The following is a 60,731-nucleotide window of genomic DNA, read 5'->3' as shown; positions in this document are numbered from 1 at the left end:
CAGACAATACTGAAGGGGAAGCCTAAATGCCTGACAACTATAGGAGAAGGTTCTGAATCTCAGGGTCAACAGAGAAACGCAACTTAAAGCAACCTGATGCCACCTTACACCCAAATAGGCAAAAGGTTAGAAAGTCAGATGATGGAAAAGTCGCTGATAACATGGGGAGACAGTATCCTTCACACACTACTGGTGTAGTCATTCTAGCGAATTTTAGTGAAAATGAAAACATATATACCCTATGATCTACTCTTGGGTATAGAGCCCAAAGAAATTTTCGCACAGCCCCACAAGGGTCATGCACAAAGATTTTCATCACAGTGTGGTTTATGCTAAGAGGAAATCAGAAGCAACCTGAGCGTCCATCAGTGGATGCTCAGCTTGGAATATTTTGCAGTGGTTGGATGTAATAAGTTAGGTTTTTACACAGGAAGGAAACAACAGAATGAGTTTGTTACATAATACCATTTATGTAATGTAAACACACACACAAGACATTATACATTTTATGTCCGGGGACATATATCAACACATAGAGATGGGTACCCATGGTGGGGAGGAGAAGGATTTCGGGGATGTGTGGATGAAGTCTGGGGAATATAAAACGAAGTAAGACATCAGTTCAGTTCAGTCAGTTGTGTCCGACTCTTTGCGATCCCATGGACTGCAGCACGCCAGGCTTCCCTGTCCATCACCAACTCCTGGAGCTTGCTCAAACTCATGTCCATAGAGTCGGTGATCAGAAGGGCCTTTTGTGGGTCAGTTATGATGGGACAGTCATTTGCCATGAACTGAGAATGAATCAGGGAACTTGCTGAATCCAAGCCCTAGTAATAATAATGATATTACTTTAACAATGGCGATAATAGTACCTACCTCATGGTAAGTACCTTGTGTCTGGCCATGTAAAGTTCTACAGATAAATTTTAGCTCTTCTAGGCAATTCTCTTGCCTCTTCTGAGGGCTTCTTTCAGCCTCTGAGCCTTTCCTGAGGCTGTGCAAGTTCTGTCTTTATGCTGACTTTTCTCCCCCTCCAATTCTGTCTTTGGATTTCTTTGACTACCTGAGATGCGATGGCTGGTCTGCAGAATCTTTTCATTTGAACTTTGAGCATGAATGGAGTCGGGCTGTAATAGAGCTGTGAGGGGCAAGTCCTATTTTCTCCTCCCAAACTGTGAGTTCCCTGAGGGTCTTCCTACATCTCACCCTCACCTCAGTTCGTGTCCCGTTGCACACAGCTAAAGACAGGTTAACTGAGTCAGAAAGTGTTCGATGTGGAAGGGAACAGCATTTATTGATCACTTATCATGTGTTAGACCTAGCACTAAGGTCTTGACCTTCAGTAATCCCTATGACCCCCTTGTGAGGTGGGTGGGGTTAGAAGAAAAAATGGAAGAGGCAGAGAGGCTAGGACACCTATCAGACAGGGAGCCCAGCCTGTCCTGCTCCAATTGCAAGATCTGAACAAGTAACTTGTTCATAGCCTTAGGGTGGGGGCTGGGACCCAGATCACGCACCTCTGGGTCGACTCTTGGTAGAAAGAAACCTCTATTCCACACTAAAGATCTAAGTCCATCTGCAAAGGGGAGACCCTGCCTCTTAGAGCTTCAGAAAGACCCTTTGCACGATTTAGTATGGCCAGCGTGAGGCAATATCTAAGGGGAATCAGGAGACTCCCTCCAGTTTCTTCTCTGGAACCTCAGTTTCTCAAACTGTAAAATAGGAAAAGAGGTCTTCAGGCTCGGGGAATTCTTTTCTCAACCGGCCAGCAGGTGGAGCACACTCTCCATCACTCGCTTGGCCTCCAGAAAGTTGCGGAGTCTCGAGTGTCCTTCCAGAGGCCGAACCTTCGGGCTATCGGGACAGAGAAGTTCGCCGCCCTCCCCGACCGGCAGAGGGAGCTACTGAGCCCCGCTTAGGGTCCCGCCCCTGCAGGACATTCTCCGTCCTGCAGGGACCCGGGGCAGGGGACCGGTAGGGACAGACCCCCGCCCCCGGAGCGCGGAGCCCCGGGTTGGGGTCTGGGGAGGAGATCCTGGGGATGGATCACACAAACGCACAGACAAGGGCGCATGAGACTCAGAGGCGGGAGCGCGGAGCCACCCGCTCGCCCGCCCTCTGCAGGGACGGCGGCACAGGCTACAGGTAGTTGTCCTCGGCCGCGTCGCCCCCGCCCGGGGAGTCCCGGGCCTCTTCATCCGTGCTTTCGTCATCGTCGGGGGCCAGCGCCTCGATGTCGTGCGTTATGTCTGTCAGCAGCCGGTGGAAGGCCTGCGCCTCCGGCCGCTGGGCGCCGTCATAGCTGCGCACCGCTGACGCCGACGTGGAGCTCATGCTGCGCTTGATGCGGCCGAAGCTGTCGGTGAGGATGCCGCCCTCGCGGATGCCCACGCCCTCCAGGAAGCCTTCGAAGTAGCCAATGTCCTGGTCCGGAATGAAGGGCCTCATCCCTGCGGGTCGAGGGCCAGGGTGATTCCTCGGGGTCAGCCCTTCCCCTCCCACCTTCGCTGGAGGGCGGAGTTCAGATCCCCGGCCCTGCCACTCGCTGGCTGTGTGGCTTGCACAACTCCTTGACTCTCTGAGCTGGAGAATAATGGTACAGTGCCCCGTACACATTTAAATGCTCACTGCATGTTAGCTTATTCTTGTTATCATTATTATTTCGATGGTTATATTCCTATTTATTCGTTATGTGCTGTGCTTAGTCGCTCGGTTGTGTCCCACTCTTTGTGACCCCATGGACTCAATAAGTAGCCTCAATAAGTATTCTGAGCCTCACTGTCCTCACCTGTAAAGCGGAGGTAATTGCACCTGTTCTCCCGGGCTGTAAGGATTAAATAAGGTTCTTAGCACACACTGGGCAGCCCATTTGACTTCTGTTTTACTTCTGTCACTACTTACTGGCTTTATGACTTATGTACTTTGTTTCTTTAAGCCTCAATTTTCTCATCTGCAAAATGGAGGCAAGTCATAGTTTCAACTTTCAGTACCGAGGGCCTTCAACCAGATGATCCTTTGGCACATGTTAACAGCCAAGTATATGTTAGCTTATTAAGAATCATCATTCCTGGGACTTCCCTGGTAGTCCAGTGGTTAAGGCTTGGCCTTCCAATCAAAGGAGTGCAGATTCAATTCCTGGTCTAGGAGCTAATATCCCATATGCCTCAGGGCCAACAAAACCAAAACATAAAAGAGAAGCAATATTATAACAAGTTGAATAAAAACTTAAAGAAAAAAAGGATTATCATTCCTCTTACTGTTATCATTAGCCCTCTTCACTAGCTCCATGACCTTGGACGAGTTCCTTAGCCTCTCTGAATTTTGGATGCCTCGTGGGGTAAAATGGGAAGTGTCATGCCCTCTTGCAGCTTTGCTGTGAAGGTGAAATGGTTACACCTGTGCTCTCTTTCCCGGCTCTGTGACTGCAGACAAGTCCCTTCCCCTCTCCGCACTTTGGTTTCCTTGTTTGTCTTGTGGATCTCATGATGTGGCTTTCAGTTCAGTTCAGTTCAGTCGCTCAGTCGTGTCCGACTCTTTGCGACCCCATGAATCACAGCACGCCAGGCATCCCTGTCCATCACCAACTCCTGGAGCTCACCCAGACTCACGTCCATCGAGTCAGTGATGCCATCCAGCCATCTCATCCTCTGTTGTCCCCTTCTCCTCCTGCCCCCAATCCCTCCCAGCATCAGAGTCTTTTCCAATGAGTCAACTCTTCACATGAGGTGGCCAAAGTACTGGAGTTTCAGCTTTAGCATCATTCCTTCCAAAGAAATCCCAGGGCCGATCTCCTTCAGAATGGACTGGTTGGATCTCCTTGCAGTCCAAGGGACTCTCAAGAGTCTTCTCCAACACCACAGTTCAAAAGCAACAATTCTTCAGCGTTCAGCCTTCTTCACAGTCCAACTCTCACATCCATACATGACCACAGGAAAAACCATAGCCTTGGCTAGACGGACCTTTGTTGGCAAAGTAATGTCTCTGCTTTTCAATATGCTATCTAGGTTGGTCATAACTTTCCTTCCAAGGAGTAAGCGTCTTTTAATTTCACGGCTGCAGTCACCATCTGCAGTGATTTTGGAGCCCAGAAAAATAAAGTCTGACACTATTTCCACTGTTTCCCCATCTATTTTCCATGAAGTGATGGGACCAGATGCCATGATCTTCGTTTTCTGAATGTTGAGCTTTAAGCCAACTTTTTCACTCTCCACTTTCACTTTCATCAAGAGGCTTTTTAGTTCCTCTTCCCTTTCTGCCATAAGGGTGGTGTCATCTGCATATCTGAGGTTATTGATATTTCTCCCAGCAATCTTGATTCCAGCTTGTGCTTCTTCCAGCCCAGCATTTCTCATGATGTACTCTGCATAGAAGTTAAATAAGCAGGGTGACAATATACAGCCTTGACGTACTCCTTTTCCTATTTGGAACCAGTCTGTTGTTCCATGTCCAGTTCTAACTGTTGCTTCCTGACCTGCATACAGATTTCTCAAGCGGCAGATCAGGTGGTCTGGTATTTCCATCTCTTTCAGAATTTTCCACAGTTTATTGTGATCCACACAGTCAAAGGCTTTGGCATAGTAAAAAAAGCAGAAATAGATTTTTTCTGGAACTCTCTTGCTTTTTCCATGATCCAGCGGATGTTGGCAACTTGATCTCTGGCTCCTCTGCCTTTTCTAAAACCAGCTTGAATATCAGGAAGGTCACGGTTCACATATTGCTGAAGCCTGGCTTGGAGAATTTTGAGCATTACTTTACTAGCGTGTGAGATGAGTGCAATTGTGCGGTAGTTTGAGCATTCTTTGGCATTGCCTCTCTTTGGGATTGGAATGAAAACTGACCTTTTCCAGTCCTGTGGCCACTGCTGAGTTTTCCAAATTTGCTGGCATATTGAGTGCAGCACTTTCATAGCATCATCTTTCAGGATTTGAAATAGCTCAACTGGATTCCATCACCTCCACTAGCTTTGTTCGTAGTGATGCTAAGGCCCACTTGACTTCACATTCCAGGATGTCTGGCTCTAGGTCAGTGATCACACCATCGTGATTATCTGGGTTATGAAAATCTTTTTTGTACAGTTCTTCTGTGTATTCTTGCCATCTCTTCTTAATATCTTCTGCTTCTGTTAGGTCCATACCATTTCTGTCCTTTATCGAGCCTATCTTTGCATGAAATGTTCCCTTGGTATCTCTCATTTTCTTGAAGAGATCTCTAGTCTTTCCCATTCTGTTGTTTTCCTCTATTTCTTTTCATTGATCACTGAGGAAGGCTTTCTTATCTCTTCTTGCTATTCTTTGGAACTCTGCATTCAGATGCTTATATCTTTCCTTTTTTCCTTTGCTTTTCACTTCTCTTCTTTTCACAGCTATTTGTAAGGCCTCCCCAGACAGCCATTTTGCTTTTTTGCATTTCTTTTCCATGGGGATGGTCTTGATCCCTGTCTCCTGTACAATGTCATGAACCTCTGTCCATAGTTCATTAGGTACTCTGTCTATCAGATCTAGGCCCTTAAATCTATTTCTCACTTCCACTGTATAATCATAAGGGATTTGATTTAGGTCTTACCTGAATGATCTAGTGGTTTTCCCTACTTTCTTCAATTTAAGTCTGAATTTGGCAATAAGGAGTTCATGATCTGAGCCACAGTCAGCTCCTGGTCTTGTTTTTGCTGACTGTATAGAGCTTCTCCATCTTTGGCTGCAAAGAATATAATCAATCTGATTTCGGTGTTGACCATCTGGTGATGTCCATGTGTAGAGTCTTCTCTTGTGTTGCTGGAAGAGGGTGTTATGACCAGTGCATTTTCTTGGCAAAACTCTATTAGTCTTTGCCCTGCTTCATTCCGTATTCCAAGGCCAAATTTGCCTGTTATTCCAGGTGTTCTTTGCTTCCTACTTTTACATTCCAGTCCCCTATAATGAGAAGGACATCTTTTTTGGGTGTTAGTTCTAAAAGGTCTTGTAGGTCTTCATAGAACCGTTCAACTTCAGCTTCTTCAGCGTTACTGGTTGGGGCATAGACTTGGATTACTGTGATATTGAATGATTTGCCTTGGAAACAAACAGAGATCATTCTGTCGTTTTTGAGACTGCATCCAAGTACTGCATTTCAGACTCTTGTTGACCATGATGGCTACTCCATTTCTTCTGAGGGATTCCTGCCCGCAGTAGTAGATATAATGGTCATCTGAGTTAAATTCACCCATTCCAGTCCATTTTAGTTCGCTGATTCCTAGAATGTCGACATTCACTCTTGCCATCTCTTGTTTGACCACTTCCAATTTGCCTTGATTCATTGACCTGACATTCCAGGTTCCTATGCAATATTGCTCTTTACAGCATCGGACCTTGCTTCTATCACCAGTCACATCCACAGCTGGGTATTCTTTTTGCTTTGGCTCCATCTCTTCATTCTTTCTGGAGTTATTTCTCCACTGATCTCCAGTAGCATATTGGGCACCTACTGACCTGGGGAGTTCCTCTTTCAGTATCCTATCATTTTGCCTTTTCATACTGTTCATGGGGTTCTCAAGGCAAGAATACTGAAGTGGTTTGCCATTCCCTTCTCCAGTGGACCACATTCTGTCAGATCTCTCCACCATGACCTGCCCATCTTGGGTTGCCCCACGGGCATGGCTTAGTTTCATTGAGTCAGACAAGGCTGTGGTCCTAGTGTGATTAGATTGACTAGTTTTCTGCGTGTATAGTTTCCGTATGTCTGCCCTCTGATGCCCTCTCACAACACCTACCGTCTTACTTGGGTTTCTCTTACCTTGGGCATGGGGTATCTCTTTACGGCTGCTCCAGCAAAGCGCAGCCGCTGCTCCTTACCTTGGACGAGGGTAGGTACCTCTCCTCACTGCCGCCCTTCCTGACCTCCAACGTGGGATACCTCCTCTAGGCCCTCCTGCGCCCACGCAGCCACGGCTCCTTGGACGTGGGGTTGGTCAAAGGGTAAAGAGTGAACACTCCCAGCCTGGGCAGGGGGCTCACCGAGCAGGAGGAACTTGCGCCGGTCTCCGTAGAGCTTCAGCAGGCCTGCGCAGTAGTCCTGGATGGGCAGACCTAGCCGGTACTCCCGAAGCAGCAGCGCAAACTGCTGGATCTCTGGGGGCCCCAGCTTAGTCCGCAACTGTGGGTGCACCATTTGAAATTACTCCCCTGCCTAAAATACCCAGAGCTGGATGTATCCAGCCCAGCCCTCCTCTGAAAAGCTGGCCTCCTGGGGGACATCCAGACCCCTTGGGCTGCATCTAAGAGTGGGATGTGGACTCAAGCTGCCTAATTTAAAATCCTGGCCCCTTTACTGACCAGCTCTGTGATCATGAGCAGATGATAACCTCCTTAACCCTTGCTTTCCTCATCGCAAAGTGAGAATAATGATGGCACTTCCCTCTTGGGTTGTTGAAAGATGAAAGGAGATGGTAGATTATAGGTGCTCAGAACAGTGCCCGGTATAAAGCCAGCACTCACTGCTAGCTGTTCATTAAGGTCTTTCATGGCTGACTCCGTTTATTCTCCGAATGTCATGCCCTGCCCTGACCTCTGAGGTCTTACACTTCAGTTATGCCCCGGATTGTTCATGATTCCTGAAATACCTGGCCACCCTGCCTGCCCCAGCTCACCGTGACCATGTAATCCTGTAACTGCTCGAGGCCCAGGCCGCTGTGGTCGCTGCTGCTGCAGTGGGAGCCATGGAAAGAGGGTGTGGACGTGCCGCTGTAACAGGCTTCAAATGTGTCCTGGGAGCTGTTGCTGCAGGAACAGAGGGAAGGGGCCTCACTCCCTCTCTCCAGCTCCTCACCATGCGGTAGGCTGAAGGTGGGAGGGAACAGCCACCCATGCCCTGGGACTGAGCCCTCCTCCTGGACCCCATTTTGGCCCTCGAGGTCTCCTATGATCTGGCCCTGCACCACCTCTTAAGCCTTGCCTCACCCTTGCTGCTTAGGCTCAGGCCACCTGTCTTCTTGCTTTTCCTCTAATACTCCAAGTACCTCCTCACCTCTGGGCCTTTGGCCATGCTATTACCTCGGCCTGGAATGCCTCTCTTTCCCTGTTGTGTGCTCAGCTAACTCTTCCTCATCATTGCATTTTAAAAGTCACCTCCTCGGGAGAGTTCTCCCTGATCCCTCCTGACCAAGTTAGACCCTCTGTCCAATATGATCACAAAGTCTATAAATCTACCCATGACATGGAGGCCTTTCCAATGCCCCCGCCAAATGTCCTTTCTAGCCACTCTGTCCCTCACATCCTCTGTCGCAGTCTCACTGGCCTCCTGGCTGCTCCTCAGCCTCGCCAAGCATATCCTGCCTCAGCCTCCTTGCACTTGCTGTTCTCTCTACCTGGAGTGCTCTTCCCCTTTTTATCCATCAGGTCTCAGTTCAAGTGTCATCACCTTGGAGAGGCCCTCCTGACTCCCCAGATGAGGCAGGGTTTTTGCAGCCACTCTCTGAGCTTCCCGGTCATGTTTCTTACTGTTGATGCTTATTGCTACTAAATAATGATTTCCCTGTCCCTTTGCCACACTTCAAGCACGCATGAGCAGAGACCTTGGTTTTCTCTGTTTGCTGAGTACCTCCTCTGTGCCGAGCACAGGTCTCATTCTTGCCGTGCTCCCCCTGTCTCCCTAGCACACAGCACAGCACACAGGGATGCTGAGGCAGGATCTGCACGGTGAGTCTGAGGAGCAGCCAGAAGGCCACTGTGGCTGCGACAGAGGGTGTGAGGGACAGAGTGGTTAGAGAGGACATTTGGTGGGGGCATCAGAAAAGCCTCTGTGTCATGGGTAGGTACAGAGTAGGTACTCAATAAATATTGCTTAAATAAAAGTCAGCCTTGGGCTCTGCCTCCTGGTCTCTACGTTGTTCCAGAACCATCGTCAATGATTAGCTCTATAGAAGCACTGTACGTTTAGTGTGGATTCTAAGCCTACTTGGGTTCAAACCCCAGGCCAACAACTTACTAGCTTCTTGACCTTGTGTCAAGTTACTTAACTTCTCTATTTTCCAATTTCTCTAGCTATAAAATGGGATGGTAAAAAATTGGTGTCGTGAGAAATAGAGTTTTTAAATGAAGTGCATTATAAAATAGCCCTTGGCACATAGCACATTCAAAAGTTACTCATTGTCATGACTATTGTCTCTCTAGCACACAGCAGATTGTTTAAGGACTGGCCTAAGGGCACACAGTATTAGGCAAATACATTGCTGCTAAAAAGTTGGTGGGGGGGAAGTAAGGCATATATCACCGGCAGAGACTTGCCCTTGTCCAAAGGCCTTAGCAACAGAATTACGGTGACCAACGTGTCTCACTTTTCCTGGGACTTTCCTAGCTTTAGTACTGAAAATTTCATGTCCTGGGGAACATCTAAATCCTGAGCAAACTGGGGTGGTTGATCATCCAAAATAGAACCCTAGACAATGTTCTGCACTGAGACTTTTTTAAAAACCCTGTGTTTTCCAGTCCTGCTTATAGCTAGTTGTGGCTATGAGACCACGTTCTGGCCAACAAGATGTAAGCAGAAGCCATCGGGTGGAAATTTTAGCAAAGAATTAAAGACCTGCTGTGATGGTTGGAGCTATTACCACTATTTTGGCCCATGAGGTGATTTGGAGGATGAAAGCAAGTGTTAGGGAGGCTGGAAAGATACGTCTGGGTCCTTGATGACCACAAGGCCATGAACTCCTGGTCTACTTTATGTAAGAGGGAGGGGGAGGGGGAGGAAACTCTTGTTTAAACGGCTCTTTTTTAGAGTTTTCTATTCCATGAAGCCAAAATGATTTTTTGGCATTATTTGTGATTTTGGCCTCTGCAGGCCATTGAGTGTCTGGATGACTGGGGAAGAGTGGCAGGGTCCTGTGGACCTAGTTCTGGCTTCTGGCTGCCTTGTCTCTCTCTCTGGGGTTTGGATTCTATCAGCTCACTAGAGCCTCAGGCTCAGAGACCAGTGTCTCAGCACAAATCAAAGTGGAGTCACTTTCCCCCATCTTCTCTTGCCCACAGGGTCTCAAGAGTGCCCAGAGGAGCAGTCCTGTTTGTGCAGGGACAGAGGGACCAGAGTGGGATCCCTGGCCAGGGCAGTACCCACAAGGAGCTGCAGCAGCTGAAGTCCGCGTCGTAGGCATAGGTCCCGTCAGTGCGGCAGCTCTCACCTGGGGGCAGCAGAGAGAGGGCAGTGAGTGGTGGCAAAGCAGGGACCAATATCCCCGGGTCCCCGAGGCCCCAAGCTCAGCCCCACCCTGGAGTAAAGATGGCGGCTGGAGCAAGGATGGCCTTGTAAGCAATCGTACAGGAGTTAGCTTACGCACTGAGTGAAACCGGCAGCCACTGGAAGATTGTGACCAGGATTCCTGCCCCCACCACCAACACAGAGACAACCTTGGGCAACCCACCTCTTCCTCCTGGCCCTCACCTTCCCCAAGGTTGGGACAACACCACCTTCCTGCCTACTCATGGGGACCTTGGGGAGAGCAAGCCAGGGAACAGTTGCTGTAGGGTTTGTAAGCCATATATGTTTGAGAGAGAGAGACAGAAAAAAAAAGACCTTTGGAGGGAAGGAGGTCAAAATCATGAGGAGAAAGGAGCACCGGGTACAGAGAATTTGCTCTGTACCTGACCCTGGTACAGGTACTGGCCTCCCCCTTGGCTCACTTAGTGGCACTTCCTCAGGATACTCCCCTGACTTTCCAGGTCAGGCTGGTTTCTCATTATATATTTTCCTACAAGAGTGTGTGGTTGCATTTTATTTGTGTAACTATTTCTTTTAAAGTAGGTTATTTTTCTTAAAAAAACAAAAACAGGATTTCCCTGGTAGTCCAGTGGTTGAAAATCCACCTGCTGATACAAGGGACATTCGTTCGATCCCTGGTCCAGCAAGATTCCACATGCTGCGGGGCCACTAAGACCATGCACCTTGAAGCCTGCGCTCTGCAACAAGAGATGTCATCACAATGAGAAGCGTGCGCACCACAACTACAGAGTAGCCCCCGCTTGCTGCAACTAGAGGAGGCCCACAAGCAGCAGTAAAGGCCAGTATGGCCCAAAGAAATATTTTTATTTATTTGAGTACATCGGGTCTTCCTTGTGGCACACGGGATCTTTAGTTAAAGCATGCGAAATTTTGGTTGCAACATGTGGGATCTAGTTCTCTGGCCAAGGATTGAACCGGAACCCCTGGCTTGGGAGCATAAAGTCCTAGCCATTGAATCACCAGGGAAGTCCCTGTGTAACAATTTAATTACTGTCAGCTGATTTCAGCAATGCAAGCCTCCGAGGGAGGACCATGTCTGATTTTAGTCACCAGTGCATCCTGGGGATTAGCAGGATCCAACACTCAGGTGTTCAAGAAATATTTGTTGAATTATCTTATTTATTTCTCCATCATCCCTGGGAGAGTCAATGAACTTTCCCAGATTCTCAACAACCACAGTTCCCACAGATGGGAGTGCCTCCAGGAGGAAAGAGCCCACTCCCTGTTGCTGGAGCTATGCAAACAGGGACCACCCTGAGGGAGCTGTGGCTGAGGAAGTTCACTTTGGGGCCTTGAAGGAAGCATGTTGCAGATGGAAGCTTTAGAATCAGGTGCACTTGGGTTTGAATCCTGACTCTGTCATTTGCCAGCTGTGTGACCTTGAGACATATATTGACCACTCTGAGCCTTAATAGCCTCGTCCATTAAAACTGGATTCATAAGGCTTCAGTTCTTTCATCCATTCAGAAAATACACCTTGAGCGTCTGGCCCTGATCCTCCACTAGGAACAGGGGACACAGTGGTAAACAGGACAGATGAGGTTGTTATGAGGATTATAAACATGTGGCACGTTGGGTCTGTGCTTGGCACATAGCTGGTGCTCAGCAAATCTCTTTTGATTTCATCTGCATTCCAGCCCTTGACAGCATTCAAGGACCAGTCTTGAAATCTTGGTTTTGACCTAGAGTCCTAGTAGGGCTAGATGGCTCAGTAAACAGACAATGCCCCTGGGATGCCAAAATACAAAAGGGAGAGAGAGTTCACCTCTAAAGGGCTTATTATAAAGCTAGGCTTGAGGTCATTATGAAATTGGACATTTTATTTTAGCTATATATTGGGGGTACACTGTAATTGCTGTAGAAGTCAGGACCCCTAAAGGCTTTTGTTGGCCCCAGTCTTGGGACATATCACCCCCTACCCTGCCCCTGACCTCCACCTCCTCTGGCCTTTCAGGATGATTCACAGGAAGGTTGGCCAGGAATTGGAATACTCACTGCGGCTACAGAGCCACGGCCGTTCAGGCGTGGATGTGTAGTGGTAACCGGCCCGGTCCACGCACTCAATGCTTTGGTCCCCGTAGATGATCTGGAAGACCTGACAGATGAGGGCACAGGACTCCTCAGCAGCATCCTTGTCCAGAGAGAAGGACAGAGCTCAGTCCCTCTTCTGTGATCAGGATGCCCCTGCTTCCTGAAAATGCAGTGTGAGCGGGCACACAAGGGCACACACTGAACTATGGGCGACTTTAGAGCCACTCTAAGGTCATTTTCCATCAAAATTATCTAGCCATGCTCTGGGTGGCTTCTATAGAAATAGCCATTTACTGGTCTTTCTAGAATCGTGTGAAAACTGTAACTCTCATGCTCTGAAAAGTACACACAGGTACCCCCAGTTTATGGGAGAATGATGGGCCTTCCTGAAGCTTATGCTAAATTAAACATTAGCATGCTTATGCTAAATTAAATTAAGTTTACACGTAGGAAGCTGAAACCCAGAGACTAAAGTGATTAGCCAGGGCTAGAACCCTGGTCTCCTAATACCTAGTAAGAGGAGGAAGAATTACATGTATGAAAATGTTAGGCTCAACATAGTTATTGTGCCATATTTAGATGTGAGCTTCCTGGCACCCAGGGCAAAAATGGAAGCAGGATGAATATATAAACTTCAGTCCCTGATAGAAGGAAGGTATTTAGGTTCTTGGGTAACACTTTTTTGAGATGGCGAATTTGAAGAGGAATTTGCCTTTTTGGTTTACCTCTTTAGTAAGAGATATAGAAAGACAACTAATAAAGAGTCCATCTTTATGAAGTCATTTCTCATTTTGTGCTTCTAAAAAAGTCAGCCCAGGGTGTAAATTAAAATGTAAACTCAGGACAGGCATTTTGGGATGAGGGAGTAAATTTATCATTAAACCAGGATTGATCCTTATAATAACCCTATCAAGTGGACAAAGAAGAGGGGATCCTTATTTCATGACAGTGGATAAGTGACTCACACAGCAGGCTCATGGCTTTGGTTAATATTGGCACCCAGGTTTTTTGACTAACTCCTGTACCCTTCTTGGGACCATGATGCCTCAGATTGGAGGCCAGAGGCTCAGATACTCCCGGGAAAAAAAGCCTTATTTATTTACTCATTCTACAAATTATTACTTATTTCCACTGTGTGGCAGACACTGTGCTGGGTTCTGGAGTCTCAGAGGTGAATTAGGTAAGGCCTAAAGCCCTCCCAGCCTAATGGAATAAACAGGGCACACTGGTACCTACGCCTGGAATGGACTTTCTTGGCTCTTTGCCCTGCTGCTTCCTTCTCTCTTCCACATTTCAGTTTAAAAGGCACAAACTCACTTTCCCTCTGAAAAATGGATCTCCTTCTTCCTTATCATTTCAAGTTGCCTGTTTTTTTCTTGGTGCCTATCACAACATATCCTATTATGAACTAATCCATCTACTCAATATATTTATTGAGCAGCTAGGAAATGGCAACTCACTCCAGTATTCTTGCCTGGAGAATCCCGTGGACAGAGGAGCCTGGTGGGCTATAGTCCATGGGGTTGCAAAGAGTTGGACATGACTGAAGTGACTTAGCATGAACGCATACATATGCCAGGCACTTTTCTAGGTGCCAAGGATAAATGAGAAAGTGTTTCGAGTCAGCTCCATAGCCTGAGTTTACTGGTTACTATCCACCTTTCTTTCTAAAGAGGCACCGTGTCTATTTTGTTCACCACATGGGATTTATACATAGGGGGAGTTCAAGACCCTGGGTCAGAGAAAAAGCTTACAAGTCTCAGGGTTTGAAGGTGTCCGCTAGACAGTGAGCTCCCTAAGGGAGGACACTAATTATGTCTTGTTCATTTCTGTATCCATGGCACCTAGACCAATGCCTAGCAGAAGCTGGTACTCAATGAACATGGTCAAATAAATAAAAGCAAGGGTGAATGTGGAGGATAGAGGGTGGAGCAAGAATGGCGGGAAATCTTATGCTTTGGGTGATGACCGTTGTTACCAAGAACACAGGCTCTGAACTTTTGGGTCCCAGTGTTGAAATCACCGCCTGCTTCCTGTGTGACCTTGCACAAGTTGCTTAGCCTCTGGGTCTGTTTCCTTCTCTGTAGAATAGGAATGATGGTAATATTTGCCTCTAGGGGTTAACGTGAGAACAAAATGATTAATACTGGTTTCCTGTCTGGCACAGGTCGGGCACTCAATTCGTGCTGGAAATTACTGTCCTCATGATTCTTACTGTGGTAGTGCGGAGACTGACGACTTTGGGGAAAGAGGAGGGCTGGAGGAGAGATTAGATCAAGTCTGGGCCATTTTGAGCTTTCATCCCTCCGGGACAAGTAAGGGGAAGGTGTCCCTGAGGTGTCCCGGAGCTGGAGGGTAGAAGCCTTTTGCCGTTATGGGCACACAGTACCTGAAATCCTGGAGAGTAGGGCCAAAAGAGGGAGATGAAAAGGGGCGGGGGGACGGGGGAGTGAGGGCGGAGGGTTGCGGGGGTGGGGGCGGAGGGATAGGGGGCGGGGACAGAGGGATGGGGAGCGGGAGGGGGCGGTGCGGAGGGATGGAGGCGGGGGTGAAGACGTGCCCTGGAGGCAGGGTGCAGGGACTCAGGGTGCCCTCGGGCTCACCCTGTTGGCCACAGCCAGAATGACCAAGTTGCAGTAGGCGTCGGGGCTGGGGTCCTGCGGGTCGAGCGGGTTGGGGCCCGGGTGACGCCGCTCCCAGCTGCCACCGCCGCCACCCGCCTGCCTCCGTTCCCAGCTGCCGCCTGGCTTTCCTGTGCCGCCGCCGCCGCCGGCGTGCCGCCGCTCCCAGCTGCCGCTGAACGTCTGCCGCCGCTCCCAGCTGCCCGACGCCCGCGCCCCGGCGCGCTGGCGCTCCAGGCTGCCGCCGCCGCCGCCCCCGGCCCGGGCCTCGGCGCCTGCGCCGCCGCCCCACGCCATCCGCCAGTCCAGGCTGCAGATGGTGTGGCGCCGCTCGGTGGTGCCCACCCGCCGCTTCTCGGGCGACACGCCCGGCGGGCCCGGGTCGCGCCCCGCCCCGCCGGGGCTGGCGTCTACGCCGGCTGGCACCGGATCCACGCCCAGACCTAGGAGAGGTCGTGTGGCAGTCAAAGCAGGAGATCCAGGCTAAGCGCCCCCTCTCCCGAGGCCAGCTGGGGGTCCTGACCCGCCGCTGCGGGATGGGGATTTGGGAATGAGTCCCCCGGCCCCTGTGCTCAGGACGCACCCCTGGCTTCAAAGTCAGGAGGCCCGACCCCGCCCCATTCCGGGTCCCTGCTTTTGGACCCCGCCCCACCACTCAGGCTCCACCCCTGCATCTGGCCGTTCCCACCCATCCCACCCCATCCAGACGACCCTCGCCTCGGACCCTGCCGTCTGATCTGAGTAGTGGTCAGGCTATCGCCTCTCTCTTTACTGTTAATCTGACCCTGTTCTTGGTTTCGGGAACCTGTCCTTGGATCCAAGCTTCCCTTCAGCTCCGCCCCTGGCCTCAGGCCCCGCTCCTAGGATACCTCACACCTCCCACCAGGTATCTCAGCCACGAGCTCCGCCCCCCAGTGTACGGCTCCGCCCCTAAGTGAGACTCCGCCTCTTGCCCCAGGTACCCTCCTAGCCTCAGAATTTTGCTACGCATTAATCACGCATTCGGGCCTCAGGATTCTGGCTTCTCCATCATTTCCGAGATGGTGGGTCAGGCTTCCCTCCTTCAAGCCTCAACACTGGCTCCCTTTTCTTGCAAACAGCCGTGCCCTATCCCTAGTCTCGGGGTAGTTTGGTCAGGCCTTTCACCCCATCCTCCAGCCTCAGGCCCCGCCCCTGCCCCAGGCCACGCCCATTTCTAGGTGACGGGCGCGTACTCTACCCCTTCCCCTCCCCGCCCTGCCCCGCCAGGCCCCGCCCACCGTACCGGTCTTCAGCACCAGCAGGTGCAGAGCGTCGTCCTGAAGGTAGGAGGCGGCGGCAATCTCGTGCGTGGGGATACGCAAGATAAGCTCCTCGTTGTCGCGCCAGGTGAGCAGCAGGCAGCGGGCCGACAGGCTCAGGATGCTGTCTTGCTCCGCCGTGGTCTTCAGCGGCAGCTCCTTCAGCTGCTGCAGGGTGGGTCGGATCTCCTGAGTCCCGGTGGCCACGGGTGGGAAACGTAGGGTGGGAAACGTAGGGGACCAGACCCTGTCCTCCCCTCTCCCGGCGCCTCACCCTGGCCGTGTCCAGCAGCTGCAGGAGCTCGTCCCGACTGGAGGGGTTCAGTGAGGAAGTGACCCAGGTGAGGTGGCCCAGGAACTGTATAGAAATGGGACGGGGGTCGGGGGTGTGGGAGAAGGGCAGAGAGAGGTCACCTTGAAGCCGCGGAGGACCCTGACCTCACTGACACCGTAAAGTTAGACTGAGATAGAAATATCTGAATTAATAATAATGGCTTGGTTATAACTGTTATTAAAGCAATCCTAGGAGCCATAGTCCTGCGAGTTTTAGGCACTCATTCATCCTTACTTTGAGGATGAGAAAACTAAGGCACAGTCAAAATAAATAACCTGCCCAGTATTATCTATAATATAAAGGGTGGAGCTGGACTCCACACACCAGAACCCACACTCTCACTGCTCACTTATTTTTGCTAATATAAGCTTACTTTATGAGCATACAGTTATTTAACTATGGCAGAAGCAAAGGTCACTGTAATAGCTTGAAAGAACAGGCCACTTGCAATTTCCCACTTGGCCTGAGTGGCTCCTGTTCATCCCAAGTACCCATGTCAACAGGTCACTGGCCTTCTTTATGATCTTGTTGCAGAAATTAAGTGGGAAGGAAAGAATATTGTATCAAGTTAGTATATAATTTTGTCAGAAAAATAAGTAAATCATTCATTCTTACTTATAGCTTAATGTTATCACACTTAAATGTCATTAAGTGTCTTCTTTCATTATTTTTAGTCTTATTCTTACAGGTGAATTCTACCAATCATACCATTTCTCTTCTTTTTATTCTCTATAAAGTTTCAGTCCCCAGTTTTTTAAGTGACTTTGTTAGCTTTTCCCTTTATAGGGTTGCCAGATAAAATACAAGATGCCAATTAAATTTGGTTTTCATGTAAACAGCTACTTTTTTAGTTTGTTTTTAAAGTAATTTTAGTCTCATGTAACACTGGGTATATATTAATACTAAAAAATACTCATTGCCTACCTGAAATTCAAATTTTTAATAAAAACTTTATTGAAGTATAATTGATTTACAATGCTTCAGGTATACAGCCCAGTGATTCAGCTGTATACATATATAATATATATATATATATTCTTTTTCATATTCTTTTCCATCATAGATTATTACAAAATATCAACTATATTTCCCTGTGTTATACAATAGGTCCTTGTTGTGTATCTATTTTATATATAATAGTGTGTGTTAATCCCAAACTCCTAATTTATCCCTCCCCCTACCAACCGGGTGCCTGTTTTTGCTAAATCTGACACTCCTACCCCCATATCGATCTTTGTTGGGTAATGAGGATTCTCCACTGCTCCTTCATGGTGTGCATGAAATAGAAGTAGAGCCCTTGAGTTGGCCCAAGTCCCTGTGACTTGCAGAACTGGCTTCCTTTAATCTGGACACCATCCAAGTAGCAGTAATGTCACTGCAGTAAAATCTCACAAGACGGACTGGCTTTTCGGTGCACAGGGCACCTTCCCATCTGCTTTGCCCTTGGGGTATAGACTTTGAGCCCCGTGTTGAGATGGGAACACTGAGGCTGAGCAGATGGAGGTCACTTGCTGAGGGTTCCCAGCAGAGTGCACGTGCAGGGCTGGGTTGACTCCATGCCTCTTTCCCCTGAGCCTCCCCTGTGTAAGATAAGGCTGGTCATAGGTTGGTGTGTAGGAGAGGTAAAGTCTTTCCTGATGGGGTCCAGAACATGCCACCCTAAAATATGGCACCTCAGCACATTGACTATTTTAAGCTGAGGGAGTCAGAGGAGATGACAGCAGCAGAAAGGTCATTCAGAATTCCCCTGCATCATCCTTCTTCCCTGAAAGCAGGAGATAAATCTCCCTGGTGAAAGGTACCTTCTTTTCAGAGTACTAGCAGGAAGGGAGACCTCCTTATCACCAGAGACAGGGAACTGAGGGCCGAGAAGTCTGTATAAACAAATCTTGTTCCTCCTTTACCATGTACTACCCCTACTCCGAACCCCTCTGCCTTGTCAGTTCTTCACAGATTTATTGTTTCTTTGTCCAAAATGTATTAAAGTTTCCTCTAGTCAATTCTCAGGGTCTTCCATTCTCTCCCTGAACGTTCTCACGTACATGGGAAAATTTAATAAAATGCTTTTTTCCGGTGTGCTTTTCTCCGGTTAATCTTTGTTCAGTTTAAATTTCAGACCAGGGGGAACCTAAGAGGGTCGAGGGAAACTTTCCCCCTAATCTGTTGTCCCCAGATCCTTCCCACCCTTCCCCCCTCATCCCACGCATACCTTGACCTCTTTCTCCAGATAGTCACAGAGCAGAATCTGAGGGTCGATGAGGTAGTCGGGGGGATAGAGGGGCATCGAGTGCAGGGGGCGGCGGCTCACACTGCTCCGACAGGCTGCCCGGCGCGCAGCCTTGGGGAACACCAGTCTCCGGATGGGGGACACAAAGCCCTGGGAGAGGCAAGGGCATGGGGGTAAAAGCCACTGACTTGGTCTTCTCCAGCACCAGCACTTATATGCAGCCTTGTACTTATATTATCTAATTGCATTCTGACAAAAACACTGCAGGGAGGGACAAGTTACCTCTGTGATTTCCATTTTACAGATGGAGAAACTGAGCCTCAGAAAGGTTACCAGCTAGTGGCTGTAGAACCAATAGTTCACCCTGGGCAGTCTGGCTCCAAACCTTCATTCTAAATACCCAGGTGAGGGAGTTTGAGGGAGAATGGATACATGTCTATGTATGGCTGGGTCCCTTCCCTGTTTGCCTGAAACTATCACAACATTGTTAATTGGCTAACCCCAATACAAAGTAAAAAGTTAAAAAAAATAAACACCCAGGTGACAGTAGGAACTTACCTAGGCTGGGGCAAGTACAGAAAAATATTAACATCCAATCTGGCTGAATGGTAGGTGCATAGGTATTTATTAAGCTATTTCCTATGCTTTCCTCAATATTAGAAATGATTGATTTCTAACTAATGATACCATAGTATAATCCAGTGGGCACCTGCATTAAAAATGGCCTGGATCTAGATTGAAGGAGCAAATTCTAGGGCTTCAACTCAGCCCAACAGAATTTAAACTCTCAGGAAAGTGTGAGCACTGATCTAGACCAGTGGTTCTCAGTGTGTGGTTCCTGGGTCTCCACCACCAGCAGTAGCAGCATCACCTGGGAATTTAAGAGAAATATACATTCTTGTACTCCATCCCAGACCTATTGGACCAGAAACTGGGATGAGACCCCCATGATCTGTGTTTTAACAAGCACCAGGTGATTCTGATGCCCAGTTCAAGTTTTACAATCAGTATCATGGAGCCTGGATTAAGTACAAGGAAGCTCTGAGGAATGAGATCAAGCAATCTGGGAACAAACATTCCAAGAAGAGGGCACAGCATGTGCAAAATCCTGGGGGCTGCAAGGGCTGGATGAGCACAAGCCTGGAGAAGATGTGTTATAGCCATTTTGCTGTAGCCAAATGATGAGCTGAACAAGTCATAGAGGGCTTGAATGTTGGCTATGGAGGCAGAACTTTATCCCATGTATGGAGTATGTGTGTATGCCTAAGTGGACCGGGAAGGTAATTGTTTTGTCTGTGGCCCTGAACGGTCCAGCCTTGACCACTTCTCCAACTTCATCTCACTGCCCCTCACTCCTGTCCTCTGGGTCTAGGGCCATCTTTCAGTTCTTCCTACTTGCTATATTCCTTCCTCCCATGGAGGGGCTTTGCACACACTGTTTCCCTGCCTGAAACATTCTTTCCTACTCCCTTTCTTTCCACCTATCAGCTCAGGCTGACCAGTCTAAGGTTTAACATTCTCCCAGCACTGCATATGGAGCCTTTTGTACAATTTTACATTAATGGCTTTAAAAAAAATTAATAGCTGTCTTCCCCACTAGACTGTGAGCTCCAGGGAGGGGGCAGGGACCTTGTCTGACTTTATTCACAGTGCATCATCACCAGCACCAGGCATGGTGCCTGGTATATAATAGGTACTGAATAAACATCTGTAGAAGAAAGGAACCAAGAAGCAACAAGCACCTATGTCTTGGCTCCCTTCGGAGCCCTCATAATTCACATGGGAGCCTTTTCAAACAGTTGGATCTTGGTTTCCTGGGGGAAGAGGGCTCGGTGGGGATGGGGGTGGGAGTTGGAAGCCCAGAGGCTTCCTGGACTGCAAAGACAAACAAGTGAGATGCCCAGAGAACCAGACTAGAAAATTTCTGAGAGTCAGGAAGAAGTAAAGATCTAGGGGTTTGGGGAGTGACCCTCAGGCTGAGGCCTTTGAAACAGAACTGGTCCCTGTATAAAGATGGGGAGAGGCCAGGCTCAGCTAGAACCTGGCAGGAGGAGGAGGTAGGTGTCCCAAGCCCAGATAGGCAGCCTTGTAGCACAGACTTGCCCTGCCTGAGGTCCTTCTCCCTGATGAGGCAAGAATCAGGGGAATGGGTTTGCTTGGTGTCTGTTTTTCTGTCTGTCCTTCGGTCTGAGAAACTGCAGAGGGGAACCCCCAGGAACACCAGGGAAGCAGGTTGGGAGTGTCTCCCAGACTAATCTGGCTGGCTGGATTTTCCTGGAAGGTATCTGTCCTTCTGTTCTTTCCTGGGATGGCAGAGGCCACTAAGAGTAGGGAGACTGGTTAGAGAGTTTGAGCCCAAATGTCTGGCTGCCCAAGGGTGGAGAGAAAGGTCTTTCCAAACAAGAAGAAAGGTGCTCCTGAGCACTCACTGCCCATCACCCCACCCCCAGGCTTCTCATTTCTCCAACTCCGGGTACACTTCTCTACCCCGAACCCTTTCCAAACCCCCACCTACCTTTTTCCCTTTCTTGACTTCATATTCCATGGTGAAGCGTCCCCTCCGCTCCTGCCACCCTCCTAGCCACCCCTCCACCTTTTCCCCCCACACAGTTTCTTTGTTCTTTTTCCTTCCTGGTCGGAAACTCCACCAGCCCTGGAGTTCCTGCCCCTCCCATCTGATAGTGAGCGGCCGGGTGAGGGTGGATGAAGGATGCAGCCTTGGAAGCCTCCAGCTGAACAGTGGAAGCCCAGTCAGAGCAACAGACCAGGGAGAAAACCCCAAGATCTCTAGCCCGCAGGCTTGCTGCTGAGGGGGCTTGGGAACTGACTAAGGCTGGGAAGTGTCCTCTGAATTTAGAGGCAGAAAATCCCAGATCCACCCACTTCTGCCACTAACCTTGCTGTGTGACCTTGGCAAGGCAGGTGAGTTTCCCCTTTTCACAGCCTGTTTCCCCCTCCGTTTTATAAATTAGGGGTAAACATTGCCTTCCTCTCTAGGCTGCTGTGGTGAGAAAAAAATGAAAGAGTGGGTAGGCAAATGCTTCATAAACTATGGAATATTGTGTGAAAGCAAGTTATGATTTTAAGAATTAATCATTACCAATTTTAAGGGAGGCAGTATGCATGGGCTTCAGAGATAGGCCGCTTGAGTTTGAATCCTGGCTTTGCCACTTACTAGGGTTATGACCTTGGGTCTGTAACCTCTTGTGCCTCCATTTCCCCATTTGTAAAATAGGTACAATATCAGCCTGGCCCTCAGAGTGAACTTGTAAGAATTAAACTCACTTAGAAAAACTCCTGGAACACGTGAAGTACTCAATAAACATTAACTCTTCACCTATCTGTGTATCTGCGTGTTCTGGGCTGTTTTACTATCTCTTGAGAGAATACTACTAGGGAAGTGGGGCTCACTTTGTGGTTCTAGACTGAGCCCTTTATGTATTTCATCTCACTTATTCTTCACAATACTGGTGTGCCATTATTATATGTGTTGTGTTTGTATGTATATTAGTCGCTCAGTCATGTCCAAGTCCTTGTGACCCCATAGACTGTAGCCTGCCAGGTTTCTCTGTCCATATAATTTTCCAGGCAAGAATACTGGAGTGGGTCACCATTCCCTTCTCCAGGGGATCTTTTCAACCCAGGGATCGAACCCAGGTCTCCCACATTTCAGGTGGATTCTTTACCATCTGAGCCACCAAGGAAGCCCTATATGTGCTACCCAGATTTTTAAAACAGACTCAAGTGCAGAGGTGAACCCAAGGAGGGCACACAGTAAACGAGACGAGGGCCTGGAGTTTCTGCTTGGTCTGGCTCTGATCTGAAGCCTGGTTACTTACCTCTCGGGCCTATGCCCTCTGCGTGGCCCACCCAGAGCAATGGGAAAGGTTCTGAGTGATCCCTCCTCACCTTGCCCCGACCACTCGGTTCTGGAGAACTAAGTCCTGGAACTGATTTGCTATATGATGCAAGCAGGCTGCTTATTGCATCCTCTCTGGGTCTCAGCTTCCTCATCTTTCCACTGGAAACAATAAGCCCCCAAACTCTGTCCTGCAGTCAGAGGTATGACAGGAGAGATATCAGGCCGTGGATGAGAAGGCAGTTGGAAACTGTGAAGTGCAGGGGCCCATGCATAGGATTGTTTGGGAAGTTTTTTTTAAATACCCCAGTATGCCAGGCCAGTGCCCATGGGAGCAAAGCTCATAGCTCCCTACTGCCTCTGGGTGTGAGAGCTGCAGAAGACTCTCAGACACCAGCCTTCCCTCTGTCTCTTCCTCCCTCTTTCGGAGGTGGGGAAATGGTCCAGACTGCTCAGTGATAGCTCACACAGCCACCCTCCCTGCTCCCTGACATCCTGCCCGTCATGTCCCTACAGCAGGAAGTGAAAGCCTCTGCCTGCGGGCTAACAGGAAGAGGCCAGGATGTACTAGCCAATCCCTGACCGCCCTGGACATCACCCTCCCAGTTAACCCCTGAGCTGGTCCCAAATTCCCACCCTCAGATGGCAGCTGGGAATGAGATGTGGTCTCTTGCTCTGGCACCTCCATGATGGCTTTTGCAAGCCTTTTCTTCTCTCTGAGCCTCACATTCCCTCTGTGTAAAACAGGGACGTCTCTTATTCCTGGATTAACTCCAAACATCCATGAACTTCTATGGAGCTCGAACATGACCAGTGTTCTGAATGCCACTCAAAACAGCAAACCATCTCTGTGTTCTCTGCAGTCCCAGCCCAGGACCATGAACAGATCAGGTGCTTAGTACAAGTCAGTGGAAAGTGTGTTAGTTGCTCAGTTGTATCTAACTCTTTGTGACCCCATGGACTGTAGCCCACGAGGCTCTTCTGTCCATGGAATTCTCCAGGCAATAATACTGGAAAGGGTAGCCATTCCCTTCTCCAGGGGATCTTCCCAACCCAGGGATGGAACCCCTATCTCCTAGATGTTCTCCTACATTGGCAGGTAGATTCTTTACCATCTGAGCCACCAGGGAAGCCCAAAGACAGGTGGACCTAGGTTCAAATGTGTATGACCTTGAACAGATAGTTTCTCTCTTGGAGTCCCAGAATCTCACGCATCAAAAGCAGAATAATGATACTTGCCTCAGGAGGCTGCTGCAGGAATTAAATGGGATCAGAAGCATACAATGGTAACACTTAATAATAAAGCTGCTTGTGAATCAAAGAAGAGGCGAGTAAAACAAAGTCTGTGCCCTGAAGACTTGACAGTCTTGGCAAATGGAATTCACCTCTTTTGAGGCACCTCCAATTGATTGGCAGGGGCTGCCCTGGAGTGCTGATTATAAAAACCAAATCTCCCAGTGGAAAGGGGATTGCCAAGGGATGGTGAGTGGGTGGGTGGAGGATGTGGCAGCCAGTGCATATGCTGACCCTTGATCTAGTGAGAAAGAAAGACAGACAGGCAAAGAACTCTGACTCAAGGCAAGCAGCTTGTTTGGGGAAAGCAGAATCGAGAGCCATTCACCAAGCCTGTGGCAAACGGGGTTTGAAGGGAAGCAGGATTTGAAGGGCGTGTGTACAGGAAGGTCACTCCAGGCAGAAGGAATGGTGTGAACAAACAGTCAGTGCCTGAGATGTGATGCTCTGAGCTGCTAAGAATAGACTATCCGATCAAAGGTGGCTTATACATAAAGAACATTTATCATCTCCCAAGACAAAGCCCAATGGTAAGTGATTTCAGGGCTGGTTAATTGAGCAGCTCAAGAATGATTTCAAGTGGGAGGGGAGTTTAGGGGAGTTGAACTGTGGTGTTGGAGAAGACTCTTGAGAGTCCCTTGGACTGCAAGGAGATCCAACCAGTCCATTCTGAAGGAGATCAGCCCTGGGATTTCTTTGGAAGGAATGATGCTAAAGCTGAAACTCCAGTACTTTGGCCACCTCATGCGAAGAGTTGACTCATTGGAAAAGACTCTGATGCTGGGAGGGATTGGGGGCAGGAGGAGAAGGGGACGACAGAGGATGAGATGGCTGGATGGCATCACTGACTCGATGGACGTGAGTCTGGGTGAACTCTGGGAGTTGGTGATGGACAGGGAGGCCTGGCGTGCTGCGATTCATGGGGTCGCAAAGAGTCAGACACGACTGAACGACTGATCTGATCTGATCTGGGTATAAATATACTTATGGCTGAGTCCCTTCACTCTTCACCTGAAACTATCACAACATTGTTTGTTAATCAGCTATACCCCAATACAAAATTTAAAAAAACAATTTTTTTAAAAAGAAAAGATCAGGTTTAAGAGAGGAAAAAGTAAAATACCATTAACACCAAACCAGTGAGAGAGAAATTCTACCAGGAATGTACACAGCCTCGGAGCTCACTTTGAAAAGGCAGTACACATTATTTCTAAATGGGTTTTTTAAATCCCTTCTTCGGTTTAGTGTTTGTATTACTTTATATAATTAAAAGATTTCCTCATGCGAAAAAAGAAAAAAAGAATGGCATCAAGTTTCTTACATCTTCTGCTTTGTTGGTGTTACAGGCTGAATTCTGTCCCTCCCACATTTGTATGTTGAAGCTGTAACACCCGGTACCCCAAGGGTGGCTGTTTGGGGAGATAAGGCTTTTAAAGAGGTGATTAAGTTGAAATGAGGCCACAGTGTGGGTTCTAATCTAATCTGACTGGTGTCCTTATAAGAAGAGGAAATTTGAAGACACAGATACCAGGGGCGCATATACAGAGAGGAAAGGCCCCGTGAGGACGCGGTGAGAATGCTGCCATCTGCAAGCCAAGGGGAGAGCTTCAGAAGAAATCAGTCCTGCTGACAGCTTGATGTTGGACTTCTAGTCTCCAGAACTGTGAAAAAATAAGTTTCTGTTAAATTGCCCAGTCTATCGTGTCTTGTTACAGGAATCCTAGCAAACTAGCACAGCTGGAGAAAGGGTAGCAATACAGACATCATACTCTTCATCATTATTCTGGTTTTGATGCTATCAATGATTGAGGAGGCCTTCTTTCTGTTGAGAAGGAAACCTTTCCCAGAGATTCTTCAAAAGACTCCCCTTAGAAGTCCAGGGGTCAGATGTATTAGCCAGGATATATTTCTGCTGTCATGAAGACCCCCAAACAGTGGCTTAAAGATGATAGAAGTTGATCCCTTCCATCACATAAGCAGTCTAAGGCAGGTATGGCAATCCATGTGTCCAGGACCCAGGGGCTTCCTGTCTCGCTGCTCCACCATTCTAGGATTTTTCTCTCAACTTCAAGCTGCCAGTAGGAAGGGTAAACTGAGCTAGAGGAGAGCACAGCTCCTCCCTCTAGGGGGATGACCTGGAAGTAGCACAGTTCTACTGCTCATAACCCATTGGCTGGAACTTGTTTCCATGGCAACAACTAATTGCAAAGGAGGCTGGGAAATACAGTCCTCTGCTCTACAGTGGCCATGTGCTCAGCTAAAAAGCCCTTTATAGAGAAAAGGGTGTGTGGATACTGGGGACATACAGCAGACTCTGCCTCACTGAATTGGTCACATGCCCCTGCCCCCATCAATCCTCAATCAGGGGAATTATCTTGGACCAGTGGTTCTCAAACTTGGGTGTGCATCAGAATCACCTGGAAGGCTTATAAAAAAAATGCTGCTCCTCATCCCCACACTGGCTGATTCAGCAGGTCTGGGGTGGGCTCTGAGGATCAGCATTTCTAACAAATTTCCTGGTGATGCTGGTCTGGGGTCCACACTTTGAGATTTCTGTCTTAGGCCAATTCAATTGTGACTTACATCCTGAGGCCAGGGAGAGGCTCTACACCCTGAGCACTTGGGCTGTGGGCTACTAGGAAATGGGGCTGTACCTGAGACCATGGTGAGAAAAGCCGTTGGGTGGCACCCAAGAGAGGCTCATAGAAACAGGAAGGTGGAGGTTTGGAGAAGCTATAAGACTGTGAAGCTATGAGGGCCAGGTATAATAATGTTGGAGACAAGGATCAAGAGATATTTTGGGTCTAGTTATGAAAAGTCAGCATCAGGCAAGGGGTTTGATCTTACCTAAAGAAAGTCACCAGCTATCTGGCAGTACAAAAATTGAGTCATTAGCCAGTGCAGTCACTGACCTTTAATACACCCTGAAATGAGGTTAGGAATGAGGTACTCTATGCTCTGGGAAAAGTGGCAAAACAGACTTTAAGATAGTTAGATATTTTCAGGCGAAATTTTTATGAATTTGGATTCTTGCATCTTCTCATACTTAGAAAAGCACTAAGACCATTAACTAAGATATCTGTTCCTTAAGTCTAGCGGCAACATTCTACAGAGTTGTGTACTTGGTTCCACATATCCTCCCAATGCCAAACTAACCCCAACCCCACTTCTTCGGACAGTTTCTCAGAGCTAGCTAAGGGGCTGTCTCCTGGGCTATAGTCCTCAAAAAGATGCTGAATAAACTTGACTCACAGTTTTTGCCTTGTACATTTTTTCAAAGTTGGCAATCTTTATCCTGAAGGCCCTGGGGAGCCACAGGAGATTAAAAAGTCAGGAAATGTCATAATCAGATTGGAGGGAGAAGGCATTAAAGCAGTGTCCTCAAAGAGAGGTTCTCAGACCCCCTTGCACCAGATCTGCTGGAGAGCCTTTAAAATTCATATTCCCAGGCATGCTGTATCCACCCTCCAATCATGGAGATGGAACTCTGCATTTTATTTATTTTTTATAATAATTTTAATTGCAAACTTTGCCCCATATTCCTTTTTATTTATTTATTTTTGGCTGCACTGAGTTGTCATTGCTGTGCCTGGGCTTTCTCTGGAAGCGGTCTGTGGGCTTCTCGCTGAGGTGGCTTCTCTTGTGGAGCACCGGCTCTAGAGCTTGGATTCAGTAGTTGTGGTGCACCGGATTAGCTGCCCCGCAGCATGTGGGATCTTTTGGGACCAGGGATCAAACCTGTGTCCTGGAGCACCAAAGAAGTCCAGAAATCTGCATTTTAAATAATCCCCCTCTACCCCAAGCATTTTAAGGTTTGAGAACCACTGGATTAGAGGGTGGAAACACTGGAGGTAAGCAGATCATTTAAGGGCAATACCTTCTAGAATGTAAGCTCCATGAGGGGAGCGATCATGACTGTTTTATATCTTTCTTATTCACTGTGTCTAGAAGAGTGCCTGGAACATAGTAGGTACACAATAAACATTTATTTTAGTGGCATCAGGAACTTCGGTCTAGGTCCTGACTTTGTCCATGGACTCATCCTGTTGCCTCTAGCAAGTCTGTCCCCAGTCTCTTTTTCCCCTTATCTGTAAAATGGGGAGTTTGGTCCCACCCACCATTCTGGATGTATGGATGTGAGAGTTGGACTATAAAGAAAGCTGAGTGCCAAAGAATTGATGCTTTTGAACTGCAGTGTTGGAGAAGACTCTTGAGAGTCCCTTGGACTGCAAGGAGATCCAACCAGTCCATCCTAAAGGAAATCAGTCCTGAATATTCATTGGAAGGACTGATGCTGAAGCTGAAACCGCAATACTTTGGCCACCTGATGCAAAGAACCGACTCATTTGAAAAGACCCTGATGTTGGGAAAGATTGAAGGTAGGAGGAGAAGGGGATGACAGAGGATGAGATGGTTGGGTGTCATCACCAACTCAATGGACATGAGTTTGAGTAAACTCCGGGAGTTGGCGATGGACAGGGAGGCCTGGTGTCCTGCAGTCCATGGGGTCACAAAGAGTTAGACTCGACTGAGCAACTGAACTGAACTGAACCATTCTGGTTGAGTGATTGAGGCTTTGTCAAATCAACAGGGAGCTTTGTGGACTGCCACCAAGTGCCTCTGTCTCTTAATAGCCCCAAAAGCCACAGGGGATGTGGCAGAGGGTATCTTTCCTCCCCGCACCCTCCTTCCTCATCTCCTTTCTCTGGCCCAGAATAGCCAAAACAATAGGACACAAACAGCACGTACTGAAATGACTTTTAATATCTCATGTCGCAGCAAAATTAAAAATATACAAAAAGTTTGTGGTGTACAAAAGAGTCTCAGTACAGAAGTCCCAGCTTGGGGTCCCCTCCCCCTCCTGGGGGAAGGGCAGAAGGGTGAGTGGGGTCCAGGACTGAGGATGGCACAGATGTAGTAAATATCAGGAGGTGGGACTGGAATGGGAAGCACAAGTGGGTAAGGGTTGGGGGCCGATTAGGAGGGGCAGAAAGAACTTGGAGGGGAGAATCGCCCGGAATTGTGCTGAAGGAGGGAACTCAGCCCCTCAGGCATGGCTAGTGGTTCCTGGAGTTGGCAAAGAAATGGGAGGGGAGGCATCAGGGCTGGGGTGTTCGGATGGGACCTCAAAGAACCTGGGTTCTGGTCCTACCCTGCTATAAACTCACTGACCTTTCCTCTGGCCGTGTCTTCCGGGCCTTCTCCTTTGGTAAAACAGATGCTGGATGAACAAGCCACTAATTCCTAACTTGGGGTCCCAGAGGCAGAAATGAGGGCCCACAAATGCTCTTGAGTATTGTATATTAAACATGCCAACAGAAGGCAGCTATTCCTCCCACCTTTAAGCCCTAAAAGCTAACTCAAGGCTGTGGAAGCATTTATCTGCATTCAGAAGCTCAGCTTGAGTTCATTTAATGTGGGAAAATTATTCTTCAAGAAGTGAGGCTCGTTTGGGGGGGGTGGGGTGGATCTCTCGAACTGTAGGATCCTAAGGGGTGAAAATAATAAAGAGGGCTCTGGGAATCATTCGAGTCCCTTCCAGCTAGTTTATGACTGGTTTAAAAAAAAACAGTGGATTTGGGGGGCTGTTCAGATAGGGTCCCTCCAAGTTTGATTATTTAGCCCAGTGGAGACAGGTCTGTTTTGGATTCTGGGATTGGGGGAAAAGGGAGATGGAAGAACATCCTTTTTCTACCTGGTGCCATTCTCACTCACTTTGTCTCAAGCTACCCACCACTCTGGAATTATTGCAGGTGCTCCAGGGCCCCCATATCTTCAGCCTGGCCTGGGGGTGCCCTTACAATGATTGTGCATAGAATAAAGGCCAGGATTGCTGGGAAGAAGGCAGCCCGCTTCTTGCTGGGAGAAGGGAAGGGTAAAGGAGGCAGGGCACAGCAGGACTCTGCCCCTCTCCTCTGCGCTCCCTGTTGTGGGGGAGCGGGGTGGGGGGGGGGGGGGGGAAGGTTTCTACTTCCAGGAACCAGGCCATCCCTAGATCAGGACTTCCTTTCCCACTTCCACAACTTCCTGTCTTCCTCCCCACCTCTACCTGTAGCAACTAAGAACTGGGAATGTCCTAGCCCCTCCCCAACCAGAAGGGCACATCAGCCCAGCCCCAGGGTCTCAGAAGCCCCTCTGGCTGGGAAGTGGCATCACCAGCCCCATCTCCACTGCTGCCCATGTGGCTTGGCACTCATTGTAATCTTTCATTGACACATCACGAAGCACAGAAGTACAGAAACGGATAGCTCCTCCGCCTGCAGGCCTTACCTGGGAGGGGGCCATCCTCAGGGTGCCTGTCAAAGAGTGGCATGGCCCAGCCCAGGATGGGGGCAGTTGGCTCCTGGCCTTCAGTCCTCTCTGCCTATACCCGAACTCTCTCTCAACCCAGAGCACTTTCTTCCTAACTGGGGGCCCCAAACTGGAGAAGATCCTGGGTTTTACACTGCCCCTCTCAGGCTGTGGAGGGGCCTGTAGCCCTTATTGGTGGATAGTTCCCAAACCAGGGACCTCACAGATGCCCAGACTTCCCTGGCCTTTTCAGCTGAGAGGGCACAGGGCCTGCTCTCACGTGGCTAAGCCATGGGGGTTTAGAGTTGGACTAGAAAAGTCTCAAAGGAGTTTCCAGACTCTTCAGGGCTTCCCAGAACCATATCAACATTTTGAACCAGGTTTCAAACTGCTGGCCCATGGGTCATATAAAAGTGTTTCTATTGGCCAGGACTGGATTTTTCAAAATTCTGAATTTTAGTTGCTATAGGCAGGGCCTACACTCTTTGGTTTCCCAGAGTCCTAGGCATGCTTTACTGTCCATCGCCTCTACATCTCTTCTTTTCATTAATGGGAGGGATTTGAATTTGCATCCCATGCACTCCTGCCCCAGAAATCTTCTCCCCACTGCCTGAGGTTTCTATGAATTCTCAGTCCAGGTGATCTCCAAGGGAAGGGACTTGTGGGACTTTAGCCCTTAGGAGGGCACTGGGGCTGCCAGGCAAGACCTTCCCTGGACACTCCTAGTCCTGCTGGCCCTGATCCTGAGACCTGGACCAGGGCTTGCTCTCCCTGCCCTCTGCTTTCATTAACTCTCATGGGTGACATGTCTCTGCAGGACACAGGTATAGCAGGGAGCTAGCTGGAGGTAAAGGAGATTTGGGGGAGACAGGAGGATGAGACAGATGAAAGGAGAAGACCAAGAAAGACTTCCTTGTTGGGGAGCCCCCTGCAGTGGAGGGATGGAGGTCTCTGTGCTGTCCAACCCGGGTGATAGTCACAAGGCACATGGTACATCAGTGCGTGGGGGTGTGATGAGGGGGTGTGCTGCCTGGAGAGGTTTGGGGAGCACAGTCAGCAGCCTGGGGCATCAGTTCCAAACACCTGGGAGCTAGAAGTCTGCCCTGGGAAGGGGGACATGGTCTCCTAGGGGTTGAGATACTGAGGGCAAGGCAGGGCCCAGCATATTCGATACCTAGAGCATCCTGTTCTCTTCTATCCCTGACAAAATTAAGATAGACCCAACTTGGTTGGATAGCATCACCGACTCAATGGACATGAATTTTAGCAAACTCTGGGAGACAGTGAAGGACAGGGAAGCCTGGGGTGCTGTGGTCCATGGGGTCGCAAAGAGTCGGACATGATGTGGCAACTGAACAACAACTACCTCTCGTCCCCAGGAAAAAACTAACTCTACCATGGACTTCCTGTGTGGTCTTGGGCAAGTCCCTGGTGCTCTCCGGGCTTCCGTTTCCTTTCTAGTAGATGTGGAGGATAGGTGGCTTAGGGGACCCTAAAGTCCCCTCTGGGCTGTGGTTCTCACTGCAAGCACCCTCTAGAGCTTCTGGGAAGGACTGAGTCAGGCTAGGGTGGAGGACAGGGAATGGGGAGCGGGAGGCAAGGACCCAGGGTGTCCACTTCTGGCAAGGAAGAGAGACTGGCTGAGGTAGACTGTGTCACATAAAGGAAAATAAAACAGCTCGAATGGGATGCTTCGCCTTCTGCACCTACTCCTCCAACCCAATGAAACCAGCAGACCAGCAGGGACGAGATGAAGTAGGTGACAGGTCAGCAGAGAGGGACCCCAGGACTGGGAGGGATGGGGTGCTGAGCTCCTAGGTATGGAGGGAGGGGGGAGTCCAAAAGAGGCCTTTCCGAGGATGAGAAGCAAAAGGTGCCTGCAGCCCCCTCCTTTGGGCCCTTTGACTATGACGGCTTCTGATGCTCAGACAGAAGACAAAGACACTTGCAAGCAAATGCCTTTAAGGGAAGATTTTGTAGGACTGAGATGATGTGGGGGTAGGGATGGAGTAAGATCCAAAACTGAGAGCCTGCAGCCATGAGTTAGCACTGCCTGCTTGTCTCGACTCTGGTTCTCTGGGCAGCTCCTGGAGCTGTCAGCTCCCGGAGCCGTCAGCTCCCAGGGAGGGTCGTTTAAACTCTTCTTTCTAGAATGCTGGGGAATGGGGCAGCCAGATGGACCATTCCAGAACATCGGGGAGTAAGGTAACTTGCCAAGGCTCACCCTCATGTCTCCTCTCTGAGGGGACATGTTTCTTCCTCTGTAAGATGGATCGATAACACCTCTGTCGTCAGGATGTTGCCAGCAGGGAGGAGTCAAAGTGAAACAGTCCAGGGTGAAAACTCCTGGCGCAGACAACCCAGGAGAAGCAATCAATCAGATCTGGGTCCACACCCTCAATGTGGGTGGTTCAGAGGTTAAAAAGCGTCTGGGTTCGATCCCTGGGTCGGGAAGATCCCCTGGAGAAGGAAATGGCAACCCACTCCAGTATTCTTGCCTGGAGAATCCCATGGACGGAGGAGCCTGGTGGGCTACAGTCCACGGGGTCGCGAAGAGTCGGACACGACTGAGCAACTTCACTTTCACAAAGGGCCATGGAATTTGATCTCTGAAAACAGTTGGACAGAGGACAAGGAGGATGACGGAACCCACCAGAAAGAGTCTGAGTCAAACTTGGGCTTCCCCCAACTCCCATCACCTTGAGGCCTGGCCCCTGAGGCATCTTAGGGATCAAGGAAGTAGAAGGAAGAGAGAAGGGAAAGCACTCTTTGTATGTAGATGGGAAGGAGGTATACACCATCCTGGGCTGAAGGGGGGCTACGGGGGGGTGGAGCTGAGGTGATGTGTCACGGGGGTGCCGTGTGCTTGTGTGTGTGTGTATACGTGTGTGCAGTCCTGTCTTCTCTGCCTTTGGAGCTACCCTGCACACCCTGAGTGTGGCCCTCTTCCAGTACCTTCAGCAATTTCACCGTCACCCGTCACTATCTGATGGGCCAGCCAGGAATCTCGGACCTTGTGAGACTGGCTGCCACTCTGGGCCTCACTTCCCATCTTTAACCCACGGGAGGCTGAACAATGAAGGGCTAATTTGCCCCTCTAATTTGCATAGTCTAGGATTCTTACATCCACCTCATCCCAGCCTAGGTCTGCATGTGTCCTTAGTATTGCCTGTCGAGCCCTTGCAGTGAACGTGCCTTAGTAGGCATGAGGGAGGAGGTTTTGAGGGGAGGGGTTCCAAGCTTCACCTAGAGGCCCTGGGCCCTCACCCCACAAAACTGCCTTCATCTCGGCTCCCATACCCCATCCCCCCACACTATCCAGGACTGGCTGTCCCAGGTGGAGAGAAAGGACGCTGGGTTAGTGGTCATAAGGATGCCCTGGGGTGTTTGGGCCATGGGAATGAACCATAGGTCCTGGAGGGTTGTCAGATCTGAGGCAAAACAAGTCAGTTTTACAGCTGCCGCTCCAGGGAGCGTCCTCTGCAAGGTGGCTAAAAGCCAAGATTCATGTCATGTCCTCATAGCTAATTTTTCCCAGCTGGAAACCAGCTGGCAAATTGAAATGTCTCAGAGGTTCTGAGGACAGTTTCTTCTTGGGAAGATGGCTATGGACCAAGGTTCATAGGGGCATAGAACTCATATAAACCCTAAAATTCTAGAACTGGGGTACCCATTCCTAGAATATTCTACTCACACAGGGGTCTGGAGCCCCCATTCCCCTAGAGTCCCTGCCACAGAGCAGGGGAAGGGTTCCAGTGCCTGCACCCTTTATAACACAATACAGGTCCGAGTGACTCCCTAGGATATTTTATCAGCTACGTGTCCTAGAACTTAGTCTAGAACTAAGAATGTCTCTCTAGAAGTTCCTCTGCTGAACGTGCCAGCACCTCATCTACAATCAAACCTGAACAGAGTATCTTCCCAGGCAGTTTATCTGTTGTGTTCAAAACCTTTATCTAGACGAAATGTTCCAGAGGCTCACCTAGAATAAAGAATGGCTCCTTGAAACATTTCACCTGAGGTATCTGGAATCTCATCCGTAACAGCGCCCACAACAAAGGGGGTCTGCTGAGGAACATTCTCCACACTCCGGGTCAGGTTCCTCTCCCCCACATCCGCCACCCCTTCAGGCTTCTGCCGGTCTGGACCCCTCAGATGCCTCAGGGTTCTTCTTCCTGTTCACCTCCAGCACTGTCAGCCCAGCCCACCCCAACTTCCCAACCCACCCAACTCCCTCCTTTAATTCCCCTCTTGCCCAGGCTCCAGGCTTCGACCCCCCAGGGCTGTACCAACCTTGTTCACCAGACGCTCCCACCTCACCCCACATCTTCAATGGCCTCTTCCATCCTTCTCAGAGGCAGCCCACCCCCACACCCCGTGAAGAGCATAGGGCCTAGGTCATGAACTCCCTCCTCTGCCAGGGCTGCCAGCTGGGCAACTCCAGACAGGGAGAGGGTGTGGGGCCCCTGGCACCAGCCGTGATACAGAGGCCTCCATGAACGTGGGGCAGCTCAAGAGGAGCGTAGCACCAGTTGGTTCCCTGGGCCCTGGTTCCAAAGAGTTTAGGAAATGGGCCGCAGGGTTGAAAACAGGGCCGAGGACTGGGGCTCCACAAGGCTGTCCCTTCCCAAGAAAGAACCCCATGATGGGGGCCGCTCTACCCTTGGATCAACAGATCCACTGGCCCTCAGCCTGATGGCCCTGCAATTCTGGGCTCAACACTGTGGTCGATGTGGGGTCAGCCAAAGTTCATCCCTTTTCACGGGGAAACTCTGGCCTACACTGTGGTCTCATACTCCAGCAGCTCCTGGGAGATCCCGACGCTTCGGTACTGCAGGCGGGGAGTTGTAGGTGAGGAGTACTCCAGCGCCAGGATGGTCTTCCGGAGCCGGCGGTCAATAAAATGAGCATCCCAGGCGGGGTACTTCTTCCGAGGCAGGTCAATCCGAATGACAGGCCCCTCTGTCCGCAAGGTGCGGGCCACAGGTGTGGGAGGCAAGCCAGGCCGCACCTGGAAGACAGGTGGCGTGGGGGTCCCCGCACGCTCGCCTCCCACGGAGGCCCCATCCCGCTCAGGGCCTGTAGTCCTGGGCAGGGACCTTGGGGGACTTGTGACAGCATCGGCTGGTGGGCCACAGGGCCCTGGGGCCTTACGGAAGATGCAGCCGGGGGCCTGGGGACTCAGCATGGGCCCGTTGGGGTGCAGGAGACAATAGTAGACACACATGAAGAATACGCCCAGCGCGAAGCTGGAGGCCACCACACAGACCAGAATGAGCGAGTGGAAGTCAGTGGAGAAGTTGCGGCTGGAGTACCAGAAGCCGGTGAGCGCGGCGTTCTCCAGCAGAACGATGCAGTAGTAGAGGGTCACGCGGTGGCGGCTGCGGCCCTCCTTGACGTTGAACCAGCAGAAGATGTAGATGATGCCCACTACCATGTTGTAGATGATCTCTTCCCACTTGGACATGCAGAAGTCCGTCTCACCCTGGATGACCCAGAAGGTCATGACACACCAGTGGGCCACGATGAAAATGCCAAAGTAGAGCTTGTAGACACTGGCGAAAAGCGCGAAGGCCAGACTGCGGGCCGCGATGGCAAACAGGTGCCACAGCACCTGGGCCACGGCGCCCTTGTAGGACAGTGGCCGCTTGTCGTCCCGTGAGTCCCGCAGCACCTTCTGGTAGGAGGCCAGCGTCCAGGCCAGGGACACGAGTGAGGCGGAGATGGAGAGGGCTGTGGAGAGAGGGTGGGGGTGGGGGGGGCTGGGTTAGGGATGGGTCTGGGTTGGGGTCTGGGGAAAGGGGGAGGGGTCTGGGTCAGGAGCAGGGTTCTAAGGAGGTGTTGGGGGCAGGGTCTCTAAATCAAGAGGGGTGTGGGGAGGGTCTGGGTAGGTGGTCTTCCAGAACATGGATGTAGGGCTGAGAGTGGTGGGGTTAGGAGCTTCCACAGGGGTGGGGACATCAAGGGAGAGGGGAGGTGGGTGATTTTGATCTCTATAAGGGTCAAGTGCGGGTCTCTAGTAGGGGGCTGTTAGGGTGCAGGGGTCTTGGTGGGGGGTGGGAAAATAGGGTCCAGGACTCTGGGAGTGAGAAGGAGGTGAAGAGGCAGGGTCATGATTAGGGAATGGAGAGCCAGAGGGGACTGTTAGAAGCTATAGGCCACCAGGATGAGGCTGGGGCATGGAAAGGAATATCCAAGCTGAGCACAGCTGAGGGCATGGGAAGAAAATGCCAGGTGGGAAGTTTCGATGGGGGCCCGGGACCCTGGGCAAGGGATGTCCGGGGCACCTGAGAGATGGTGATAGAGTCTTTTGAAACACTGGGGTGTGTCAGACAAAGTCTGGGTGGGAGGAGAGAGGGGAGCCCCAGGGAGACAGGGAATATGGTTTTTTCCTCTGACACAGGTGACGCAGTGGTAAAGAATCCACCTGCCAATGCAGGAGACTTGGGAGATACCAGTTCAATCCCTGGGTTGGGAAGATCCCCTGCAGAAGGAAATGGCAACCCCTTCTGGTATTCTCGCCTGGAAAATTCCACATACAGAGGAGCCTGACGGGCTACAGTCCATGAGGTCTCAAAGGGTCAGACACAACTGAGTGACTGAGCACAGCAAGGTGGCTGTGTGGGGTGACTACCTGGGGACCAGGACAAAACCTGGGAGGAGTCTCCAAGGGGGCTGAAGAGCAGCCAGGAGTGATGGAAAGGCTCTCTGGAAACGGGTGATGACTGAGAGGGTCTGAAGCAGAGCAGTTCCCAGGAGATGCAGGCTGGGATGGGGACAGTCTAGGGAAAGAAACGGACAGGGAACTTCCCTGAGAGCCTGCAGTGTGGTGATGGGGTCAGGGGCCTCTCTCGACTTGGCAGAAGTGGGGGTCTCGTCTGCCCTGGCAATGGGGAAGGGAAGGCGGGAGGGGGCCTGAGAGGAGGCAAGGAGGTGAGGTGGGCGGGGCATAGGTGTCTCCTAACATTGAGAGTAAGTGGGCCATTGCGGGGGACGTGGGGGGTCTCCAGAGGCCTGGAAGATGGGGAGAGAAAGGGCGGGGCCTCTAAAACCCGGACAGTGAGTGGGCCAAGGGTGCGGGAGTGGACAGGGCCTCCCCAAGGGGCCTTAAGCCCGGGCAGCGGACCAGTGGCGCTGTCCTCTGAATCCTGGAGACAGGTGAGCCCCCGGGGGCGGGGCTCCGGGGGCGCGCAGGCGCGGGGCGGGGCTCACCGGGCAGCAGTTTGGGCGCGCCGCCTTCGTGCACCACCAGGCTGAGCTGCAGCACGAGCTGCGGCGCGCTGCGCAGGAAGGTCTCCAGCAGGCGCAGCATGCTCACGTCTGCGCTCTCGAACAGCATCCGCCAGTAGAAGTGGCGCCGCAGCCGCTCCCCGCGCCAGCGGCTCTGCAGCCCCAGGTACATAGCGCGCAGGTACCTGCGGGAGGACGCGGTGCTCAGGGCCTCGGGCTCGCGTGCGCTCGGCCCCCTCGCCCTCTCCCAACCAGCCCTTCGCCCCCGCCAGCAAGTGCAAAGGGCCGGGGCGTAGTGTAGCCCTGGGCACTTCACTGCTCTCAGCTTGTTTCCTAGGCTGTGAAACGGACATAGCAAAAGGATCGCCTCTCAGAGCTGTTCCCAATGGGTTCACTAGCTTGAAGCACTGGCACACAGCAAGCCTTTCATACAGCATTATCAACATCACATTATTGCTGTGACGAGTTAGGTCCTGCTTTCTTTGCAGGATTCCTGACACTGTACCCTGAGCTTACACTAGCTGTATTATTGTCCCCATTTTATAGATGAGGAAACTGAGGTCTTGAGAGTTATGTCCCTTGTCCAAGGTCACACAACTAGGAAGTAGTGGAACCAGGATTCAAATCTGACCATTAGACAACACTGCCTCTCACTGTAGACCCTAAAGAGTTGCCTACATACAGGTTCAGGCGGCGTTCGGGTACCAGCCTTCAGTTCTGTTGCCAGCTTCCTGGCCTTTCCCCCAACCCCACCTCTGAGTGCCCAGTTCTCCCCATAGGGAAGCTGCTCAGAGATCCCCTGGCATTTGAAACTTGGCTGCTTCCTCTGGTGCCAACTGCTCACAACAAACTTGACAGCTCCACCTGCTTTGCACTCATCACAGATGCTCACAATGCTCACGTTCATCTTCGTGGAACACCTCGCCTTGCCCTTCAATCCCCACCCTAGCCCTAAACCTGGACAGGTCTTGCTTTTCATCCAAGGCTAAGCTATTAGACATGACTTCTTTCAGGCAGCCTCTGCTGACCACCCCCATCTGAGATGAGGGGTTTTCTCTAGCATCCCTCCAAGCATTGCACTTGTCACAAGAGTTGTAACTGCCTAGTTATGCATCCATCTCCCCCAGACTGAACTCCATAAGGATGACTGGTTGGCTTGCTAACTGCTACACCCTCAGTTCTTTGCACATGGTAGGTGCCAATCCATGTTGGCTGCAGGATTGCAAACTTGTTTAACTGAATGGAACTCTGGTGACCCTGTAGAAGGTATGGAAGGGAGCCTGAAGACTTGACTTCAATTCCTGACTTTTCTAATTTGCTGGGTGATTTTGAAGAAGACGTTTCTCTGAATCCTAGCTGATCCCATCTAAAGTGGCTGTGAGGACTAAATGGATGAGAGACTTTGCAGCTATAAAGTACAATCCCCTTTAGGGTCACAAAGGACCTGTCCACACAGATCCCGGCCCTGGTTCCTTGCCCAGCAGATTCACTCCTGGCAAACTCAACTCCCAAATTCTGAAGCACAGGACAGGTGTGCCCTCTGCTGAAACCAGAGAGGGCTCCCCTAGGAGTCATATTCCCCCAGATCAGGGGAGAAAATCCCACCAGATTCAATGGCCATATCACCTGAATCTAGAATCAGGGAACCAGGGATCTGGGGGTCTATTCCCACATGTGAAGTGCTGGCATTTCCAGGATGTTCTGTAGTCAACTATGTGTCACCAGCCCAAGGGAGGAAGCACAGTGCTCCCTGGAATTTGTGCTCAGCTAAAACCCAGAGTTTCCCCAAATGAGTGTCCTGGTCTGAGCAATGGTGTGGCCCTCTCTGGGGCTCAGCATTGCCATCTGCCGACAAGAGGGATGGCGTTGATGACACTGAAGATCCTTTCAGAGCTAATGTTCTGGGACCCAAAGTGTCCCCCCCAAAACATGGCCAGAAACACCCATATAGGGCTCTCCTTCCCATCCCTGGGTCTTCCCAGGACCAATGGGTGGGGTAGACGCACCCTCAGTGTGACACACTAGGGGATGGCAGTAAGGATAGGGAAGAGGGCTGTTCCCTCAGAAGCTGACTCAAGAAATGCAAAGGCCCTGCAGTCTAACTCTCCCGTCCAGTACTGGAATCCCTCTGGCAGTTCCCAGCCTGTGCATTTACCCCTCTGCTCACACACTTCTCAGAACAGGGATACTCTACCTCCTGAGGCAGAGCCTTCGGTTCTGAGCCGCTCAAGAGCCAAATTGAGTTTCTTCTGATTGAGTAGAAATTTGCCTCCCTCTGATTACTATTCTTTGGACCTCTGCCTACCACCACCCACCCCCCGCAAGGATCTCTGCAACTAGAATATTCACTTACATAGCAAGGGTATCTTGACCTCTTGCTGTGTGCTAGGCCCTGTGCCCTTAAGTATCTCATAGTCACATGAGAGAGAGAGATAAGCTAAGAGCTGAAATAGATGCTCTAAGATGCTGTGGAACTCAGAGAGGAGATGGATAACTTTAGGTGGGGAAGGGGGTCAGGAAAGATGTCCTGGAGGAAGAAACATTTGATCTGTTTTAAAGCAAGCAGGAAGGTATACAGGAAGCACAGAAGGGCATTCCATGTGGAAGATCCAACTGAAGTGAAGGTACAGAGGCACAAGAGAACGTGGCTTTTTAGGGGAATGGCCAGTGTTTTGCCAGGCCTGGAAGTAAGGGTTTTCCTGGGCTTTTGAAAGACTAGAATTGTGAAGGGCATCGAATTTTTGGAATGAAGGGTTCATACTTCATTCTAAATCTGAATTTGGTCCCAGAATCAGGGGTGATATGATCAGCTCGGTGGCTTAGAAAGCTCACTCTGGAAGGTTGGCTTGGAGGACGGCCAGGTGAGCCTGGGGTTTGGTCCAGGCATGAGATGACAGGCCTGAGTTAAAGCAGGGCACAGAGGAAGGGGCTGAGCACAGAGCTGGAGATGCCAGAAGTGGGGGCAACTAAGAGAGAGACCAAGATGACCCCCAGAGCTTCTGAGGCCCCCCAATGCACACCAGGTGTCCCAGCCCCTGTCTCCCTGCTCCCCATTCCCTCTCCCATTGGCTCTGGCTTTGGACAGGAAGGAGAGACCAGCTGGTCCAATGTGAAGGGGCCTGGGGAGTTGGGGGAGGGCAACACCCTGGAAGTTTCCCTCAGGCTGGAAGACCATCTGTTTCCTGGCCTAGGTCAGCATGAGGGAGGCCCCGGCCCGGCCAGCATCCATCACCAACTGACAGGCTGCCTGCCCAATTCCCCGCCCACTCCTGCCCCCTCCCGTGCCAGCTCCCAACACCCATGCCCCAGCGAACCACAGACAAAGGGCTCACCCAGCCCAGGGCCACTGTGGGCTGGAGTAAGGAAGCAGGAGGGGAAGAGAAAGACTTCTGAGACCCAAGAACACTGGGTCAGCGGGGAGCATGGAAAGATCATGCTACAGTCTGGGGATAAAAGGGTCTCCGTTTAGCCTCATTCTGCCCCTTTTGGCAACAGGACCAAAAACTGTGGCTGTCCCTTCCAGTCTGCCTAAACACTCATTGCCAAAAGCCTGCAAGGTTTTCATGGGCCTGGGAAAACGTCTGAAGCCTGGGGGGAAAATTGGCTCTAAAACACAGGGAAAAACTGTAGAATCAAAATTAATAAATGTTTAATTAAATGTCTGCAAAACAGAACATCATATCAGCCAGTCAACTGCAATTTGGCTTTCATCTGATTATATATAATTTACACTTGATGTTTGATATGGCTGCATTTTAATATGCTTGATAGATAGATGTAGGGCCCATAAAGGTCTTAAAACAGCCCAGCCCAGGACACGTAACCTAATTTCCCTGGGCCTCAGTTTTACCTTCTCTAGAAAGGGGCCAGCACTTGCCCTCCTGTCTCCATCATAGCCACTGGGGCGAGGATCAGGAGGCAAGGTGGATATGCTGGGTTTGGGGGTTTGCCCTGGCCCTGGGTGCTGTGTGGCCGTGGATATTCTCTCTCTCTAAGCCTCATTTCACACCCTGTTGTGAACATTTGTAAACTGTAGGGGGATGTGCACATAGAGAGGGGGAGCATATGCTAGGTGGGGGCCTCTGGCTCCTCCTGATCACCAAGCAGCCTCTCTTTTCATTGCAATGTGGTTGACGTACTAGCAGCCTCCCTTAAAACCTCCTCCAGGAAGCCCACCCAATTCCATTCTATGTGGAAGAAGTTCACCACTAATGGGACTGATGCCATCCACACAGGACATCCTGTCTCGGAGAAAGGAATCCAGCCTCGGGGCAGTGCCTCTGGTCTCCTGCAAAACATAGCCTCAGTCTGTCCATTTGCTGCCACCACCCTGGTCCAGGCCATCATTATCCTCTGCTTTCTCAGACCTATATTCATTCCTGCCCCCCACCCCTGCCTCCTGCCCCAACCCTGTTGCTGTAATCCATTATCCACATGGCAACCAATGGAATATTTTAAAAACTAATCATGTCAGATCATGTTATTCCCCATCTCAAACCCTTCCAAGGGCCTCCCTCCCACTTGGAGTAAAATCCAAGCATCTCCCCTTGGCTTGCAGGCCCTAAACCATCTGGTCCTGCCTGTTTCTCTTACCTCATCTCAAACCACTGTTTCATTTGTGCCCTGGAGGTTCCTGGAACCCAGCCCAATTTGTTCCTGACTTCCGACCTTTGCGCTTGCTGCCTGCTCTGCCTGGAGCCCCCTTTCCCCAGATCCTCCTATGACTCCCAGGTCACCTTCTCAGAGAGGCACCCCAGGCCACCCATCCCATGTCGCCCCTCCACTCTTGCTGAATCCCTCTCATCTCTCATGTCACTCTGTCATTTTCTTCTTAACATACCTTATGAAACAATCTTATTTATTAATTTACACTACTGTGGTTCACTGAGGGTTGGGACCTCATCCATCTTGGTCCCCACTATATCCTCAGCATCAGTACGTGTAGTAGGCACTCGATAAATATTCGTTGAATGAATACACGTGCATGAGTGTTTGCAAGCATCTCCATCCTGACCTTGGCAGCCCTGGGGCTTCTTTGCCTGAGTCTGTATAGAGCTGGAATATCTGTCCTTCCTCTTCCAGGAAGCCTTCCCTGATGTTCCTCGCTAACTCTGACATCCCCCCTTCCCCACAGCCTTAAACTGCCTGAGGCTGGTGTGCACCGAACCTAACAGACAGTTTCTACCACCCTCATTTTACCGGTGAGGAAACAGGTGCTCAGAAGTCTTATTTTAGATCTAATTTGCTGACTCCCAGTCTTGGGCTCAGAGAAGAAGACTGTCTGGGAGGAAATTGGAACAGTAAGTGTTTATAGTTAAAACTGGGGTTGGGAGCAAAACAAGCAAGCCTGGAGAAAAGAGAAATCTGCAGTGGAGGTGTGACATCCCTCCACTCAAGGATCCAAAAGGCTGTCCCCCGCCACGAGCAGGCAGCTGGGCAGGAGATGGACAGAGCTCATTCCCTTCTCCCTAGGCCCAGCATACCCCAGCACTGCGGGCTCCTCTCTAAGAGGCAGAAGGGAGAAGGATGAGGGATCCCACATCCCTGAGAAGCCCGGAAGCTTCTGGGCCCAGTGTCAGGGTCACCCTGTCTGTCTCCTGTGCTCCTGGGTTACCCCGAGTCTCTGGCACTAGTCAGGGTTGCTGGCATTGGCCTCAGTCTCCGTGCAGATGGTCAGCCTGGACCCATCTCTCTGTGGTCCTCAGTCCCACTTCTTTGTGGGTCATTGTCTCCGTCTCTGGCTCAGATCAGCCTGTTGTTGTGTCTGTCCTGTGAATGCAGGGTCAACCTATTTATGTGTCTGTTCTTCCATTACTGTCAATCAATCTACTTGTCTGTCAGTCAGTGTCACCCTGGGACCTTGGGTCAGTCCTTGGACTACAGGTCACCTAGTCTTTCAGATACCATGTCCATCTACAGTCAGCCTATCTGTCTTTCTGTCCCTTGGATGTCAGGATAGTCTGTCTGTCCCCTTGGATACCAGGTCTGCTCTTCTGTCTGTCTTTCTGGCTGTTTCGTGGCTACTGCCTGTTTGTCTGTCTGTCTTTCGGTCTCGCCATGGCTTGGTCCATCTGCTGGTCTGTTGCTCAGCTCGTGGCTCGCGTGACTGCCAGTTTTCCGGCCGCCCTCCCCTGCCTGCTCCCCCTCTCCCGACTCCAGGGCTCTCTCTGTCTGTCTGTGTCTCTCACATCCTCGGCGCCTCCATCTGTCGATCTCGGCGTTTCCGAGTGTGTGTTCTCGTCCCTCTCCACGCCCCCTCACAGCTCTGGGCCAAAAAACACAGCAGCTTCCAGCGGCTCCCCCGCTCCTGCTCCATCCAGGAACAGCCCTGCACCACAGCCAGCTCTCTGGTCTTCAGTGTGGGTCCGGCTTGCAGGCTCTGGAGGGCGACCAGGCAAGGCTGATGGGAAGGAACAGGAACGCTGGACCAACTGAGCTCACTGCCGCTCTGGCAGTCTGTATGGGGATAGTGTGCAGGCATTAATAACAATAATAGCTCACACTTATTGAGCACCAACTGTATGACAGGCTGTGCTTTGTATACATGGTGTCCATTCCTCACAGCAAATCTTTGGAGTGGACACTATTATTATCCTTATTTGATAGTATCCCTATTACTATCCTTATGAAGAAGCTGAGACCCAGAAAGGGATGGCGACTTGTATAAAGTCACCCAGCAAGTTTGCACCAGACCTAGGACTCAGACTTGGCTCTCCATGGGCCCCAGCTCCAGGGAAGGTGCTTCGGTTGCCTGGAGGGTATGCAGAGTGCTGTCCGGGAGGACCCATGTCGGACCGGGCTGGACCTAAAAGCTTTGTCTGGAATTACGTGGGTTTAGAGAAACCTGAGGGGGAAGAAACAATTTTGGTTGGAGAGTCAGGAGACCCAGACTCAAGGCTGGGTCTTTCTGGGAAAGTCCAGCCCCTCTGTGGGCTTTAGTCTTCCTATAAAATAGGTTCCAGAAACCTGATTCTTGCTTGCCCCAGGGAGTTTTCATTAGGCCCATCTCCCCACCAATCTAGTTCTGATAACATTAAGACCCCACCGCTGTGTCCTGAACCCAAGCATTTCTCTCCATTTCTGTTATTTCTCTGGTCCAAGCCACCCAACCCCAAGCAGCAGTAGCCTCTGTCCACCTTGATCTCCTTCCCTCCATCCTTGGCCTCTTAGACCAGATACTTCACACAGCAGCCTGAGGGGTTCTGCAAAACCCTCCATCAGGTCATGTCACTCCCTACTCCCCTGAGAATAAAATCCTCACCATAATCTTTGGGGCCCAGTGTGATCCAGCCCCTGCCCACCTCTAGGACCTCATCTCCCTCTACCCTCCCCATCTCCCCCATCACCAGCTACACTGGTCTTGCTTCTTCGTGAATACCCAAGCTCTTTCCAGCCTCAGGGCCTCTGCCTAAAAAGGGCTTTAACAACACCTGGCAAATTCTATTCTTTCCATCTCAGCTCAGTGTCCCCTCCTCAGAGAGTCCTTCCCAGATCTTCCCTGCCCCGCCTTCCAAAGCACTTCTGCCCCTCTGGCCACTTTCTGGTCAAGTTACCCTATTTTCTTAATAATATACATCACAACTGGAGATGATCTGATTTACTTGTTTACATATTTCTTGTCTGTCTCTCCATGAGTGTGGGCACCATGCTTGTCCTCTGCTATGCCACTAGTGCCTGGCACATTGTTAATTCAGTATATATTTGTTGAATTCTTGAATGGGTGAATAAGGAGTATGAATGTATTTTATAAGCCCCCAATTGAAGGCTGTCAAGTGCAGAGGGAAAGAGTCAACCTTGAGAGTCAGGGAACCCTGGGTTCAGATCCTGATGCCGTCATTTATTGTCTGTGTAGTTTTGGGCAAGTTGTGTCCCTCTCTGAACCCCTCCGCTCAATGCTCACCTTTTCTGGGTAGCTATGAAATCAGAAAATGTTGAGACTTCCGTGGTGGCACAGTGGCTAGGAGTCCACTTGCCAACGCAGGGGACATGGGTTCGATCCCTGGTCCGGGAAGATTCCATATGCCTTGGTGAAATTAAGCCCATGTGCCACAACTACTGAAGCCTGCGTGCCTAGAGCCTGTGCTCTGCAACAAGAGAAGTCACCACAATGAAAAGCCCGCACATCACAACCAAGGAGTAGCCCCTGCTTGCCGCAACTAGAGAAAGCCTGCACAAAGCAATGAAGACTCAGGGCAACCAAAAATAAATAAAAAACATTAAAAAAAAAGAAAGAAAGTGGTGATTTGTATAAAATGCCCAACCCAGTGTGGAGCACTCAACCAATAAGAAGTTTTAAGAAGCAGACACTCAGAGGCTCCAGCAAGAAGAGGAGGTCTTGTAGTTTCTGGTGGGACTGAAACCTATTCCTCGCTGACTTTCCCGGGCGCTGACTCAATCTATCCTCAGAAGACAGAGGGCCAGGGAATTTCCTTCAGGACAAGGTATTCTTTGGGGCGTTTGCCCTCCTCCAGAAAATAACAACCACTCACCGAAGACCTTCTGTAGGTACTTTGCTAACATCCTCAGTGCAGCTTATGACATTTTGTGGGCATGATCCCCATTTTCCAGATGAGGAAACTAAGTCTCAGAAAAGAGGAGGTTCACTGACATTTATTCACTCAGCATTTTTGAGTACCTACTGTATGCCAGGAGCTGTACTAAGCACTCTCAGGAGCGAGACAGACCTGGTCCAATGGGTGCTGTCTAGTGGGGAACCTGGACGTTAATGAAATCGTCATGTAAACCTGAAACAACAGACATTCTGCAGCTTCTACACGTGCTCCAGCCAGCTTTTGTGCTCCAGCACTGAGGAAGGCAGTGCTATTAGAGAAGGGCCCAGCTGGGGAAGAGCGTGGCAGTCAGGGAAGGCTTTCTGAAGGAGGTGGCTACTGAGCCATGATCTGAAGCAGGCACAGGAGTTAACCAGGTAAAGGGAAGAAAGGGGGTTTCTGGCAGAAGAACAACATGGGCAGAGGTCCTGAGTCGGGAGGGAGAAGTAAGTAGTCAGAATGGCCGCCGAAAAGGAGATGAGGAAGCAAGGGATGAGGGGTCCATGGTGAAGCATTTAGTCTTTATCTGAAGTCAAAGAGAGGTTTTAAACAAGAGGATGAAGATCACGTGAGATAGCACTTCTGCATTTTAGAGGGAGTACCTAGGCTGTAGGGAGCAGATTGGAGGGAGGCAAGGGTGGAGGTTGGGAGACCAGGTACCAGGTGAGAGGTGAGGATGGCCCAGACAGAAGGGATGAGCCTCAGAAATGTTTAGCAGGCACTTGGAGAAGTGATTTGCCCAGGGTCAATAGCCAGAAGCATCAGAATTGCACCTCAGGTTAGAGATGGACAACTCCCCCGTTTCACTGCCGGACACGGATCAAGCTGAGGACCTAGATGTGATCTGTATGTTCCCTGGGAAACACTGGGCCTCCAATTATATAGCTACCTCACCTGCACTGTGGCCAAGTGCGCTCTTGGGGGGAATGGCCTTGCGGCTCCCTCCCCATCTGTCCACCCGTCAATGCTGTGTGCTCCTGCAAGGATGCAAAATAGGACCTTCCTGGAGCTGGCAGCCAAATGAGTCATAAATGTCAGTAAAGGATGCGATCTTACACGTTTGGCTCCCATTTCGTATGGTGCTGCGAGCGAGGCTGTCTCCTTCCTCCTTAGCAGCCCCCTACAGAGACACAGCACTTTTTTTTTGCTGGGCTAAGGCCAAACATCTCCCTGCCACTAATTTTAGGCTCTGGCTGAAAAGCTGAGACCCTCTCTCAACCCACCCACTGAAGTCAGCTTCCAACCAGTGCTTCTCTCTTTGCCTTGCAGAGAAGCAGGTGGCTCTTCTCCAGCAAAGTGTTTGGGACCAGGTTCCTGCCTCATGTCCTTCACTGTTTGAGCACAGCCAGATCTCCTTCCTTCTTGGGGCCTCACTTTCCCCATCTGTGAAATGGGTGCACAGCAGAGACTAAAACCCAGGACTCCATACTCTAGCCCAAGGCTCTTTCTTCCCCCTTTTCCTGAAATCCTTGTGCAACATTGGGATGATGTGAGCCTGTGAGGGAAAAGGAGTTAGATTCTGGTCTCCTGGTGACATTTGAAGGTGCTTGAAGATCAAGGCAGGGAAAAAAACCACCATTTTGTTTGTCTGGTCTGAGGGATCCTAGATGGTAGATGGGCTGAGCTGATATTATTAGGGACTCTGGGGAATGATAGAGTGGTGTCCTGTCTAAAAAGGCAGCTGTCCCTCAGCTCCAACTGATTGCTGCTGTGGGAAGGGAGAATGTGAGGCCAGTATGGCTGGAATTTCAATTTTTCAAGAAGAGCTGGGAATTAGGATACTTATGCAAAAAAACAAAAAACGAAACAAAACTCAATTTGGAAATGTTGGCAACTAATTTTAAAGCTACCACATGAATTTAAAAGAAATTATTATTTCTTTTTTAGGTATGGTGACAGTATTACATACTTTAGTTAAATTTTAAAAGTCTATTTTTTAATGTACTGAAATATTTATGGATGCAATGATACCACACACACACAAAATTTCCATCACTGCAGAAAGTTCTTTCAGATGGTGCTGGCCAGGAGTTGATCATTCTTGGAACAGGCTGGTGGTACACGGACGAATCATTATCCTGTTCCCTCTGCTTTTATATACTTAAATTATCTCCATAATAAAGTTTCATTAAACAGGAAGGGAAAAAATACCATGTGGGCCAAATGAACACAATCTTAGGCTGGACTTGCTGTTGGGCCACTGATTTGCAACCTGTGGTCTGGCAGATAAGTGTCACAAAGCCCTCAAGTCAGATCCACAGACTCAGAACTGTGAGGGGCTGTAGAGATGACTGGTTTATCCTCCAAACTGAAGACAGGAGGCCCTGCTCAGCTCCCCTGCCAAAGTCAGCCACTTCTGTCTGCATCCATGTCTGGTGATGTGGAGTTCACACCCTTGGGGCAGCTTGATTGTCAAGGTGATCTTCTTTCTTATCAAACATCTTCTGCCTCCCTTTAACCTTTTGTCACCTATCCTCACACTGTCTCTGCGTCACAGATAAGTCTCCTTCCTTGCAAGAGAGGTCCGGGGGTGAGAGGTAGTGAGCGTCAGGTCCCTTGATGCCCTTCTCCCAACCCCTGTCTTGTTACTAAGCAAGTAGGATGGGCTGCTACTTGGGCCAATAATAATTGGTGGTAAATATTTTCTGAGAAAATAGTATGTGAAGGCCCATGCATTTATATTATTTCAAGACATCTTTTTTTAAAATAAGTGAATGTGGTCATTTAAGGTAATGATGGTTCCTTAAAAAAACATTTATTTATTTATTTATTTGGATGCACAGCATGCTTACTCCTTGGAAGGAAAGTAATGACCAACCTAGATAGCATATTCAAAAGCAGAGACATTACTTTGCCAACAAAGGTTGGTCTAGTCAAGGCTATGGTTTTTCCAGCGGTCATGTATGGATGTGAGAGTTGGACTATGAAGAAGGCTGAGCGCCGAAGAATTGATGCTTTTGAACTGTGGTGTTGGAGAAGACTCTTGAGAGTCCCTTGGACTGCAAGGAGATCCAACCAGTCCATTCTGAAGGAGATCGGCCCTGGGAAGGAATGATATTCAAGCTGAAACTCCAGTACTTTGGCCACCTCATGCGAAGAGTTGACTCATTGGAAAAGACTCTGATGCTGGGAGGGATTGGGGGCAGGAGGAGAAGGGGACGACAGAGGATGAGATGGCTGGATGGCATCACTGACTCGATGGATGTGAGTCTGGGTGAACTCCGGGAGTTGGTGATGGACAGGGAGGCCTGGCGTGCTGCGATTCATGGGGTTGCAAAGAGTCAGACATGACTGAGCGACTGAACTGAACTGAACTGAAGAGCATGTGGGATCTTAGTTCCCTGACCAGGCATCAAACCTGTGTCCTCTGCTTTGGAAGCGTGGAGTCTTAACCACTGGACCACCAGGGAAGTCCCTCAGAACATCTTCACAAGAACCTTAAGGGGTGGGTTCTATCATCCCATTTCACAATGCAACTAGAGCTCCAGCTGGTGAGGAAACTTGCCCAAGGTCACCTAGTGAGGAAGCCATGGTGCCATGGGCTGTACCACTGCTCCAAGCTCTTAGCTACTTTGCTCTCTTGTATGAGTCCTGGGAAAACTCATCCAGGATCCCCAAGGCCCCAGCTGAACTTTACAGATGGGGTAGCTGAATCCCAGGCAGTGAAATGTCTTGCTCAAGATTCTGATTTTAGAAACAGACTCACAGAGTTAGAGAATGAACTTTTGGTTACCAGGGGGTAAAGATGAGGGGAGGGATAGATTGGGAGTGTGAAATTAACATGTACACACCACTATATTTAAACTAGATCATCAACAAGGACCTACTGTATAAGTCAGGGACCTCTCCTCAATATTCTGTAATACCCTAAATGGGAAAAGAAATTGAAAAGGAATAGATACATATATATGTATAACTGAATCACTTTGCTATACTCCTGAAACTAACACAACATTGTTAATCAGCTATATTCCAATGTAAAATAAATTTTTTTTAAAGCCACATTACTAATAGTACCTTTTAGTCAGAGAGGAAGAACCCAGAATATTAACAGTGGGGGAAAAGTTCTGATTTTCAAGATTCTATTCAGTTCATGTGAAAATTTATTGAGCACTTACTGCATACAAGGAACTTTACTTCTTCTATCTCCTAAGTCAGCCGCTTGCGCATCCTCCTGGGAACTCAGCCCCAGGGTTGCTCCTACTCTATCTTATACTAATACATATGTATTGCCCTGAGCCTGCATTTCTTCACTGACAGTTTGGAGGGCTGCAGCTGCAGATGAAGGCCTAAGCAGACCCCAGTGTCATGTCTACACAGTGAAGTGCTCCCACATGGCCTTAGCGCTCCCCTCTTCAGCCGCAGATGCAAACCTTGCTTCAACAGACTTCATGTTCTGAGAATCTCCAACGCAGGCTCAGTTGTTTCAGATGTGTCTGACTCTTTGTGGCCTCATGGACCATAGCCTGCCAGGCTCCTCTGTCCATGGGATTTTCCCAGTAAGAATACTGGAGTGGGATGCCATGCCCTCTTCCAGGGCATCTTCCTGACCCAGGGATTGAACTCGCTTCTCCTGCATTGCAGGAGGACTCTGTACCACTGAGCCACCAGGGAAGCCCCAAGAATCTCCTACAGACCTCATCAAAGCTGGCTGGGTACAAGGCCACCAATAGTAACGGAGGGTCTGCTTGGAGTCACTCACCACGGGGGACAGAGAGAAGAATGAACAAGGCTTCAACTCCCGAGGGGCTTGTAATCTGCTAAGAAAACCAACCAGGTGGGCAAGGATTACAACAGAATCTGATCAGGACAGTGGGGCTAAGAGGAATGAGTAATTGTGCCTGGGGGGAAAGTCTAAGAGGAAGAACCCAGAATGTGTTAACAGTAGGTATTTTATACTAAAATAAAATTTAAAAAACACTTTTCTGACTTTTTCTCTTTCCAAAGCAATACATGATTATTTGTTTTCTAAGAATACGCTTAACTAGAAGGCAGAATATTTTGATAGTTACACATGTGGGCTTGGGAGCCCGACTGCATGGCTCCCCACGCACTGGCTTTCCTATTTATGTATTGAGAGGCTGTTATCTCTCTGTGTCTCAATTTCCACATCTGTAACAATAAGCCAATAACTCTAGCTAACACAAATCAAGAACGTATGATGTTTTGATTACTGTGCAAAGCAAATTCCATATATTAATTCAGTAGCCTTCACAAGGGCCATTTGTATAGGCATGTTATTATTCCACTTCACAGATAAGGAAACAGGCCCAGAGAGGTTAAGTAATTTGCTCAAGGTCACACAGCTAGCTCATAAGTGGCAGAGTCAGAGTTTGGGCTCAACAATCCTTATTCTACATTATCACACTCCCAACCTGACAGGATTGAAGAGGAATGGTTTAATCTAAGTCTCTAAAATTATAGTTATAATTCTTAATAACATCTGATTTTTTACAAACAGATGTTTTTTTTTACAAACATGTTTTTAAAATGTGTATGGGTAAAATGTATATATGTATTTCTTGGTTAATTAAAAGCCAGAGTAAAACCTTCAAGTGATATAAGAAATACCTAGTTAATAAGGGAAAGTCTCTCCTAACCCCACCTCTCAGCCCCCAGAGATCATGAGCAAGGACAGTCTTCTTTGGACCTCTCATGCGCTGCCTGAAGTTTCAACGAGCACTTACAGTTCCTTTTTAAACAGACAAAATAAGCAAGCAATTTCCATTTTAGATGAAAGAACAAACAACAGTCTGTCTGATTGAGGGGGTGGGTGTTGGGGTCTGAGGGGTAGAAAGTGGCACATTGTGGGTTTGCTCAAGGAAAGCTACTCCGAAGAGGTGGCTCTTTTTTGTTTTTTTTGGTTGCACCTTGCAGAATGCAGAATCTTCATTCCCCAAAGAGGGATGGAAACTGTGCCCTCTGCAGTAGAAGTGTAGGGCCCTAACCACTGGACTGTCAGGGAATTCCCAGAGGTAGCATTTGAGCTTGGCCTTGAAGGGAGTGCAGAGTTTCACTGGGTGGAAGATGCAGGGCGAGGGAGGTGTTGCTGAAGGAAGGAGAGCAGGCAGCTGCTCAAGGCACGAAGGAAAAGAGCGTGTGGCTTATGGGGGGGGTGGGCATCAGGGGTGGGCAGAGCGCTGAGGAGATGAAAGGGCAGGAGGTAAGGGGCTGACACCAGGCTACAGCTATAAGACTCGCTCCACGGACAGAGGGGAGCCAGGGCAGGCCCTCTGGCTACAGTATGGCAGGGTCAGCTCTGAGCTTTCGAATTATCATTCCGGCTGCAGGTGGAGGCAGGATGGGGAGGGGTAGGTTGGGGGGGGGAGGGACTGGAGGCTGATAGGATTTCCCAAGGGAAGAATTCCGAGGCCCTTACAAAGGCTGAGTGGTGAATGGAGAGGCCAGAGTAATCCCAGCCCATCTTCCTTCCTCTCCCTAGGGACCTTCGCCCCAGCAGCCGGGGGTTCAAAGCCATTTCCTGGCAGCCCTCCCTCCTCCCCCAGGGCTTCTCCTGTGTGGTCTTTATAGATCAAACAGGGGACACTGGGCCCAACTGCCGCCACTGTGTCTGTTAGGGGCTGCTCTAATGGCCTGTTGCTGCCAGCTGGGCAGAGAGGGGAGGACGGTGGGGTGGAGAGCATCCTGGAGAGGGGTCTCCCAGGAGGTGGGTGGTGAGGCTCGACTGCCACAACCCTGCAAGGTCAGAGCAGGGAGGGACCTTGCGGATAGTCACAGAGTTCAAGGGGTTGTAAAACATGTTTCAGTTGTAGGGCTGTCAAAACAAAATCTTAGAAATGCAGTCATCATATCAAGAAAAGAGAAACTTGAGATGCTCAGGCTGAAATGATGGTAAGAGGTGAAACACAGTTTGAAAACCACTGTGGAATCCAACTCCTGACCTGTTTTATAATAATACAAATAGTAATGGTTACTGAGAATTGAGCACTTCCTGTGTTCCAGCTCCTGTGCTACACATACATTCTTTAATTCACTCCTCCTCCAGATCACACATGATAGATATTGTTAGGAAGAATGTCCAGTTTGCAGATGAGAAAGTTAAGGCACAGACAAGTTATACCATTTGCCCAAAATCACAGAAATCGGCAGACACAGGTAATAAGGCTGATTCCAGAGTATGAGTTCTTAACTGTTAACTGGCCCCAATGTGGTAACTGACCAAAGAAGAAAAGCTGTCCTGTCTGCTATGCTTGAAACAGGTCCCTCCCTGCTTTGCTACTGCCCAGGTCCAGCTCCCATCTTCTCTCACCTGAATCATTAAGCAGCCTCTTTGTGGGTCTCTGGACTTACCCTGGCCTCCCTCCAGTCCATTTTGCATCCAGCCGCCAGAGTGATCATTGTAAAACCTAAGTCCAGATCCTATTCCTCCTCTGCTCAAATCCTCGTGGGCTCCCCACTTTGTGCAGAGTGAAAACCCCAAACCTCCCCTTGGCCCTGCATTGTCCAACCCCAGCAAACCTGCCCCACAATCATTTCTTACACTCTCCCCTCAGCTCTCTCCTCTGCCCCAGAGACTTCTTCCTCTGCTCCTTTCCTATGCCTGGAACACCCATCCCAAGATGTCTACACAGCTCCCCCTCACTCTGTTCAGCCCTCTGCCCATGTGCCCACCCCTCACAGAGGCTGCCCTGACCACCTTATCTTGAAGGACTACCCTCTCACCCATTTCACTTTTTCCCTAGGGCTTACCACTATCTTGACCCATTATGTTTTATATTCTGTGTTATATTTTTATTAAATATTATGTTTATTTAGGTAATTTATATTATGTTTATTGGTTTCTCCCACTAGAGTTTTGAGCTCCAAGAGGGCCAAGACTTTGTCTTGTTCACCACTCTATTTCCAGCACTTAGAGCAGTGCCTGGTAGACAGCTGGTGCTCCATGTGTTTGTGGAATGAACGATTACAGATTAAGTGCACAGCTGCCATGTCCCTATGGCTTCAGGGGCCTTCTAGGCCCTCTTACCTTCCTGCCCACTCCCAGACCACTTACTCAGTGAACAAACCTCTTTCCACAGGAAATAAAGCTCAGGCTGATGGTATGAACCACTGCCAGCGGTTCTGAATACTTAATGATGGGCCGGTTCTTTGCTAAACCCTTGGTATATTATCTCGTGAGACCTCGAAACAACCCAAGAGGTGACACCATTATGGTCTCATTTATAAAGGATGAAACTCAGGCACAGAGAGATTATGTGTCTTGTCAAGATCACATATATAATGTGGTACAGTCATGATTTGAATCGAGCACATTTGAATCCAGAGTTCATGCTCTTAACCATTATGTGAAGAATAGAGTTTCCCTGAGAGGAAACCCAGAGCCTGGTTTTCACACCAGGGAGGTCACTAATGCATTCCCAAACTTTTCTTGAGTGCAGAGCTTGTGAGGAGGCTGAGGGAGCAATACTGGGGCCTAAACATGGAGGAGGTGTTAGAGGGAGGGCTTTCAATGTCCAGTTTGCCTCCTTCCTTCTTCTCCCTCCTGTTTGGGGTCCCCAGATCCCGACAGCCTGGGAGGAATCCCATGCCAGATCGTCTCCCACTAATTGGCTTAACAAACCATGCTTATCTGGGCAAAGCTGGGGCCCAGTGAGTTTAAGATTAGGGAAAGCAGGATTCATGGCTTACTGCTCTGCTGCCCACGGGGTCAGAGGGGACAGGGTTAGGACTTTAATTGGCTTAACAGTGCTGAATGGCTTAACAGCTCAGAGGGTTGTGCGGGGCGGGGAGGAGCGCTGGGCAGAAAGGGATGAATACACAGGTTGGTGTCCAGCCCACAGCCAGCTTCGTGTCTGACCAGAGGATCTGTGTGTTCTCTCAGGGATCAATCTGTTTCTGTGCTGGGCCATTGCTCTGGAATCTTCTAATGCAGCCAGTGTGATGGTAGCAGGGATAGAGCTTGGGCTTGGGAACTGGACAAAAGCAGGTGGACATCTCACCTCTCCCCTGCTGCCTCGATGGTTAACCTTGGGCAAGTTACTTTACTTCTCCAAGTCTCACTTTTTGTCTTATAAATGGGTAAATCAACTGCCACCAGAGGGAAGGTTTCAGGGCAAAAAAAGGATCACGTTCCTCGAGCACCTCACTTGGGGCCTGCTGAGACTTGGAGGGTGAACAGTGTCTGTGAATTCCTTCCTTTCCTCTCCCACCTCAGAGCCCCATTTTGCATTTAAAATAATAATACCCATTGTTTGAGAACAGAAAAACAAAGGACTTCAATCAACTGTGAGGAGCTGGTCAGAAGTTACAAGGAGGATGGGGCCCACATTTATTTCATGTAGTTAACATTATTTTTAAAAACCTTAATTAGTAGTTAAATACTGGCAGAATTCAGCTCCCTGCGCCACCGCCCCCCCCCCACCAAAAAAAGACCCAATTTCTGATTCCTCAAGGGAAATCAAGACAACGCCTGGTCCATGATTTCACATGGCACCATCAGCTGGAGCTGGGTAGTAGCTTCATCTTCTCTAGGCTTGCCTCATACTGTCCCTTGACTGAAACCCATGTACTGACACAGGTCTATGTTATCTAGCTCCATTTTTTTTTTTAATCTAGCTCCTTAAAGTATTCAAATTTCGATTCAGCATTGTATCAGTACAAGCATGAGGAGTTGAAAAACATCTTTAGGTTTCAAAGTAATTTATTTGGATTAATTTATTCAAAATTTCAGGAAGTAAATGACTGGCCAATCCCCAAGCTTTGATTCTGCAGGTCACACACACACATCTCCTTCCTCATTACCCCAGGTTCCACCCATGAGAACATCTGCACCAAGTCCCACTGAACAGTGAAGTGGTTCTTTGTGGGAACCTTTCACATGGTAAGCGAACACGTTGTGCCCACATTGCTTAGTTTCTAGGAATACTAACCCTGCTGGCTTCTCGTCTGGATTTGCCTCCATTTAGCCATATCCTCCGGAGAAGGCAATGGCACCCCACTCCGGTACTCTTGCCTGGAAAATCCCATGGATGGAGGAGCCTGGTAGGCTGCAGTCCAAGGCTGCAGTCCATGGGGTCGCTAAGTTGGACACGACTGAGTGACTTCACTTTCACTTTTCACTTTCATGCCTTGGAGAAGGAAATGGCAACCCACTCCAGTGTTCTTGCCTGGAGAATCCCAGGGACGGGGGAGCCTGGTGGGCTGCCGTCTATGCACAGAGCCGGACACGACTGAAGTGACTTAGCAGCAGCAGCCATATCCTCAGTCATTTCAGAATCCAAAGCTTTGGGGACAGGGGCCCAGAGGCTTCAGCCCTGATAACTAGACCCAGAGTCAGAATTCCAGAAAAGGGAAGGCTCTTAAGGTCATCAAATCTATTATTTTCATTTTACATACAGGGAAACTGAAGCCCAGAGGTGGGAAAAGCCCTCACCCAAGGTCACCTAGAAGCTAGTTACAAACCCGCATAAAGTCTCCTGATCCCCACACTACCCCCAATCCAGCACTTTTCTGACAATATGCACTGTCTCCCCATCCTTATCCACATAGTTCAACTCCCTCCCCCTCCTTTCCCATTCGTATCTCAGTCTAGCAGAAGCCCTGACTTTCTATCATCCTGGAATCTTGGGATCTCAGACTCATAATTCTTTGAGCTTGGGGGACACTTTAGTGGCAGAATTGCAGGGTAAATAAATTGAACTTGAGCTTTGAAGGCAGAGAGTCTTGAGTCCCAACGCTTCTACTTTCTAGTCGTGTGACCTTGGGCAAGGATGTCCCCTTTCTGAGCCTCCATTCCCTCATCTGCTAAGTAGGAATGATAATACAACCATGTTACAGAATTCCTAGGAGGGATACAGGAGATGAAGCAGGTAAAAAGGCAACCAATAGGCTGATGCAAAGTGAGTGCTTAATAAAACAATTGTTACAGAACTGTAAATTAGGGGTCTCATGTCCAGATGTGATCAAAGAGAATGGAACTGGACAAACTGAAGCACAAATATCCTGTCTAAATTGTTCCAGGCCTAGAACTGCTAGATGCCTTTTTTTCCCAAGGGAAAGTGAAGACTCTAAATTTTTGAAATACTATACAAGCTAGACAAAACACTACTGTAGCCCAGGTTCAATCCAAGAGCTATTAGTTTGTCATCCCTGCAAAATCACCTCATCCCAACCCCCTCACTTTACAAATAGGGTTGAGTAGAAATTGCTAGCCCTTTCATCTAAGAAACCATGGAGTTCAATGGACTCTCAGCCATCTGCGGCCACTCTCCTGAGACCCCATCCCCACCCTGTTGTCATTTTTTGCTCTGTTTGAGGGAAATTCAGTTTTATGTTCAATAAAAAACTATTCATTTCTTGTAAGTAGATTCTGAGCATAGGGAGAAGGAGGTTTTGAGGTAGCCAGTGAGTCAAGGGGCAGCTGGCCCACTTTAGGCTGAAGGGAAAGGGGGATGAAGCTTTGGCTACCAAGAATAGGAAGTTACCATTTCAGAATCTAAAAATATCTTTCACCATCTGTCCACTCGGGCACAGAATGATAAATGCAGATTAGTTCCTGGATGTAGACATGAATATTTTTATGTATCAAGCTAATAATAATACCACCACCTTGTGTGGATAGAGTTCCACCCACCTCTTCCCCCAGGGCAAACTAAATGGAATACACAGAACATCTAGGCAAAGCATAGATGGGGAAACCAAGGCAGAGAGCGATTTGGCAACATAACAAGGGTGACACAGCAAGTGAGCAGCTGGGACAAACCCTGGGAGTCCTGTTTCCAACCCTCAGCCCAGAACTGAATCTACTAGTTAAGCAGAACATGTTAACAAGTAGCAGAATAAACTTAACAACAGCAATAATCACCCTTTACTCTGAAGTAGCATTGACTTTTTCCATGTTTTCCCCACATCTGTGATAATCATGATAATCTACTGTATTCCTAAAATACGTTATAGTCTGCAGGGCTTTTACAAAGACCTTTCCTCACTGGACCAACCCAAAGAGGTAACAAAATGTGATGGTAAGTCAATGAGATGAGAAAAAGAGGGAATCTCCCTCATTTCACAGGTAAGGAAACAGGCTTGGAGGGAGGAGGGGTTTGCCTAAGTTCAAATAGTAGGCAAGTTCATTCTGTCAGTATACAGTACAGCCCAACTTACTAGAGAAATACAGACTCAAGGGAAACCCTAGGTTCAGAATTCCCTGTCTCCAATTAATTCAGCTCAGCTCAGCAGGCACCCTCAGTCCTGGCAGAGGAAGAAGCCTAGAATTAGGCTGCTGTGCAAAGCCTCAGTTTTGTCTTACTGTCCTGAGATGAAAGAACAGCTAGTGGCTATCTAACCTCAGATTTAAGATCCCATATCCCCATGGCCCTGTTTCTTTTGAGGGAAAGGTAGAGACACTGAAGAAATCTTAGGAAGCCGAAAGAGCTAGACACCTTCTCAGCTGGGTCCAGCACACCCTTTCCCAAAAGTCCAAAAAGTTTGGGGAGGATATTCATTTAGTTGCCTCAAATTCTGTTTCTCATGGGAGGTTGGGAATGGACTGCAATTCCAAACTGAGAATCTTTGAGAGCAGGGAAGGACTTCTGAGATCTTTCCTAAGCCCAGGCTCAGACTCAGCACTCAGGCAGACTGGAGTAGGACAGGGCTGGATGGAGCTCTGGGGCCCTGTTCCAAGCTTCATATTCATCTCCGTTGGCCCTGGGCCCTCCTCATTCACACACCCCTGATGATCTCTTTCTCTTTCTTCTTGCCCCATTCCCTATCTTTAGTAGCCAGATCCGAGAGGATGGAATTGAAGCTGGTCAGAGTTAGAGGGCAGAGGTCAGTGAAGAGCCGGCAGAGAAGGAATCAGAACTGTAATAGGGTGGGGCGGGGCGGAGGTCAGGACTTAAGGGGGCGTGGAGGGTAATACAAGGACTGGGGCGGTGGGCAGCCCCTTACCACCCCCACTCCTCCAACTCGGTTCTCTCCACCTGAGCTTCTCCTACCTCCAGACCTGGCCGAGCTGCAGGAGGTGGACGAGGGTCTGCAGCAGCCAGATGCAGAGGCGGCAGCAACGGCGGCGGTAGGTGCTGGCTGAGGAGGGCGCGGGTCGGGAGCCCAGCTCAGGACTGCCTTCTTTGGTCCGGAAGGCGACGGCGCTGTCCTTGGTGCTGATGACCGGCCCTCCGGTACCGCTGTCCTTGGTGCTGACGGCGGGTCCCGGGGCCCCCGCGGGCTCCGTATAGTCGTAAACGAACCAGCGAAAGCTGAGCAGTTGCACGACAAGCGAAGGCAGGAGCACAAACAGCAACGTGAGGCCGAAGTAGGTGTGCTGACCCTCCAGGTAATAGGAGGCCGCCAGCCACAGGTCCGTGGCGCCGTCGGAGAAGAACACGAGCAGCGCGCACAGCACCCAGCAGCAGTCCCGCAGCTCGTAGCGCGGCCCCGGGCCCCCAGCCCCCGTCACCCCGGGCCCCCCGGCTACCTCTGCCGCCTCCCCGCGCCCTCCTGCACTGCCCCGGGCTCCTCCGGCCGCCTCCTCCGGCCCCGGGCCGGCCGCGGCCACCGCTCCATCCGACTTCGCGGCCATGTTGGCGGAGCAGGAGGCGGGGAGCGACTTCCGGGCGGCGGAGGGGGGTGGGGTGCGGATTGGGGAGGACTCTGTGCAGGCGGCTCCCGCCTCCTCTTCTTCTTCCTCTTCTTCTTCCTCCTCCCTAATACTTCAATTATTCATTACCCTCGGCGCCGCCCCTGCCTTCCCCCACCCCGCCTGGGCTGTGGCTGGATGGGGGCAGACCTCCGGGGAATGAAGAGGGGGAGGGGTGGGGAGAGCATCCCAGGTCACCCTCTCCTTCCTTCCTCAGAGGCGTGGGGCTCCAGCCACATGCTTTCTGCCTCTCGGCCCCCCTCCCCACTCCACTTCCTTCATTCCTCTTTTCTTCACCGGTCCTTTCTCCATCCTTTCCTCTTCATCTCCTCATTTTACCTTTGGTGGTCAGGGTCTGAAGAGGGTAGGGGACCAGGGACTTTGAAAACAAGGGGCTTTTTAGGCGGGCACCCCGATAACCCATTAGTAATCACTCCGTGCTCACACACCACTTCCTAGTTTCCAAAGTGTTCACATATTGTTCCATCCCTTTCTTTGATCTTGAGAGGTCTCTTTTCTTATTGTCTTTTTCTTACTGCTTTGAAGCTGAGTAAACTGCAGCTCTGAGACTTGCTGTCTCTTCCCACTCTCCCTTGTCCCTCCCTCAGGGACTGCCTTCATCTGGCCACAGCCTTAGTTAAATAGAGGCTGGGAAGGGGGCAAAATCAGAGGGTAAGGGATGGGAGGAAACGCCAGGTGGAGGAAAGAGCAAATGCAAAGGCCTAGAGGCATGAGACTGGAGGGCATGTTTTCAAGGAAGTCTGGATCACAGATCCAAGGAGGTGGAAAGCTTAGAAAGATGGGGACTAGAGAGTTCCAAGGGATGCAATCCTAAAAGGCCAGAAGCAATGGGCAACCATTGCAGAATTTGAGCCGAGAAGTAATATGATCAAATCAGTATTTGGAAAAAAACATTTTGCAGCCAGAGGAGAGAATTGCTTAGAGGGAAGCAGCCTGGGGATGGAGAGACCAGAGACAGAGAGAGAGAGAGGTAACAGTAATCCAGGAGAAAAGTAGGGTCCCTCATATGTCCTGGGTATCCCTAGCTCCCTAGCCCATCTCACCCTGCTTTGTTCAGATTGGATGTACCAGGGTATCTATGATACAAAGACTCATGTAGCAGTTTCTCTTTGCTCAGGACCATTCCAAACACTGTACATTTACTAACTCTTTAACC

The 60,731-nt window shown here is 49.8% G+C and overlaps 2 protein-coding genes across 4 annotated transcripts; both read right to left on the bottom strand.

Annotated features, from left to right (window-relative positions):
• Positions 1-446: 446 nt before the first annotated feature.
• CCM2L (CCM2 like scaffold protein) lies at positions 447-25,839 on the bottom strand. 3 transcript variants are annotated; one of them, XM_061437221.1, is made up of 10 exons: positions 21,254-25,839; positions 18,721-18,888; positions 16,452-16,535; positions 16,162-16,342; positions 14,880-15,340; positions 12,241-12,376; positions 10,084-10,147; positions 7,622-7,751; positions 6,990-7,128; positions 447-2,450 (listed from the first exon to the last, which is right to left on the bottom strand). In XM_061437221.1, the coding sequence occupies exons 1-10, from the start codon at positions 21,281-21,283 to the stop codon at positions 2,140-2,142; spliced, it is 1,704 nt and encodes a 567-aa protein (XP_061293205.1). In that variant the 5' UTR covers positions 21,284-25,839; the 3' UTR covers positions 447-2,139. The 3 variants fall into 3 exon arrangements, with proteins under 3 accessions (XP_061293205.1, XP_061293204.1, XP_061293206.1); XM_061437220.1 differs by having other exon boundaries at positions 16,162-16,345; positions 21,254-25,838; XM_061437222.1 differs by having other exon boundaries at positions 12,241-12,340; positions 16,162-16,345; positions 21,254-25,838.
• Positions 25,840-27,734: 1,895 nt separating this feature from the next.
• XKR7 (XK related 7) lies at positions 27,735-60,135 on the bottom strand. Its single transcript, XM_061437219.1, has 3 exons — positions 58,914-60,135; positions 37,394-37,596; positions 27,735-35,914 (listed from the first exon to the last, which is right to left on the bottom strand). The coding sequence occupies exons 1-3, from the start codon at positions 59,495-59,497 to the stop codon at positions 34,959-34,961; spliced, it is 1,743 nt and encodes a 580-aa protein (XP_061293203.1). The 5' UTR covers positions 59,498-60,135; the 3' UTR covers positions 27,735-34,958.
• Positions 60,136-60,731: the final 596 nt, after the last annotated feature.

The sequence above is a fragment of the Bos javanicus genome, chromosome 13 (assembly GCF_032452875.1).
Source record: "Bos javanicus breed banteng chromosome 13, ARS-OSU_banteng_1.0, whole genome shotgun sequence".
NCBI classification, from domain to species: Eukaryota; Metazoa; Chordata; class Mammalia; order Artiodactyla; family Bovidae; genus Bos; species Bos javanicus.
This window is presented reverse-complemented; position numbering and strand designations above follow the sequence as displayed.

Bases quoted from the DNA above. Each gene is read 5' to 3' on its own strand.
- CCM2L (XM_061437220.1), bottom strand. From the start codon at position 21,283: ATGGAATATGAAGTCAAGAAAGGGAAAAAG. The intron at 7,752-10,083 runs GTGGGTACTGCC...CTGTTCCTGCAG, and splicing joins TTCAGCTGCTGCAGCTCCTT to CAACAGCTCCCAGGACACAT. The intron at 7,129-7,621 runs GTGAGCTGGGGC...GTGCACCCACAG, and splicing joins TACAGGATTACATGGTCACG to TTGCGGACTAAGCTGGGGCC.
- XKR7 (XM_061437219.1), bottom strand. From the start codon at position 59,497: ATGGCCGCGAAGTCGGATGGAGCGGTGGCCGCGGCCGGCCCGGGGCCG. The intron at 37,597-58,913 runs GTAGGAGAAGCT...GTCCTCCCGCAG, and splicing joins CAGCTCGGCCAGGTCTGGAG to GTACCTGCGCGCTATGTACC. The intron at 35,915-37,393 runs GTGAGCCCCGCC...CTCTCTCCACAG, and splicing joins CGCGCCCAAACTGCTGCCCG to CCCTCTCCATCTCCGCCTCA.